This window comes from Phoenix dactylifera, chromosome 2, assembly GCF_051530095.1.
Source record: "Phoenix dactylifera cultivar Ajwa chromosome 2, Ajwa_hap1_PhDact_Kaust_v1.1, whole genome shotgun sequence".
Classification (NCBI taxonomy): Eukaryota; Viridiplantae; Streptophyta; class Magnoliopsida; order Arecales; family Arecaceae; genus Phoenix; species Phoenix dactylifera.
The window spans coordinates 34477041-34537988 of NC_143191.1; the positions used below are offsets into that span (position 1 = coordinate 34477041).

General features: G+C 37.6%; 3 protein-coding genes across 7 annotated transcripts; 1 reads left to right on the forward strand and 2 right to left on the reverse strand.

The window, feature by feature from the left end:
• Nucleotides 1–7372: 7372 nt before the first annotated feature.
• Nucleotides 7373–45139, reverse strand: LOC103701594 (AP-1 complex subunit gamma-2-like). 3 transcript variants are annotated; one of them, XM_008783716.4, is made up of 19 exons: nucleotides 44746–45139; nucleotides 41243–41545; nucleotides 40956–41097; nucleotides 38894–39067; nucleotides 36450–36629; nucleotides 29831–29985; nucleotides 26267–26357; nucleotides 24426–24589; nucleotides 20495–20549; nucleotides 18515–18637; nucleotides 18330–18425; nucleotides 15464–15591; nucleotides 14725–14829; nucleotides 14336–14619; nucleotides 13316–13426; nucleotides 13144–13224; nucleotides 12891–13066; nucleotides 9665–9769; nucleotides 7373–7659 (listed from the first exon to the last, which is right to left on the reverse strand). In XM_008783716.4, exons 1-19 carry the CDS (start codon nucleotides 44775–44777, stop codon nucleotides 7564–7566), a joined length of 2601 nt encoding a protein of 866 aa, XP_008781938.2. In that variant the 5' UTR covers nucleotides 44778–45139; the 3' UTR covers nucleotides 7373–7563. The 3 variants fall into 3 exon arrangements, with proteins under 3 accessions (XP_008781938.2, XP_017696961.2, XP_088572263.1); XM_017841472.4 differs by having other exon boundaries at nucleotides 40488–41097; nucleotides 44746–45034; XM_088716137.1 differs by lacking the exon at nucleotides 29831–29985 and having other exon boundaries at nucleotides 44746–45005.
• Nucleotides 45140–47961: 2822 nt separating this feature from the next.
• On the forward strand, nucleotides 47962–52640 carry LOC103701628 (NHL domain-containing protein). 3 transcript variants are annotated; one of them, XM_008783768.5, is made up of 6 exons: nucleotides 47962–48092; nucleotides 48200–48406; nucleotides 48510–48674; nucleotides 50925–51125; nucleotides 51805–51899; nucleotides 51978–52640. In XM_008783768.5, the coding sequence occupies exons 1-6, from the start codon at nucleotides 48026–48028 to the stop codon at nucleotides 52086–52088; spliced, it is 846 nt and encodes a 281-aa protein (XP_008781990.2). In that variant the 5' UTR covers nucleotides 47962–48025; the 3' UTR covers nucleotides 52089–52640. The 3 variants fall into 3 exon arrangements, with proteins under 3 accessions (XP_008781990.2, XP_008781989.2, XP_017696971.3); XM_008783767.5 differs by having other exon boundaries at nucleotides 51982–52640; XM_017841482.5 differs by lacking the exons at nucleotides 51805–51899; nucleotides 51978–52640 and adding an exon at nucleotides 51514–51687.
• A 522-nt stretch (nucleotides 52641–53162) lies between these two features.
• Nucleotides 53163–60568, reverse strand: LOC103701627 (uncharacterized). The gene is made up of 7 exons (XM_008783765.3): nucleotides 59639–60568; nucleotides 59462–59542; nucleotides 59194–59370; nucleotides 57959–58129; nucleotides 55103–55312; nucleotides 54811–54899; nucleotides 53163–54004 (listed from the first exon to the last, which is right to left on the reverse strand). Exons 1-7 carry the CDS (start codon nucleotides 59727–59729, stop codon nucleotides 53321–53323), a joined length of 1503 nt encoding a protein of 500 aa, XP_008781987.2. The 5' UTR covers nucleotides 59730–60568; the 3' UTR covers nucleotides 53163–53320.
• Between the last annotated feature and the right edge of the window lie 380 nt (nucleotides 60569–60948).

Below are 60948 nucleotides of genomic sequence, written 5' to 3' on the forward strand. Positions count from 1 at the left end.
GGCTGTCAGAGCTGACAGTGGTGGTGCAGCAGTCGACGGCGGCGACGGCAACGCGGCGGCGCGGCGGTGAGAGCAACCCGGCGGCGCGGCGGTGCGGCAGTAACTAGCAGCGGCAAGCGGCGGTACGGAGGAGGCGTGAGCGGCGCACGGCGCGGTGGTGCAAGCAGCGGAGATGGCAGCGGCGGTGGGACAAGGGCGGTGGCGCAGAGAGCAGTGGAAGGCCGCGGGAAATGTTGGTGGTGGGACGGTGTGGGAGCTGGTGTGGGGCGGCGGGAGGCGGTGATCGGAGACGAAGAAGAAGATCGGGAGAATAAAGAAGAGGAGGAAAAGAGAAATAAAACCGCGGCACGTGCGTGACTTACGCGTCACGTGCAGCGCTTTTTTTTTATTATTTTTTTTTTTTGATAACCCAAATGGACTCGGGTTATCGGGTTAACAGACCCAACCCGTTAAGATAGTCCGATCCGCAATATTGAAATTTGAATTTTGAAAAATCTTTTTTTTTTTGAATTGGTTCGGGCTAATGGGTTATGGGTTAACGGGTCTAGATCTTACCCATACTGTGGATCGTCTTCCACCTTCGACCGTCCGTCCGCTTCCGCCGGATCTCGCCTGATTTTGCGGCAGTGGATGCGGGGAGACGTTGCGCCGGTGGAGCGGGGTGCTGGTGCGGCAGTGAACGGGGCGGCGACGTCCTTCACTTGGATCCGGCCACGATCGGTGGCAGCAAGATGCTGCCGAGACCTCCGGGAAGCACGGCGGCGACCGAAGGCGAATCGGCGGCGATCGAAGGTGAATCGGCGGCGCGGCGAAACGGTGGCGGTGGATGATGCTTGCACAGTGACAGGAGGCCGGCTTATTTGCCTCCCGGGCTGCCTTGGGGGTTTCCGGCGATCGAGCCTTCCTTCTCTGCGTGAGATCCGACAGAGGAGGACGGGCAAGAAAGGGAGAGAGCGTCGGAGGCAGCGGCGGAGGGAAATGAAGGCGGCGACGGCGTCTTGCGAAGGAGCTCTGTGGATTGACGCCGGGTAGCAGTCGACCGACGGGAGGGTTTTATTTCTTTTTTCTTCACAGCAGGTGAGGCGATGAATAGGGAAGAGAATAAGGAAGAAAGGGAGTGACCCTTCTTCTTCGGGGTGCGTGCCGTGCGACGACCTTCCGTGCGTTCCGGCGTTTGCGGTGCAAATGATCTAGCAAAATACAGGTGAGGAAAAGGCCGAAAAGGAATCGGCGGGGGTCCGTCCATAAACTGGATCCTTCGACTTCAGCAACAGAGGCAAAGTCAGCCCTGCTCTGATACCAAAGCTGATGCAGGACGGATGTAAAAGATGGTAGGCAGCGTGAAAGAGGAGAAGAAGAGGGGAAGAAGAAGAAAGAGGAGAGGAGGAGGAAGAAGAAGAAGGCTAATTTTTCTGGAATTCATTCATTAAAAAATTAAGCAAATGCATGCCCTATATATGTAGGGCCACCAAATAACAAATAAGTCCCTATGAAGAAAACAATTCGAAAGAGGCCCTCAAAAGATAATATGCAAACTAATCCTACCCACATAAAATAAATAATAAAAATGACATCAATCAATCCAGCCACAACGAAAGTGGCTGGACCGTCTTCCTGCGACAACCATGATCCTGCAAAATAATCAGTCCAGTACTCGTGTCCGCACCATTAATAATATAAATATGAATAAAAATATTAATTGAATGCTTAAATTTTATCTATTTTAGAAGAGATATTAATATATAAAAAAATGGGAACAAATATTAGTCAATCCACTTCTGCTCCTGTTTAAAAGTTAGAATGATGGTTATATATGTTATATTAAAAGAAATTGACCACATTTTGAGAAAATCAGGATGTTAAGATTTAGAGAGAATGAAAAAAAAAAAAAAGCCATCTGCCCTTGCTTCCATTTATTATATTTCCGCATTCAAGTATCATACACGTCGTATACAGCAAATTTCCCCAACCCAGCCAACGCACGCTCGGCATCAAAGAAAAGTGACAGCATTTTTTAATATCTATTATAATATTTTTTTAAAGGAACAAACCGAAGCAATGAAAGAATCCAGCCACCTGCACCCGTCAAATCCTCCCATCCCGTCGCCTCTCGAAACTCCTCCGGCGCACTCTCTCTGACCTCAACGACCGGCCGGGGCGGCGGAGAAGACCGGAGAGGCACGCCGGCCGGCGAGGTCCACGGATGACTTGGAGGGCGCCGGTGGGTCGGAGAAGTCGCGGTAGCCGGTGTAGTCTCCATCCGGGCTGCCGCCGGGGCCCTCGTCGAAGTTGAGGGCGTAGCTCAAGGGGTCGTACTGGAACCTCGACGGCCCCATCCGCACGACGCCGCCACCACCGTGTCTAGCGTTCCGATTGAACCGCCGGATGAAGGTCTTCCACCGGGGCCCGGCCGCGAGCTCCGACCACTCCCGCACCTTCATCACGGCTCTCCACCACCCGCCCTCCGCCGACGGCCTCCGCTCGTCGCCCCTCTCCGACGCCCGTATCCGCTGCCACCGCTCGACGGAAGACGGCGCCGACGAAGAGCGCCCGCCGGACCAGGGGATCCAGAAGCAGCAGCATCTCCGCGCGAAAACGGCATCGGCCGTCGACGCCTCATCATGCGGCACTGAGTGGATCTTCGCCTCCATCGCTCCAGTTGGAATTGGGGGAAGAAGACGGACCAAGAGAATTCCGAGAAAGAAACCCGAACCCCTAACCCTAACTCCGGCGCTAAATCTTCTCCCTTTGGTGGTCGTCCTCCTCCTCCTCCTCCTCCTCTCTCTCTCTCTGTCTCCCCCCTTGAGAGAACGAGGAGAGAGGAGAGAGAAACGGAAGAAATGGGGAAGAACGGGGTAGTGGGACCAGAGAACGTTGGAGATGGGACCCATCTGGCCGTCCGTTCCCTAATCAAATCAATCACTTCTGCTTTTAGTTAGAGCAGAGGAGTGAAAGATAAGGGGGGAAAAAAGAACATGAAAAAAAAAATAATCAGAATCTCACCTGGTAATGGAAGAACGAAAGAAATCATTACGGCCGAGATGGGAGGAGCTTCACACAAACCCAACTATTGACTGGTGAATTATCTCCGGTTCTTACGTGAACCGGAAAGAGAAAGGATCTGAACTCCCTACAATTACTCAATGCTAAAGGCCGGTGCCCTATTAGAGAAATTATTAGATGGATCACGCTAAAATAAAACCTCGCATAAAAAAAATAATGAAGTGTTTTTAAATCTATGGTGATCGAAAATATTTGAAAAATTTGGACCCAAACGCGAGCCCAGCTTAAACCCAATTAGGCCTGTCCAAATTACCTGTTTAGGCCAAAATTGAGCTGTCCGAACCAAACAAAAAACAAGCTTTTGAATGACCCCCAAAATAATTAGTTATAATTTAATATTTAACTGTCAAATTAAAGCTAATGTATAAAATAAATAAAACATCCAACTAATCAAACATACTCTCAAGCCCATTAGCCCAAAAAACCCATTGGAGACTTAGAGTATTGAGCAGGCCTATTTTGGAATGAGCCTAGATAATTGAACCGGGCTAGGTTCGGGCTTGGGCCGGGCAAATGATCTATCCGAGGCCTGTTCCACAAAAAATGGGCTCTATAATTAAACTGAACCAGCCTGAAATTTTTCGGGCCTAGCCCGTATCCCGGCCCGAAGTCAGCCCAGCCTGATGGCCTTCAGGCCAGCCAAAACCCATTTTCAGCCCTAGCTATGTCAGGAAAATTTCAATAGTGCAGCATTAAATTAAGTACGTCCTCCAAGTCTCATCTATCACCACAATAACAAAACACACTGTGAGTCCTGTAAAGTAGTTCGAGCCGAGAGAATTTTACATGTCCAAAAATAGAAGATTTGCTCCATGGAACTTAAACTTAGGACAGTCAAATCCGGTGCAAAAGATAGTTTCGATTGCACAGCAATGAGATTCAGCTAACGAGCAAAACTTAGATAGGCAAAGTGTTGGGAGTGTTGTGGCTTGTGCATCTGATTGGGTTGGACAGAAACAGAGAGTCCCAAACCAAATTATATGAGGAACCAGCTCAAAAATTATCCAAGGAAACAAGTTGGGGACGGTTTAAATTGGAAACAGGTTGGAGACAGTTTAGGGACTTTTTTTTTGCTTAACAGTTTAGGGACTTTGATGGGGCCAGGTCTAGACATATTTATCTGCCCCCAGAGAGCGGGGTCTGCCGTTCAGGTGTGATTTTTAAATATTTAATAGCAAGATTTGTTCAATTTTTGTAGCCTTAAATACAGGCTGGTCTGATTGAGCTGAGAAGAGAGCTTTTCTATTAAAAATTAGAAGCTGGGACGACTGGTTTAATTCCAGCGTCCATTGAGTTCGTTTCTGAAAATCGGTTTGGGAAGGTATTCAAGTTGATCCTTCTATAGGATTAGCTTTCGTCAACTTTGGTGTGCAAGTCGTATACCTTCTGCAGAGGCGTCAAAAGTTATTACTGGGGCGGAGTATTTTTCTTAAATTTTATAAGTAACTTGTAGATAGATAATCAGCTCTTTTTTTAATTTATTTATTTATTTATTTTTAGCGGGTTCATCATACAATGCGTGTATGAGTACATCCAATAAAACCAGAAAAGACAAGTTTACGGAGTACCCAAAACAACTCCACCCAGTCGGCAGCTTCGTTGGCCTCTCTAAATACATGCTTGGCCTGAAAGACTCCCCATTCCTTGTCATCATCCGGATGTTCCGGAGCAAAGAGTGGTCCGAGCTTATATCCCTCGGACTTCCTTCAATGCAACTGATCACCGTGACCGAATCGCCCTCCAAGATGACCGAACTAGCCTGCAACACCCGCCTCGCATGTCGTAGGCCCGCCCAGGCAGCCCTCAACTCCACCCTAAAGATCGAAGTGTCAAATAGTTGCCAGCCGCCCGCTACCACCATCCTGAAGTGCGAATCTCGTATGACAAAATTCGTACCTCCCCTCGTGCCGTCATCCAAAACAAATCCGTCAAAGTTAATCTTGAAGAAGCTCGAGGGTGGGATGGCAGCTTTCTACGGTTCCTTTCAAGCAATCTATAAGGGCAAAAGCCAATCTTGTACAGATTTAGGTTTGGGAGGGTTGATGTTGTTGTTTCTTTCTTTTAACTCCTGCAGGATTCCAAACACCTTCACATATCCGCGCAAGAAAGGAAATGCAGCAGGTTAGTGGATAAACAGTACAAAGGAAAGAATGCTTCGGGGTGCTAGCCAGTTGCAAAGAAAATCCTCGAGCTTACGAGATGATAGCATGTTAACACGTGATTCAAACAGCGTACCTTTAGGTGGCGTTTGGTAGGGGGATAAGTGGAGGATTATGCTCTCGAATAGGGGGTTATCCAGCCAAAGGACATGACATGGACTTAAGTGAAAAAGGTCATTCATTCGGATAATTATACTCCGGCGAAACAGAGAGAGTAGAATTATTTAATGGAGTAAGAGGACCTTATCCCTCTTATTTTGCCCCTATTCACTCTTCATATATACCAAAAAATGAAGGTTATTCTATCCTTGCAATAAAATCTAAATAATCGTTAAAACTAATGCACCTGCAATTTCTCCACTTATCTCTCTAACCAAATACCAAAAAGTAGCTTACTCCGTGGAGTATACCATCCAGGGTAAAGGGGATAACCCTCTAAAAGTTGTTCCTTCTACCAAAAACAACCTTAAGTATTATTGGTAGAAATTGCCTTCCTCGATATTCCAGTTGTTCCATTAGTCTCAAAAGTTCATTCTAACGTATAGCCTCTATACCTCATATTTGCACATCTTTCCCTTGATTGAAAGCCTATATTTTGTTCTATTCTCCCTTCTTTTCGGCTATGAATTAGTTTCTGCCCCGTGTAGGTTTACCATTGCTAGTCTCATTAAAAGCATAAATCATGACAAAAATATATATTCGGCCCATGCATGCGCACTCATTCAATGGCTATGTTGACCGAGTCTCCATATAACCATCATAGTTTCTTATACGTGCAAAAATTAGAGATGTAATTTGAATTGGGCTCAACACCAACCTGGCAGCCCAACCTCCATGTTACGTAGGGTTGAGTTGAGCTTTTGTATATGGGCCTGGACTCAAAAATCCAACCGAGCCTCAATTAGGTTTGGACGAGGGTTGACCTTTAATCCAACCTGAAATCCGACCCTAACCTAACTCAAATTCAACCTAACTCAACTCAACCCAATCCGACAAACCTAACTCATTCCCATATATAAATAATAAATAATTCATATTTGTATTTCATATAGGTTACTTACATGTTTAAATATTGTATCTTTAATCTAATTAAATTATGTGTCATTGTATTATTAAAATTTATGAATATTTAAAATCTCAAGTTAACAAATATTAATTCAAAATATCCCATACTTTTTATCTTAAATTTTCTATTCAACCTAATTTAACTCAGTTAGCATTAGCACAACCCAACTCAACCTGACTACACCCATCTAACACAACGAACCTAACCCAACCCAAATTTAGCTTATAAAAGATTTGGGTTGATCCCAACTCGAGACCAGATTGCGTCGGATTGGAAATGAGGGATTGGGTTAGAGTTTACAATGAACCAGACCCAACCCAACCACTCAAGTAGTCTGATGATGAATCTAACAAGTCCTCAAAAGATTCGGCCAAACAATTTGAGATAATTAATGAACAGAATTTTCCAAAAATTTTGTATTAAAGTAGGAGGATCTCGTGCCGGCTTAATATTCACCTCCTTAATGACCCTCTCCTAATCAGAAAGAACAAAAACAAAAACTCGATAGAAGCGACAACATAAGCCCCACGAAATGCGATTTTGCGGGAAAACCGTCGACACCTAACACTTCACGGAAATGGAACAATAAGCTTCCCCCGTCCAATATCGTCGCGCCAATCACGGGACCACCGTGATTGCAAGACAAGAAGTCCAAACTCGGTGGGTTCGCAGTTTTGCCTCGTACAAAGTTCTATATATACCGTTGATTTATAGAGTTAAAGAGATGGATCGATCTGGTCTCACAATTAACAAGAACATGCACAAGTATGCGCGACACGTGATTGAGGCTGAACGCAGTGGATTTTTTTTTTTCCTCTCTCTTTTTTATTATAAGTCAGTTACACAGCAGTACAGATAATTTGACTCACCGCGCCCAAATTTCTCATAGAGAAGGACTTACGGCGCCTAAATTTCTGAGAGAAAAGGAAGTGAAAAAATTCAGGTACATAACTACATATCCAAGTATAAATTGAACATTTCATCCGTACAACCACTTCTTCCCTCCCCAGGAAAATGAATCAGAATCAGTTCTGCGACCCTATAAAGGAACCGCAAGGTGTACACCAACCGGAATCGTAGTTCGTACCAGAACTTGCCAATGCTGTATTAATGCCAATTTCTATACATTATATGTGAACAATCAAAAATGCCTGGATTGTCTAAAGATAATCTAAAGCAAGAAAAAAAAAATGAAAAAAAAAGAAGAAAACCCTCCATGAAATAGAAAATAAAAGAAAAAAATCTAGCACAACTCTTAGGCACCAAACGGCGGGCTCATAAACCAGGAGGAAAATTGTTGATCTGTCCTTGTTCCGTCTTATCCTCGTTATTCACTTTGTAGACCATCCTTATACGCATGGCAAGGGGTTTCTGAAACAGCAGAAAATGCACCAATAACTCTCAAGTGACTGTAGCTTATTACATATATATGAAGGCAAAAACTAAACAAGGATATATTCAGGTTAACAGTCGAGTAATAACAAAAAATGCTTTGCGAACAAAATTCTATCTAAAATGTTCCAGGTAATAACTGTTATAGCAGAGGAGACAAACGTAATAAGTTGAGATAAATTTTGAAGAGGTCCGAGAGAATTGGATGTAAACACGAGTCTACAGTGACTTGTAAACCCAAAACAAGCGCCTTACAGAAATATCCACCATGAATTAATTATATTGTAGTGAAGTGCTCAAAAGTTTTTTTTTTTGCAACTTCATCGCAAGGTGCAAAATGAAAATGTTTTGATAGTTAAATTACTCAAAGCAGAGTCCCACTGCTCCCTGAATTCCTAGCCAATCCGCTGCTTGATGCCTTAACAAAATGCTGAACTAAAGCAGTACGATGCCTCTACAATGACGCTGGCATCCAGGATAAGCCACACCTGCTGCACAGCCAGCAGATTGGCTGGCCGAAAGGACTCTACCCATGAATGAGTTAAAAATTGATTTATCTCTTTCTATGACAGCTAAAGGAGTGGATTGTACTTTCTTTATAGTTTAATCTGCAGTGTTCACCTCCCCTCTACCAAAAACTGAAAAAAGCCTAGGCTGCCTCTTGAGCATGGTGTGGAGTCAGCCCACATTTATTAGAATCCAGTTACCCATCATGTACCAGTTAACTGTGTAACGCAACAAGCTGCATCACCTTTACCCCAATATTGACAAGGTTAATTCATCTGCTTACCTGATAGCCTCCTAATCTGCAAGAAATTCAGGAGCTTTGCTATCAACACCACCTAGATTCCAGGATACTCAAACAGCATAGCTTACAAAGCCCTAACCATCACTACCCTGCTACTACCGTCAGTCCGGTAAAGTCACCATCAGAATTGCTTTTGTATGTGTAGGGGGTTCCAACCAAATCCAGATCAACACTGATATCGACACATGAATGCATGTACACGAACACTAATGGATGCATCCACCCACATCCACATGCACAAAAGCCCACATTCATGCACACTATGGTTGTGAATAAGGCCTCAGCAGCCAGTCCAGCTCTGATCAGTACTTGGTGCCCTGATGTAGTCCATGCTCTCAAATTCCTATAATTCCTTAGCTATCAGATATCACCATGTACTCAAGTGCCAAGAGTTGGACAGAATTTTGCATTGTTCATATCCATAATCGAAAATAATACCATCTTTTAATGAATTTTCACTTCTGAGAGCAGACAAAATGGCCTCTCGGCAATTTCCAACAGCCAGACAATGCTTCAATTCATCAAGTAATAAAAAGTGAATATACAGGCGTTCCATCTATTTTGAATGACAGAGGAATACATAAATGTACAGATCTCCAGCAATCCCACATATTAAGCATGCACAGCAGATAAATGCTGCACCACAAGGCATCCAGTTCTCCAAAATTACCGATAATCTAATAGTGTTGGTGAAGTCAACTTGACAATAATATCACACATTTCATATATAATCACTTGATTTTAAACTTGACTGATGCATTTAACTACAAACTCACGTGAAATTTTAAGTTTGAATAAACTTAACAATTCACAAACTTTGGGATTTTGATTTTATTCCATTTACAATAGAATGGGGAAAAGACATTTATTAGCATATGGAGAATTTGTTTAATTATTAACGTTCTCAAGTTTGTTATTCCTTGAATTTTTCTACATGTCGCTCACATCTCTTCTTTCCTATTTTTCTCTAGGTCCAATTGCCAAATCATCTGATGCCCCTTCCCTTGTCCTTATTATGGTCCTAATGCTGACTTTGAAGCTAAACTTGACTGTTTAAGGATGATCAAGCATATAAATAAACTGTATATGTAAGCAAACAAAAATGTTGGAATATCCTGGAGATAACAGTGTCCCAACAAACATATGAAAGATGTATGGAAATTTCAACTTATATACCTGCCCCTGCTGGCTATTAGTGACACTAAGCGTTTGCATAATTGTCCCATTGCCACTGGCTGGAAGAGTACTGCTGCTAGCTGGGTCTAAATGCAACTGGATGAACTGTGAAAAACAGATATTTTAAGCATCATAGGTGAAATGTCTTATTCTCTCCAAGTAAAACTTGCAAACTACAAGAGAAAAAAATTGAGAACTTGAATATCTTATCCTACGGGCCCATCCACATCCAAGAATCTGTTAGCACATTTTTTGTTGGGAGCTTAAACAAAAAAGTCCAACTGGAACTTAAATTAATATCCATGAAAGAAATGCAATTTATATACATTAATAACACACCATTCACAGGCATATACAAAAGTAACAAAACATATGACCAAATGTTGTTAGTTCTGTTGGGTAATGCATGACAATCACAGAATTCAAATGGTCATCCATATTCATACGAAAACATGAAAACATAGCTAAATCTTCAGGAACATTGTGCAATTGGTAATCCTCAATGCATTTTAAAACTGCAGCTTCAGATGTTAGTACCAATAACTTTTTATATTCCACAAAGGGCATTACTTGCTATACAATAATCTACTGCAATCATCATCATCATCACCCAACCCTTTTCCTGTCAAATAGTAGTTGACTATAGAACAGAACTCAAAATTTAAAACGCTCTATGGAAGGATTCAGCAGATATTACAACTGGATATCAACCTGACATTAGCCCTCTAAAACTGATGCTGAAATCATGGGAAGGCATATATGGGCAAGAGGGGAACTGCCAGGAAATCTATATGGCCAGTTGGCGAGCAAAGAAATTTCCATTTCACAGTTTAACCTCATTCAAACAAGAAGCAACCATATACTGGTCCCATTATTCATAAAGATCTTCTGTTACACGTAAAGATGAGGGCAACAATAAGGTTGAGGACCTTGAGGTCATTCAAATACTTGAACAGTATCTGCACATGATCATGATGGAAACAAAGAACTAACGACTTAGGAAGCAAGCATAACCATGCACCCTTGGCCTCAAACAATATAGACACCAAAGAGGGTTACATGAGATTTTTTACAGTTATTCTGCCTGCAACACAACACCATATGGAATGCATGGATAAATTCAAAAAAATTTATAGATGAAGCTAACCTTGTATTATTTATGTTTGACTTTAAACTCAAAATGAATATGAAGATATACAAAGTGATAACTAGGATCTTCTTAAAACAGTTTTATATAGTGATGTATATCTATTTCATGTAAAGTTTGCAATCTCAATACCAGGCCACATACTAATACCATGTTGGTATAGTGTTGGTACACCCGGTATGGGTTGGTTCGGTGTGCCGACACTCAATATGTCCCCCGTACTGAGCATTGCTTTGGTATCGATACAGCGTCAATATGCCCGATACAGGGTGATACACAATGATACTACAAACCTTTATTTCATATATATGTTTGCCTGTCCGTCTACCATATATGACTGAGAAATTTGAATTGATGCTTCCAACTGAGATGAGAAAAGAAGCCAAAGAAAAGGCAAAGTAGGAGGGATGGAGGTTGCTCATCTCCCCATCCAAATATTTACTACCTTATAAGCAGATTACATGTCCTTCACATGAAGGTAACTCAAGACTCCAACTAACCCACCAACATAACATTCCAATAGCATATACCTTCCATATATGGGATATGTCACAGATATCATGGTTATGCATCCACAAACCCTTTAGTGGTTATTAACCAGTTAATCAGAGATCGTATGAAGGTGGTGCCAATTAAAACTTGAAGGATTAATGACATTATAATTTATAAACATAATAACAATCAAAGGCATGAGAAAGAAGATAGGCATAACAAGCCCATATAGGTGATTTTCGCCTACATGTAGTGTGAACTATACACCTCTCTGTGCATCCCACTAACAGAACCATGTAGAACTCACTATAATTGGGAACATGTGCAGTTCATGATTGTAGATGAATATGCATATATTTATCATAGATCAAAATCAAAAATTCACTATTACAACGACCATATCATCGATCATCCCTCTATCCAAGTTCAGCCATTGGGCAGGCATAGGAGAACAACAAAGTGAAAATTTCTGCCCTATGTCAATATGGAATAAAGATGAAGGCTTGATCGTATTCATCATAGTGATCTCAATTCAACAAAAGGTAGGGAAAAACAGAATCAAATAATACTTGCCCATAATTTGAATATCTCATAGATCAAGGCGATGGATGATCGTAGCAAAAGGTTAAGGTTATGATTTTTCAACATCAAGGAAGCCATTTTTTATGGTCAAAGTGACAAGGAAACTGCCTCAGCATCTCATAATCCAAATGATTAACCTTGTCTTAGAAATTAGAACAGTTATCTGGAGAATGGAGAAAGAAACAGACACCCTCTGGTTGTGCAACATTAGTCTTTACTTGTCCATCAGTCTTCAACCAATGCTGTCCCTATAAAGAAAATTACTTGCTAAACAAATAACATAATAAGATTATCAATCCATTAAAGTAAGTTGCATGCTTCTAATAAGTAGACAAGACTTTTCACGACATGTTTGGAATAAAGTACTTGCATCAAGGTTCTTTCACAAAGTATATGACCAATAATTCTCTAGAAGGGTTTCAAGAACAGTAATTCTCTAGATGGGTTTCAGGAACAGTAATCCTCTAGATGGGTTTCCCTAGGCTTGGACGGCATGTACTTGCATCAAGATTCTTTCACAAAGTATATGACCAGTAATTCTTTAGAACCGCATAGATTGTAAGAAGAAAAAGAAGAAGAAGAAGAAGCCTCCCAGACAACATGAATAACCATTACCTGCTTGCCTTATACAAGGAAAGAAATCAGCACACAGAAAACAGTAACCTACATGTGCACTGGGGTTACCACATATGTCAGAATAAGCAAACAACAGTAGTTGCACATGAGGAACTAATTTGATTTTTTTTTCCCATAATAGTGCTATTGTAACACAATTTGCATTCTTCAGCCTACCATCCATGGAGGCATAGAAACTCCACAGTACAGTAGATAACTTGTTTTTATAGCAAAAACCAGTTAAGTATATAATATGCCTAAAATATAACTAGCATATCATCTCATGACAAGATATAGCTTTTTTTTTGTGGGGGGTGGGTGGGGGTGGGGCGCTAATAAGAAACTAATGATGCTTTGGGAAAAAGGTTCAGCTAGTACACGTTACAATACCTTTGGAACAGCTGCTTGAAAAATGAAATCTGTGTAAGTATTAGATGACAAATTTGTAAATGTAGCCTGGATCACTGTATCTTGTGGTTTTCCACGCTGCTTTGTGAAGCTGAATGAAATCTTCAAGGTGCTACTCTCAAAAGCCGTGATAGATGGATAAATTGGATCCTTGTCACCTGTTTATAGCAAAATAATGTAACTATACTGTTTATTACTCTGCCATGTTAAAAACATTAGCACCAAAAGACCTTACCTGGAAGAGATGAATTTGATGGTAAGCCATCCAAAAAATCCATTACTGAAGCAGGAGCAGTTTTAAGCTCTCCTGCATTCCCTACAATAATGTCCAGGAATGATATTTGAGAATTTAAGAATAAGATGTAGATCAAAGAGACAACAATCTCCTCAGTACAACTAGTAGTTACCTTGGTTGGAGGAAATAATGTTAGGTACTGATACATCAGTTGGTGCAGAAGGTGATCCAATTGATAAAAGATCCATCAGAATATCTGTACCTGCACCCCCCCCTGATGGAGCTACACCGTGACATACAACAGAAAACAAGCATATTGATATGGCTCCAATTTGATAATATTCCAATTATCAAGAATCAAATTCAAAAGTTAGCAGACAACGATTAAAGAGCACAAGATTCTACATGTATAGGTGAAATAATGACATGCAGTTTAAATTGACATATACAACAGCAGTTTGTTCTTTCTACCTCTGTTTATAGATACTATAGATGAAATATTGACCTCAAGTTTAAAATTTCAAGAAATATGTGTGTATAATGTTATTTTAAACTGCAGGTCATTACTTCACCTCTATTATCTCTAAACAAAAGGAGAAAGAACAAAGATTTTCAAAAGCCACTATTGTAAACATCCATTTCATGATGATGGATTTATAAACCTTCACTCTGAAGACTTTTTTATCATATCATCAAATAACAATTACTTCCATGCCTCCAATAGCAACTTAGCAAGCAAGGGTCATTCATCTCCATCATCACTCAATCCATAAGATACTGTCATTTCAACCCAATCTTGATAATAAAATGAAAGCTTCTTTACCACTTCCTTCATTAGGTAATTCAGACAATGAGGACAAAAATAAGGTTGGCTTTAAAGGGTGTTCTCTGTGTCCTAGAAGTTCATCCTTGGGGTAGAGGCAGTTCTGCACAAGTGACAGTATCAAAGCCCTGGTCCAAGCCCATGTTCAGCTTCTCAAATCACTCATGTAGCTATTTAGCATTCAAACTAGAATTCCAGAATATAGCGGAAACTTTAGCCTAGACATTAATTACTACGCATCACAATGCAACATAGGTGTAATAGAAGAACAGTTGAGTAAATGCACAGAGAAAAATCAAATGACCACATACATCAGTTAAATCAATTGGCAGGAAAAAAGATTATCAAAAAGGAAAAAAGTAATAAAACCTGATGATGATGGACTCATCAAATCACCACCCAACAGGTCATGCAGAAAATCAGTAGTAGATGAAGTAGAAGCTGGCACATCATCTGAACTTAAATCAAGTAGATCCACCAGGGGAGCTGGTGGTGGTTTGGCTACACCATTTGGAAGCTTCAGTGAGGCCCCTGGAGATCCAGAGGTTGGTCGGCTAGATTTATCTGCTGAAAGGGTTGCTTGTGAAGAGCCCACTCTCTTTCCAATAAAAGCTGACTCATCCAGAACAGGCATCCTTTCAACTAAAGAAGATCTACATATGCCCATGACACTCAAAAGTAAATATTATAAACCCAAACACAACTTTCAAGAATTATAGTTATTCTAAACTGACAGCAACTATGAACCAGTTACTCACTTAATATTCCGATGTCTTTGGATGATCGAGTTGAATTCAATTGATCTTTGCTGTAACTCTAGTTCAACATTTCCTTTATGCTGCATAACTATCTCTCTTATCCTCCTGATCAGATAAAAACAGTAATGAATCAACAGCAACAACGACGATGACGATGATGATATTATGTAAGCACAGCATATAAAAGTAGAAAATATCCTGATTCAAGCAAAAAACTAATGTTCAGATAAAGAAGATAAATCATAACCATAACATTCCAACCTTTTACCACCTACTTGGTGTGGATTATTTCCCAAAAAGCAGCATAAGCGAATTATTTTTTAGAACAACACTAAGACATGTCAAGACTGGAAAAAATTCGGATAAGCCAACAAAGAAGATTCGCCAACCTAAAATGACGCAGATCTTAGATTTAAAACTAATTGCATCCCTAGCACATATGCATCCATATTCATAAACATATATACAAATTAGAAGGTTGAAAAAAAAGAAGCAAAAGACAAGAATAACTGCGTTGAAGTTTTTGTTATGAAACACCCTATCAAGGACAATGCAAGTTTAGATGTGAACCGTAATTAACATGTAGCTTTCAGAACATTCTGTTAAACTAATCAGATACATTAGAATGGTGCTAATTAAAGACGATCAAGTGCACAGAAATGCAGGTCAAACTTATGAAAGTGAAACTGATAAAAAGCACCAAAGCAATTTTATGTAATTAAACAAGTTAAAAACATACTCCGAGGTGGGAGGAAAACGTGAGGAGAGCTTCAAAAGAGCAACCAAGGACATTGCTCGAGTTGTGATGTCTGAAGAATTACATTTCAAGGCAACCTCTACAGCATCCACAGCATCAGATTCTGTTACCTGCAACAGAGATTTCTGCCTGTCATGCAAGTGTCAGCACTTAACAGAGCAAAGGCATGTCTCAAAAGGGATATAACATTCAACCGCTTTTAGGAGTGCAAGATGTCATAAGTAGAATATTTAAATGATCATGAGATCTCAGCACGGAAAGACTGAAGATGATGACAGGAAAAATTCTGATTAATAGGTTTGAAATTATGGACACAAACTAGAACCAAGAAGAGAACAAAAAGGAGACCATGTCCAAGAATAATGTGTCTGAGTTTAAAGTGGGATAGAATAAAATCATGAGAGAAAGTATCGAACGGAGCGCATTAGAACTTCAAAACTAACTTAGCTAATATAACATCAGAATGTTCCACAGTCTTGGAGAAAATAAAGGTAAGCAAAAAGAAAAAAGACTTTGTCTGAAAGGTAAGGTCCAAACCATTAAGAAAAAGGCTATAGCATCAAAGACTTTGAAAGAACATTATAAGAGAAAAAAAGTAATAGCAAGGATGCAAAAAAGCATGTCAAATCACATATTCATCTTGTTATGGTCGATATATGGATTGGCTCAGAAACAAGTTAAACAATAACAATCAAATATTAGCTAAATGCAGGAGAGAGAAGATATAAATAAACTCAGATGCATGAATATGATGATAAGTACACATACATCTACATAAAAGCATACGTGCGTGCCTATATGCATGTATGCATGCATATAAGGTTCTTATTAAGCCTCTCAATTGTAAGGCACAAATTCATAACCTTATTCCACATCCTAATACAAATCTCCATCAAGCATAACTGAAAAGAGCCAACCAACACAAAGACGACCAATAAAACAGACAATCATTCCCCAAGTGCATTAGAATGATAATATTTTAGAAAAAGATGGTGATATTGAAAAAAAGTCAATATTTTTCTTTGAGAACCAAACTATTAGATGATAATGTCATTCTAAAAAAAATTAAATCAGTAAATGTAAGAGCAGGGATTAAACCCAAATTATATTTCAATAACAATATTAGAGAATAAGCAGCCAGATCAATCAGCCCAACATATATCTAAAAGATCAAAAGGTAATTGATCAGGCCAGAAAATTTTTCTACATCTCATGTACCACTTTGTGCTCTCCATGAAAGTTTTAAGTTATCCTTGATTCCACGTTCATCCTTCTTCAAATTGAGATGATTTGACATATCTTGTTATATCAGTGAATGCAATTCAGGGCAAACGGGTTCAAAATCCCTAGTGAATGAATTATGCATCCTTTAGGTTTAAGGACATACATGTAAACAACATCAATTTGTTTTCACTCATGATGTTGAGTATTCTATGGTATTAGACTGATACTGGTTGATACAATGATGTCAAAAATCAAAATATATAAATCTTGAAAAATATGATAGCGATGACTCCATGATACAACATGTGGTATGTAATGCTGTACAAGTAATACAACAGTGAACTTAATGGGGGATGGTGACTAAACGAGATGCTGTGATTCTTGAAAATTTTAAGGAGTCAACAAATTTGGATGGAGATAGTCAAACTGTTTGGCTGCGAATCCAACCTGTAGACAAAATCTAGATTTCGCAAGTTTTAAGATTACAACAACAACAACCAAGGTTTAAAATCCCAAGAAAAGGGGCCATGGAATGGGGCATGCTGCCCTCCCGTCCTGTCCCAACACTTCCACTGGGGGATGTCCCAGGGCATGCCAATTGGGATGCTGAAATCCTGGTGGAGTGTCTTGCGAGATGCCAGGAACGGGTATCATTCCAAGGGTTGGGACGGACGATTTGAAACCGCGACAACAATAAAAACAATGATGCAATATGATGTGACAAATTCAATTGATTGATTGAGAAAGAAGGGGAAAAAAGAAAACAAATTAATGTGAATTAGTGAAGATGGAACCTAACAAATCAAGCAGATTAAAGAATGAAAAAAGTTCTATAAGTAAGCAAAGTTGAACAGAATTGTTCACAAGGCTCGCTTTTTTAATTTGGACAAAACGCTAATTAATATTAGATCTCATGGAGATAAAGGGGCAATACTACATGGAAAATCCTAATTAAAGGATAATTCCTTGTTATTCATAGAAATACCCTTGATTCTCCAAATCATTTAGCAAAGTGAGTCAATTTGACAAAATATTTGAACTCAAAAATCAATTTTACATTTGCTCACTTCCATGAGAAGATCAACAAACTAAAAGCACTTCTTCCCGCTATTGTGATCATCACAGCATCAAAACTTAGATCAAGACAGGGACTATGTTTTCTAATAATTGACTTGGCACAGGTACATATAATCACCATTCCAACAATGCATCAAATTTAAGACATGGCAGATTTTTTAAGTTAGGTTGCAAATTGAAAGGTTAAAACAATATGTTAGGAATAACAAAAAATTAGTTTAAATTTCCAAAAAAATTACTTGAACTTTCAAAAGACAGCCTAGGTTAACAATGCATACCTTAAAAATCACACACAAACACACACATATCCCTTTGAAGCTGCCAGTTTAACTTGTAACGCCAGCATAGCCAAATAATGGTTCTAGAACACAAAGCATTATTGACAGCCTTACTTTTAACAATATTATGTCTTTTCTTATTAGAAAATGTATTATGTTAAATTAATATAAGAAAAGCTAGGTTAGAAAATAAATCTAATAGTGTAAGGGCGCACTCACTGTCACTGGTAGGTTAGAAAATAAATCTAATAGTGTAAGAGTGCACTCACTGTCATTGGTTCCTCCATTTCCAGCACTCCAACATTATTGACCAGCATCTCGCCATATTCACCAATGCACCATACTGTTACTCGCACTAAAGTCTCCTGCACAATGAAGTTAGGTGACTAGTAAGCAAGGCAAACACAACATAGCAAGTACCCTTAGCATCAGCACTGAAAGTAGCCTTTTGTACCTGTTCGTTTGAAGTTTGGAATGCCTTGTATAATGACCTTACAGAGTATCCTTGAAGGTCAGGTGCATTGCTTATCATGACTATTAGGGCATGCCACACATCATCTTTTACATAGTTCCCAGCCTGAAAAAAAGTAATCAGACATATTATCTTTTATAAAAACGGAAAAGAGAAGAGAGTTAGGATCTCCAGAATTAGATGAACTAGTCGCTAAATGAGATCTTAAGATCTTTTGAGATTTATCAACTAAGCAACCAGTGGTGGCAGCACGTACTAGCAGAATTCCATTGGTGAGTAAATGATGCCAGAGTGGCCAACAATGAAACAGAAATTCCTGAATACAAGTTGTAGACATTTAAAAAGTTGCACCTGTGGAGACACTTACATACCAAACTTGATGATGGATATAGGGTTGTCAAATTAATGCCCCAAAATTGTGACTGCAATTCCGCATGCATTAGCAGCAAGTGTCCTTAGCAATATGGGAGAATCCGTAAAGTAGAACACATGAATCCGTAATTGCAAATACACAAACTTCTAGGATAGGTACACTTAGTTGCACGAGACATGAGCTAAGAAACATGACCGATAAGGCCATCTCAAGGATCCTACATCTACAAGGAATAATAACCACTGAGAACAGAATGTAATTCCAGGGATCTATGTTATCCAGTCAGGGCTGGAACCATATTCAAAATCAATATTCATATACAAGTCAAGAAATCAATTTTTGTTAATAAAGAACTGTAAATTCAGATGCGACAAAAACAACAGGGAAGAAGAAAGTAGGTAAACTCCATAAATGGTAACTTGCAATAAAGGTGTTTAGTTTCAAAAATGTATCCACAAATATAGAACCAAGATATGCCGTACCAGACCAAACCGAGTGGTACGGGATGTACCATACCATACCGGTACGGATGGCATACCGACACTCGGTACGCCAAAAAAATTCGTACTGTGCTGTACTGACACTATGTTAATGTGGCACCGGTACGGGGTCCAGTACCAAGACGGCGAACTTTGTATGGAACAATCTACTGCCCATGAGTTTGGGATGCATCTTTTGTCATCTGAAAACGGATAATAGTGCTCCATCTACTGGCATGTTTTTTAGACAATTGACAATGAATGCTATAATTAGTGCAGCTAGTAAGTGGTGAGATCCACTAAGTAAACAAAAAATAACAATATATTAGTTGCACCCTGCAATATGACACGGCTAATATTTCATAGCATAACAATTCAAATTAGCAACAAAGACATTGCTTGATAATTCAAAGCAACCACCTCCTCTCAAATGCATAAAAAAGAGTTAATTGTGCGTTAATATTTCATTCTGTTATTACTTTCGGGTCAATCTGTTTACTACATTGAAAATCTATATAACTGCATATATGCAACATCTTGCATGGATGAATGCATGGGTTATGAAGTCCCAAATCTTAAGCAGGTTATTGACAACAACTGAATGAAGATTAGGCTTGCTTGCCATCAACAACAAGCATTTGCATGTATAGCTTGGTTTAAGGGCAAACTCAAGCTGGTAGAAAACATAATTCTACCTGTGCCATTCTTTAGTAATCATATGAACATGCCAAGGATGAAAGCAAAAATTTTAGTGTTGGCACAAAGTATGCTGACTCAAATGGCACGGCATGTGATAGTGGCCGTAACAATTAAAAACCAACACAGTTGAGCAAATACTTGGTACTGAGGCAAAGCGATATTTTGGCTTAGATGAAAACCATGTAACCACATGACACATGCCATTTTGGTTTCAAAATTTCTAGACCAGCAAAGATCATATGAAGATGTGGAAACAGTTAGTGTACTTCTTTCGGAATAATGCAGTAGGAAGAACCATCAAACTATGTATTATTTGCAATAATTTTAATGCAATAAATAAGAAATCAATAATCAGTATGTCAATATCTTGTGTCTTTAAAACATGAAACACCCTCCAGCTACTCAACCTACCAGAGATAAAACCTTGAACATCTGATCAATATACCATAGCTTCTCTTGAGAAAACCTGGCAAAAAAAAAAAATCAAAAAAGACAGTATTTTTAATTTGTAGTAACCAGCTTTACTTTATAAGCTGTTTGCAAATATATACAGACATAGGTCAGCATTGCAGTGGAACAATTATGCCAACTGTCATTCTCATCCAGTAAGCATAATCAGGAGCTTTCTCCACGCGCAAAATATGTAAACAGCAACCACACAAAGATTTCACCAAAAGAAGTCTCATCATTGCATAGCAGAACATAAGAGAGAATGTGCAGTTGGTCCTTGATCAGAAGAATTTCAATTCACTAAAAGTTGCTGAAGTGTTAACAATGTAAACTTAGCCTTTGTTCCCTTTGATATATGCCAATATCAAGTTTCAGATGAAAAGGAAACTGTTCTAAAGATTTATTGGAAGCAAAAATACTTCAGATGCTTCTGCCTTGCATAGCATTAAGCCTTCTTTATACTGCAAAAATATATTTAATTTACAACAGTTGTAACTGTAGAAACTCACTTGACTGGGTCATAAGTTGCATACTTTAATTACACACAATCTATAATATTGAAAATATCACGTTTACTATATATAATGGAAACTCTAGGAGTTCTACATGAAAGCTGGCCTCCAGGAGTGAAGCCCCTAGAATCCCAGGTAACAATTACATGGAAGAAAGGAAAAAAAGAAAGTACTCTTGCAGGCTCACATCATTATGAGAAGTACAAAATAACTTAACTCTCCCGTTACTCTTGCCTAGCATGTCCCCTGCAGCACTCCATTTTTTTAATAAAACACAAGCAGAGCATGTGCAGAGTACTAGAATTTTAGTGGCTTGTGAATATTTGTTAGATGGTCCAGTCAGCCATTATACCACAGATGTTTTTATCGCTGAATATTTGATTACAGAATCCTCCACAGCAAGAAGGATTCAAGACCCACCAGAACGATATGGTACCTTCAGTTTCATACCATTCTGACAGGAAACTGAGATCTAAGACACGAGACACCTACGGGGCACCAGTTCTCTTGAACTGGGATGACTCGGTCCATCCCATGCAGGTGTCAGGAATCAGGATGAACCAAGATTGCATTTTTTTTTAAAATTTTCTTCTTATTGTTCTTGGTTGTTTCAATATGTCCTGGTGCATACTGTCCCATCCCAGTACCATATCGCCCCAAAACCAAAACGTGACAAGGCCTGATACTGTGATTTAACACCCTTGCTCCATAAGATCAGAGAAATGCACAAGTTCAACTTCTGGCTTTATTGCCAATATTGCTATAGTGAATTATTTGTGTTGGTGCATTTACAATATTCTGGTAACTTGTGATAATGAATTCATCTGTATCTGTTGTATATTCCTATGTAACAGCATTCCATTGACATACAATAAGTGTATCATTCTTGTGCATCCTCAGTATTTGGCCTTTCTTACCACTGTGATTATTGATACACAATTGCACATACTCATACATTAACTTGGTTTTCTAAAGAGTGATTGCTAGAAGATTTCAAGCATCCCCTTTGAGGATGATAACTAAGTCATTCACAGTTTGCAGTGCATATTGAGAGGATGAGGCTTGCCATGCCCATCAGAGTGATCATAATTAAACCCTAAAAATTTCCTTTCAAAAACTGTTCTTTAGCAGTAGATATAAAGGAGCAAATAGTAAAATAAGTGAAAAGGAAAAAAACAAAAAGGAAGCCATTTAGATATGTTAAATAAATAAATATTGTAAGAAGACAAGATGTGCAGAAACCTTCACATTGACCCTCATCAAAGCTTTGGTCTAGGTCCATGTTTCAGATCAAAACAAAAAAGAAGAAAAGTCTAGATTTATATATTTCTGGGCTCATGGTTGAAATTCAACAAAACAGAACAAACTGCTGGTTACTGATGCGAAATCAGCTAATAATCAATCGAAATCATAGAAAATTAAGAAAAAATAGAAGGGCAAAAAAGGAAAGGCGAATGAATTTTCATTATCACTAAGCATGCCTTTACTTTGTGCTTTCCTCCATTTAAACACTGCAAGGCTCAAAAACTGAACCCCAAAGGTAGTATTCACCCTCGCTTCAGCGAACAAACATGATAAAATGAATGGAAAGGTTTAGGAGCTTCCAGCTAAAAGGGGGAAAGATGGCTGGATGGGTCATTGGCTAGCTGGTTACTTATTTTCTTCCTTCTCTTTCCTTTTTCTTCTTTTTTTTCCATCTCTCTTTCATCATTTCCAATATTTTCCAATCCACTTAGTTTTGCTGCACTAGTTTTCTTTATTGCGGCCTTCTTAGGTGGATCATAAGGTTGGGAATATCCATATCAAGGTCTGCCGTACCACCATGTACGGTCTGTTACGGGGCGTACCATATTGTACAAATACGAAACACCCCTTCAAGTCGGTACAAATCCCGTACCGCCCCAAACCAAGGCATACCGCCCCGTGCCGAGGCAATCGACCTGTATCAAGGCATACCAAGATACGTACCAGTCCGTACTGAGGCATACCTAAATGAAAATTATAAAAATGGGTAAGAAAGCTATTTTAGCATAGAGATATACTGTACCGAACCGAACTAAAGCGATAAGGTACCAATGTAGTACCCGATACTGAGATTGAATACCTTGATCCATATGCTTCTTCTTCTTCTTCGATCCTAACATGGGACCGACGTATGGCTGCTAAGTTAGATGGGCAAAAAGAACTAAACCTTCTGATGCATAACATAGCTTATCCTCTAAAAGAAAATAAAATAGAGCAAAGATTAGAAAACGACAAATTGCTATCATGGTATTCATGTCTCTTCCACATCCAAAGGAAGAAAGGTATTAGAAAATTTGACTTTCCAATTTTATCCTACTCAATTATCCCTTACGTCTAGTCAGCATAGACTCTAGCAGTTCTGATGAAAGTGGCGGATTTAGTCAGTTGATGTGAGAATGTTAGTCACAGATCTTCAACAACAAGATCTGAATGTCCTCGCCTTTTGCTTGCTCATTATGGAACTAAAGAAAGATGTTAGTTTTTGAAGAAATGTGATCAAGGCTCTCAAACCCAGCCAATTTCTACATCGAATTCATAAATTCCAATCCACATCAATAGACAAGCCCGACACCGGCATTCAGAACTGTTCCAACATGGATCTCAATCTATATGGCGTGTGATTTTCCCAAAAGATGGTTGCATTAAATTTATCCATGTATAGACATCAAAAAGTGCCTTTTTGCTTCTCAAAGTGGAATGAACAAATATTCCCTCTGCAAAAATCTGTTACTTGCATATACGCCCCTTGAAGAATCAGAAGTTTGCATCCATGTCCCTCCAGAATTCTGAAACTTGCATATATGCCCCAGGATTAGATGGCATCTCCTGCCATAACTATATTAACCTACTATTCTATTTTTGGAGGATTTTGGCATATAAACTCTACAAAAGGTGCTTAATTGTTTATTTGTCCAATAAAAAAAAAGAAGTGCATGTAAACTATTAACAGAATTTCAAAATGCCTCTTAAAATTTTCAAACATTTTATATTAAAGGATAAAACAGTAAATGTCAATTTTAGTCACCTTTTAAGTTTTAACTTGCTCTAAAACTCTGAATGATGAAAGTAATGTAACAGGGTAGGGAGAGTACACAAGCAAATTTTAAAAATTAGGAAAAGGACATGTGCTATTTTGACTTTTTGAAGGTTAGATCTGCAAAACAGGAATTTCCAAGCCATACAAATAAAATCTATCACTATTTTAGCCAATAAAATGAATCAGAAAAAATTAAATCACTTGTCCTAAAAGAAATAGTCAGTAGCTGCATTTACATGACATACTTACATCGTATAAGAAACATTTTGATTGATATTTAACTACACATAAGTTGAAATTAGCGAACATTTTCACTTACTTCTCAACAATTGAGCAAATTTTGGCAGTCAGATCTCCCTTGAATTCTTGATCACTTACTTCTAGGTAATCAATAAGTTCTTTTGTCAAAGACTTCACATTGGTGTCATTGACTAAGAGAAAAACAAGTTCAAGGGCTCTTTTCCGGATGGAGGCATCAGAATCCTGAAAATTACATATGCATATCCATAAGCCTTTATTGCAAGTACAGCAGAGGTGACGAATATCAAGAGGCAGGAAAACATAGTCACCACTAAAGGCAAATACCGACAATAAGCATAGCCGAAGAGCTTTGGCAGAAGCAAATGGAAGCATAATTTTTTTTCGGAACGAAAAAAAAACAGAGCATAACTATACCACATTGATGGCTTTCAACTACCACATGATTAAAGAATTTATCATTTCTTTAACTTAATAAGTATACTCCCACTTTGCATGGTGTACTTCTTTAGTTTCTCTCCCTCTTAGAAATTGAAAATTAGATTAATAAAAAAATTTGCATTTACAAAAATTCAATATTAAAAAATTCGAGTATGTATAGAATAACAGAAAGATTATAGCGAGGAAAACAATGGGAGAAGCAGTTTAGCACTTTAAGCATGAAGCGGGACTCATGGCTATTTTCGATGAGGCTTTAAACCATTATGCCTGGACATCTATGCTTATCACAAAATAGCAATTTGTTGGCAATGACATCATTAATGACACATCTTTGAGAATTGAGGCATTGGGAAGTGAGCTTCTTCCTCACAAATCCCCTTAAACCCTTCTCAAGGTTGCATTACATGGCCAGGCCTAATTTTATAGATGAGAAAACCAACATTTTTACATCAATCACTCGTCGTGTTCCTTTTGTAGTGTTTCATGTGTCCACCTATCACACCAGCATAAACTCTCATATTTTTCGCCTACACAAGTTATCAACTGCATTAATATGTGTTAACAAATTGTCCTGTGCATCCAGAAGTGGCTAAATAGTCAATAAGCATGGACATGTTAAGCTACCTCATGCAGCAACTTTTTTCTTGTTTGAGCTACGGTCACAAAGTGACCCTTCTAGTCACTCTTACATGGTCATCTCATGCAGTTGGATTCTTATTAAGAACCAAAATGCATAATGTTAGAAACCTTTTTCTCACAAGCTTCAAAAACTCATCCACAAGTGCAGATGCAGGCAACAAAGCAAAGCACTCAACTCCTGAAATTACAGCTTAAAAATAAATGAATTTAATATGTCTCAGATATATCATTTAAGTAATAAATTGTAACAAATGCTAAAATATCATATTAGCCAACTTTATGTCTGCCTCTTAAACACACTACTATATGTACAAGCAAATCTAAAACTACAGTTTGAACACTATGTTCTCTATTAGAAAATTATAAGATAGCCTTGCATTGAGTTTCCTTTTCATTTAGTACATAAAGTTAGGAAACTATTATATTGAGGATCGAACTCTCATGGATTGATATATTTACTTTTATTCTCTTTTAATATAAAATATACGAAAAAAATAAAAAATAAATGAATCCTGTATCTTCATAGTATAAATAAAACCTCCCATGGGTCTAGTTTAAAACAAGATCTAAAAAGGTGCAGCTGGCAGTATGAATTTAAAAATGAAGAAAAAGGACAAGAAGGCATCTCTCAATATCATTTCAATTTGAACTGGAAAAAAGTGTAGTAAAATCAAAGAAAGCAAGAAATCGTATTCAAATTATTCAATATCCCTGTAGGCAGACATTTCAGCAGGTGAAAATACCACTTATATATACTTATTATTCTCTACTATGCACAGTACATCTTCCCTTCTTACTAACAAAAACATGAAAATACAGTACCTTGACACACTCCAGAATCGTTGTTCTGTGCCTTTGCACTGCTTGAAAATCAACTGTAACAGCCTTCATGAGCATATGAAGGGCAACATATCTGACAAAAAAAAATAAGACTAAATAAAAAAAATGCCAAATTATTCAGAATAGAGATTCTGTTCTGAAACTTTTTCATTTCATTAGTGCAAGGACCATATAGAGATATAAATCCAATGACAATCATGTCCATAAAGGATCAGGCATACATACAGAGAGAAAGAGAGGCACAGAGAGAAAGAGAGAGAGAGAGAGAGAGAGAGAGAGAGATTGCATTGAGATGTTGATAGGAAACTTTAGATTACCAGAGTAGAAAGAACAAGAACACTGCTTATCAGAAATCATGACTTTTGAGACATGCAAAATCTGATATGCGATGATGATACCATACAAATCAGCACTGATAATCGAAAAACAACAAAAGAGTGACATACCAATCATTCATTATTTTAATATACATAAGCATAAATAAATAGACTTATATTAACTATTTGATATTAGATATATGCAGTCCTTCGTCGGGTAAACATACAGACATGCAGAAAGGGAGAGGTACTGTGCGCGCGCGCGAGAGAGAGAGAGAGAGCACTAAAGAAACAATAGGAAGCTCAATATTAACCCAATGGTAAAGCAAGTGTTGCCCAATGGAAAGAATAAATAGTTAAGGGGTATTTTAAAATCTAAGATGCAATGACATGGAAATCAGCATTAATCATCTGAAAACTAAATCTTTTACATATTCAAATAAATATTAACATAGTACAAACTACAAAGCCTTGTTCCAAATCTCCAACTTCTTGATATTAGTCCTTCGCCACTGTTATCTATACGAGACCAGGACTTAAATATGAATCTGAAAGGACATCCTTTGGGTTGTACATGAACTATGACATGGATGTCCAAAGTAATACAAGTAATTTTTCCTCACTTTAACATGTAATAATGTCACTCATTATTTTCTTCAAAAGAATATTTCCAATTAATTAATTCCTAATTCAACCACTCATCCACCGAGACATCTAAATCTTGCCTCATGCCATGAAGGTCCACTTTAATGCCTAAAATTTGTTCATGCGGTAAAATTAGTCATAGGGAAGTATTAAATATTGTCCGACCATTCTCTATTTAAATCTCCATAGAATTTGATGATAGCGTAACAACCCAAAGGTCCATCTCTACATCATCCCTCAATTTAGCAGTACTTCAGACATCTCAATCTACCTCTGCATCTTTCTGGAAGACAGAAACGATGTAAACAGAGTGGCCTTCTGAGATCTCATCATCAAATTGAAGCATATCCTCAGCCCTATCCTTATTCGCGCTAAAGACACACTCCCATGTAAACATGAATTACTTTTACGCCTACTCCTCGTAATTCCAATATTATGTGCATCACTTTCCTACTCTTGTTCATTAACAGTGTATCATGAAGAAATAATCCAATTGTATGTGCATCATTTATAGTCGCATCATGAATAGCACTTGCACCAAATTACCACTTCATGAATAGCAGTAACTGACGCATACATGCACATGATCCATTGGACTACTAGCTTTAAAATTAAACAAGGATCTGCATTCCATATACTAGGCTTAGATTTATAAGGCATTTGTTTGTAACCAAAGTCAGCACCTCCTAGAGGAAAAACCTGCGCCTACTTCAACTGAACTAAACTCTAGTTCTCCCTCTACTTTTCTAATCCTCAAACTAGACCAAATGTCCCCTCATCGCTATCTTCTGAAAATTTCCTTTTTACTCTCAATGGTACTCAGCAAATGCATTATACTTGTGAGTTGCATTTCCAATTCATGCGTGCAACTTATCAGGTGTTGATAATTCTTTATCCTTCTGTCCTTTCTTTGGTAACAAAAGAATGCATATAGCCTTTCTGATGCATCCACGTAATGTAATGAAATAAAACCTCGATGAACTTGTTCATAGCCTCTTTTCATCTTCATTTCTTTTGTCTTTATTTCTTTCTCTGGCATATCATATCACTGACATTAAATATTGGTTTTCGAAGTTTAGCTTTGAGTATATTTCCAATCATTTAATGAATCTCATACATCATGATCATCATCGCTGAAGCCCCAAGGTTGAGATTGGGCAATTGGTCCCCTACTTCCTCAGAAATGTGGACCATAAAATGCTCCAATGTTATGTTCCTCTTGTAGTTACCATGGAGTAAATCCAGTCCTTTCCCACTAATTATTATCTTTGGTAAGCATTATATAGGATCCATACTAGTAATATGTACTTTAGTACTATCATATAGTATTGTAATATAAAAGATAATAAATTTGAATATGTAATCAAAATGTATTCCAACTAATGTTTTAAGTCTCGGTACCGGGACCCATATCATTACCTTAATAGTATGGTATTATACAATAGACCCCCTAATCAACACACAGCATATTTTTGAAGTCAGCATAGCACCTGTCCCATATAACCATACAAAGGCGTACCGAGCCCCCATAATGTACCAATACCATAGCAGGTCAGTAGTGTTCACCTCATACTGCTTAGTTCCATTAGGTAATTAAAACCATGATTTTAGCTGATCTTTTAACAAGGATAGACTGAGACTTCTTCAGAAAACAGTTCAGTCATTTTGGTAACAAATTAGATAATGTCATGGATCTGGAAGATTCTATATGTTTTCCTCTTTAACAAGGGTATTTAGGATGGGCAAAATCACGGCTGAAAAAAGGAAATTACCGTGTAGCCAATAGTTTTCCGAATAGGTAAGATCCATCGCAAGTTCTTCCACACAATACACAAATGACAGACCATTAAAAGATTAAATACTCATTAAACGAAACATCTGGAGGAATAGTGATTGTGGGTGGAGGGGAGATTGTAGGTTATGTTTTATGGTGCATGTGCCAAACCTGTTTTGCAGAATTGCAGATTGGTCAGCCTAGTTCATGAAACTATTATCCATATCATATAGCTAAAAGGTTGTAATTATAGCATAGGCCCTCTTTGTAAAACAAAATAAAAAGGGATTACTGCAAGATTACATGAGCTTAAATTATAAAAACCAAGTATATAGGTCTCTCTAAAAGTCCTCTCCAGACCAAAGTTAACCTTTGAGAAATTTTGCCTACTTACAAGACTATGGCATTTGCTTTAAAGTTGTTCTCAAGCTGTATGATGGTGCTTAAGTGGATCTAAAATCTCCATATATCAGATAAGACTTGTTTGTTCAGATTAAGCAGTCCAAACAGAAGCTCTAAAAGCAAGGTCATTGCATATCATCCTTCATAATGATAATATACCAAGCCTACACTAAATTGCATATAGCATTGATTCTTTTTTTTCATTTTACAAAGAAAATGCATGAATGAAAAAAGATCCTGTACACGAACTTCAGAATTAACTAATGCTAATAATCCAGTCTGCCACACATTGCAGCATATATGACTACATTTCAGCAAAAAGAATAAGCAAAATATTTTGTCAATGATAATTATAAAATGGAGATTTCTCACAATCAGTCCTTGGAAATTACTGAAAAAAATAATAACCTGATATTGTTGTCACGATTTGACAAGAATCTTCCCAAAATATTGATAGCAAGCACACGAAGACCACTACTAGCTTCAATACCCATGATAGTTTCAACACATTCATACAGAATAGCATTTCCAGCATTTTTGTTTGACTCAGTTTTTGTCGCAACCTACAAAAAATATATATATATAGCCAGTAAAGAGCTGCTTAGACTAAATATTCCTGAACAGTTGTTTAAAAACAAAAAAAATCCATCACTTCTTTAAAAGAAACATTTGCTCCTTCTCAAATTTGAGGCCTAATCAGAATACATACGAACTCCAAGGAGCATAAAGCAATTATAATAGCATCAAGAAGCAGCAAGCAAACATTTGATTCAACAAAGTGCAGATGTAGGTGAAAGCACAGGGTCCAGATGGCAGTGGCTTAATGTGCCCTTCAAGATACAAGCATGGCCAGTAGCATGAGGTCAAAACCTTATGGGGAAGTTTCTTGTCTCATGGTCTAGTACTGCAACAACCAACAGGCTCCTTGCTACCTACAAGTACAAAAGGAGATCTATAATAAAGATTATATTTGAAGGCATCGAGGATGTATAGTTCATTGACTGGGTGACTGCTAAAGTTTTTTATATGTAATCATAGTCCCCTCAACATATTTGAAATTGTTGAAATCATGAATCCTTCCATGATTAGTGGCATCAGATTTGATGTGATTCAATCTCAGTTTAAAACAGAATCGGTTGAAGAGATAATTTTCAGATTTGATCGGTTGTGATTGCTGATTTTTAGCTGGTTTAAATTTATTTGTTACTATCTTTTATTCCTTTAATTTAGCTTGTAGTTTCCAAGAATAAAGGGATCTGATTTATGATCAGATTCTATAAATATTTGTATTATCAAAAAGGACTAATAGAACAAGTATTCTGACCTTTATTCATCCGATTGTAGTGTTTCTATCGTCTCCTCCCCGGTTTCATGGTATCAGAGCCGAGGGTTGTTTGAGATGGAGGAATGGCTAAAACAGCCATGACCGGTGCGCGCAGGGATGAGGAGTCCGGAGGCTCTACGGAGACTTCTGGACCCAACCCTACAAGCGCACCCACTACAACCACCGTCAATATGCCGTCTGCAAACATCTCAGAAAACTCATCTCTACAAATCACCACAACCCGTCTCAATAGCACCAATTTTCTCCAATGGTTCCGTTCCGCTTTGATGGTTATCCGAGGACGTGGACGGCTTGGCTACATTACGGGAGCAACAAAACAACCAGCTGAAGGAGATGCAGCCTAAGCAACCTGGGATGCTCAAAAATTCATGGTAGTGGCATGGATTGGTAATTCTATGGAGGAGAACATTAAAGAATCTTATCTATACTATACTATAGCTAAGGAGCTTTGGGATGCCCTAACTATGACATTCTCTGATCTTGAGAATTCGGCTCAATTGTTTGAGCTTCGGAATAGAGCACGTGATTTACAACAAGGAGAACAAGAGCCAGTATTACAATGCTCTTACAAGGTTGTGGAAGGAAATTGATTTGTTTGTTCAAATTGATTGGGAAACTCCTGAAGATGTTGAGAAATACAGAAAACAAATCGAGAAGGAGAGGATTTATGACTTCTTGGCTGGGTTGAATTCGGAGTTAGATGAGGTACGAGGTTGCCTGCTTGGTATAAAGCCCCCATCATTGATTGCTGAGATCTTTGTTGAAGTTCGTAGGGAGGCCAGCCGAAAACGAGTCATGCTCGGGGGATCAAAGAACCTGCTGACTGAAACTTCAGCACTTGCTACTCGTGGACAGGAGACATTTCAACCGAATAGGAGAAGCAATGTTTGGTGTGATTATTGTAAGAAACCAAATCACACCAAAGACAAGTGCTGGAAACTGCATGGACGGCCTGCAAGGCAGGATAACCGAGAAGACAGCAGATAGGGGTATCGAGAGCACACAAGACCGAATCCTCGAGACAGTGCTAGCTATCAAAGTTCAGCCAAGGGTTCACTGCCTAGACCTCCTGTTGAAAACATGCAACTTTCCCTTACCAAGGATCAATTAGAGCAGTTGTACAAACTGCTCACTCTTGCCCCTGCAGTAGCCACTTCTTCGGGTTCTTCACTTGCTCAACGAGGTAATTTTATTTCAGCATGTAAGAGCAGCAAAATTGAACCTTGGATTATTGACTCCGGGGCCACGGATCACATGACTGGGTGTGAAAGATTGTTTTGTTCCTATTCACCAAGTTCAGAAAATTTCAAAGTAAAAATTGCAGATGGATCTCTTTCAACTATTGCCGGAGTTGGGACTATTAAGATTAGTCCATCTATTGATCTGCACTCTGTTTTACATGTCCCTAATTTAACTTGCAATCTTCTTTCCATTAGTAAATTGACTAGAAATTTAAAGTGTCGTGTTCATTTTACTGAGTCTGTGTGCATTTTTCAGGACCTGATTTCGGGGAAAAGGATTGGCAATGCTAAAGAACGTGAGGGAATATACTATTTTGAAGAAGAAGCCATCTTGAATAAACAAGCTCAAACCACGAGTTGTGAGTCTATTCCTAGAGAACAACAAATAATGTTACGGCATCGTAGACTAGATCATCCAAATTTTTCGTATTTAAAGAATTTGTTTCCAACTTTGTTTCGTAATACAGATTTATTTCAGTGTGACATTTGTCAAATTGCTAAACATTCACGTTCTTCATTTCCATCTCATAACTATAAGGCATCTTCTCCTTTTTCCTTGATTCATAGTGACATTTGGGGTCCATCTAAGATTAAACACACAATGGAAAAAAAGGTCGTTTGTAACATTTACTGATGATCATACAAGGTTATGTTGGGTTTATCTTTTAAAAGAAAAGTCAGAAGCTGAGAATGTTTCTAAAAACTTTCACTCCATGATAAAAACCCAATATGATACGAGAATAAAAATCCTTCAAACAGACAATGGGCGTGAGTATTTTAATCTTATCTTAGAGAAATTTCTTCTAGAAAATGGGATTATTTATCAAAGTTCATGTATTATAACCCCACAACAAAATGGGATTGCCGAAAGAAAAAATTGCCACCTTCTTGAAATAGCTAGAGCCCTTATGTTTACAAGCGAAGTTCCAAAATATTTTTGGGGGATGCCTTGTTACCTAATAAACAGGATGCCAACTAGAGTTCATAATTACGAAACTCCTCTAAATGTCTTCCTAAACACTTACCCAAAAAATAGAGCTGTCGTGTCATTACCTTTAAAAGTGTTTAGTTGTACTTCATTTACTCACATTCATGATCATGAAAAAACCAAATTAGATCCTAAAGCTAGAAAGTGTATTTTCTTAGGCTATTCACCTACTCAGAAGGGCTATAAGTGTTACTCTCCAGAAACTCATAAGTATTATACCTCAAAGGTTGTCATATTTTTCGAAAATCAACCTTTTTTCACAAAATTCCCCTCAGAGGGAGCATCATAGTGATGGGAAGTTTTGGAAAACAACCGCCTCCTCTCCTCTTCTCCCCATTGCTAAATTCGAGTCTAGAACTCCAGTTACTCCTACTCAACCTTCAACAAATTAGGAAAGTTCAATGATAGGGAGAGATGAGCAACTCCAAGCACCACCAGAGCTCCGTGTTTATTCAAAGAGGAAGAATCCTCATATAGTAGAACACCTCACGGACAAACTACAAAGTCATGAATCTAAACTGATATCAAGTAATGATAATCACTCTACTCCACACTTTGATTCTACTAGTAATGATTTGGATGTTCCTATAGGTCTTAGAAAAGGTGTTCGGTCTCGCACACAATATCCGATCTCCAATTTCATTGCCAACAGCTACTTATCCAAACCGGTCAGGACTCTTATTGCAAATTTATCATCCTCAGATATACCTAAGTCTATGCAGGAGGCCTTGTCAATTCCAAAGTGGAAAAAGCCAGTTGAGGAAGAGATGGCAGCACTAGAAAAAAAAGGGGACTTGGCAAGTTGTGCAAAAATCGAAAGAAAAATCACTAGTTGGCTGCAAATGGGTGTTTATCATCAAATACAAGTCAGATGGTTCGGTTGAGCGCTACAAAGCAAGATTAGTGGCAAAAGATTTTTCTCAAACCTATGGTATAGATTATCGGGAGATCTTTGCACCAGTAGCAAAGTTAAACACTGTAAGGGTTCTCCTATCACTTGCTGCAAATCTAGATAGGAAGCTTCAACAACTTGATGTCAAGAATGCTTTCCTAAATGGAGACTTAGAGGAAGAAGTGTATATGGAATTGCCACCAGGTTTTGATGAAGCTAGAGTTTAGGAAAAAGTTTGCGGACTCAAAAAATCTCTATATGGATTGAAGCAATCCCCGCGGGCATGGTTTGGTAGATTTATGAAAACTATATGTCAACAGGGACACAAACAAGCTCAATCTGATCATACTATGTTCTACAGGTATATAGGGGATAAGATCACTGTTTTGATTGTTTATGTGGATGATATAATCTTAACAGGTGATGACTGTAAAGAAATGGAAAGGTTAAAGAGAACTCTTGCAACCAAGTTTGAAATAAAGGATCTGGGTTCTTTACAATATTTTCTTGGAATGAAGATAGCTAGAAACAGAAGTGGCATCTCAGTATCACAGAGAAAATATGTGTTGGATCTTTTAGGAGAGACAGGCATGCTTGAAAGTAAACCTGCTGATACTCCTATAAATCCAAATCAGAAGTTGTGTGACTGCCTAGGTAGCACACCTGTTGATAAAGGAAGGTATCACCATCTAGTAGGGAAGCTCATTTATCTTTCTCATACTAGACCTGACATTGCCTTCGCTGTGTGGTAAGTCAATTTATGCATGCACCTTTTGTAGAACATATGGATGCTATCTACCAGATTTTGAGATGCTTGAAAAGAACTCCAATACGTGGTCTATTTTTCAAAAAAAATGAGGAAAGGACTGTTGAAACATTTACAGATGCTGACTGGGCAGGTTCAGTAAAAGATAGACGATCAACCACTGGATATTGTACCTTTGTATGGGGCAACCTAGTGACCTGGAGAAGTAAGAAGCAAGCAGTTGCAGCAAGAAGCAGTGCGGAGGCAGAATTCAGGATTGTAGCCCATGAGATTTGTGAAATAATGCTGAAACTATTATTAAAGGAACTCAGAATTAAGAAGAATGAACCCATGAAAGTCTACTGTGATAACAAGGCAGCAATTGCAATTTCACACAATCTAGTTCATCATGATAGGACAAAACATGTTGAGGTGGATCGTCACTTTATCAAAGAAAAGATAGAAGAAGGAACGATTTGTATGGTTTATATACCTTCGTCTGAACAAGCTGCAGATTTACTAACGAAGGGACTCTTCAAACCTGCATTCAAGAAATTGGTTGACAAGCTGGGTTTGTTCGATGTATATAGCCCAGCTTGAGGGGGAGTGTTGAAATCACGAATCCTTCCATGATTAGTGGGATCAGATTTGATCTGATTCAATCTCAGTTTAAAACAGAATCTGTTGAAGAGATAATTTTCAGATTTGATCGGTTGTGATTGCTGATTTTTAGCTGGTTTAAATTTATTTGTTTCTATCTTTTATTCCTTTAATTTAGCTTGTAGTTTCCAAGAATAAAGGGATCTATTTTATGATCAGATTCTATAAATATTTGTATTATCAAAGAGGAATAATAGAACAAGTATTCTGACCTTTGTTCATCCGATTGTAGTGTTTCTATCGTCTCCTCCCCGATTTCAGAAATCAAAATAGCATAACTGATGCCCCTAAAGAGACGAGCCTACCAGTACTGTCGTCAAATAATTACAAGGATTTGCAATATCCATCTTGATCTTGAGGTGAGGGAGACAACAAAGTACAATGAAAGGTTTGGATTCCAAATTGTGGTGATTAGGCTATGAATCAAGTGTTATATCATCGATTTCTTGGTTACATTCCCCACAGCACAATGTTTCTTGAGTATGGAAAAAGTCATATGTTACAATGGAAGTGGGGATGCATAATTTTCATTTCATGCAGTTGGTGATGCGGGAGAATGACGGGCACAAAGTGGTAGATAAAATGACAGATAACATTGCTAACTACAAAATACACTGGAGAGATGTTGATGACAGCCAGATTTCAGCACTTAATTGCAAACATAATGCTATCACATTTTTTGCTTCTTGATCATGCTCCTTGATTCATTCAATAATTCCTACTTCTTGCTCCTTCGTATTCTAATTCATGGTCATCATTATCCTTATGCTTTTGTCATTTAGTATGCAATTTTAGTATCAAGACAATATATACATTAGTATATGTTAAACTACCACCAACTACATATAATTATCATCAAACGGTATGTACGGTGACAAACTTGGATGAAGTTTCTTAATTTTTTCCGAGTTTTTATTACTAATACTTTTTTTAATTTTTTTTAATCATTGAATCCTTTTAATTTATTTTTAAAAAGTTTCAGATAAAAACAACCAACTAGAACATTTTCCAACAGAAACCACTAAAACTACCAAAGATGCATTTGGGTTAGGCCAGACACTGAATTTCTTCATTGAGAAACTCAAAACATGATTACTGTACCCTACAAGGCCAGCAAAAGAACCAAATTCAAAATATAAAAGCAAAGGAAATTTACCTGAGCAAGAATGTCATTCATATACTCACTGGAATCTGCATCTCCTTGGCCCAGCATACGCATAAGCCTAAGCACTCGGATGTGCAGAAACGGGTCTGTGATCCCAGCAACGTCATACTCAGGTGCATATGGACTATTTGATACATCTCTCAGTATTCGAACCAGTCCTTCTGTGCAGTTCTATAATCAGGATGAAAACTAATCTATGTCATGAAACGTTAAAAGCACAACCACTTAAATAGGAAGTATACAACAGAAGTTTCAAGACATAAAGCAACCTAACACAACTACTGACACCCAAGACAAGAAATTACACAATCTTCATGCAGAAAAAAAAAATGAAAATCAGAATGCCTAACACTACACTATACTGTCCAACCAACTTAAATACCGGGACTTAAGAATAAAAAGATTGCTAAACATATTAGATGGTAAAAAATGGTCCAATTACTTGACAAAAGCATATTTGGCAGGGAATTGCAGTCACAAGACTACTGGAACTATGTGCATGTGAGTGCAAGTGCATGTGTGCGTGTTAGAGAGAGAGAGAGAGAGAGAATCTACAAGATGTTCAAACTCAAATACTAGTCAAAGGCACTTATCTTCCACGCAGGACAAAAAGCTATTGGACTCCATGATAGGCAATAAGAGTTCAAGAGTTGAAAAACTTTAATCATCCCCTTCATGTAGACTACGAAACTATGAGGAAATAATAATCATCCACAGAGACTTCCAAAAAGAAAACATGGATAAGCCAACAAATGTAACTGATTTATATTTTTCCGTTGCTACATATAAATCACTGACTGATCTGGCGCAGAAAAGAACAGCATGGATGAAAAACAATGTGATTACATATTACTTCAAAAAGGCAGCAGGACAAGTCTCGCCATGGTAAGGAGATAAATAAAGTCTGAAAATGTTAGAAATACTAAAACACATGGCTCCTGGAAACTGTTAAGATGTCATATTATGCCCAAAAAATATAAGAAGTTTTGTCGTTTGGTGATACTAGCCCCAGTTTTAATAGTTCATGTAGCTCCAACTAAGTTCACAAACCCTGGTAGCACCTGAAAGCCACCACAATAGGCCCCATCCATGCCCTTAGCCTCTGTGGCGCTTTTATTCACCAGTTTTTTCCCTTTTGGCCCATTTGCAACCCAAATGCCACTAGTCATGCCCTCCATCTTGCACAATTATGCCATAATATGATGCACAATTATGCCACAATTGAGGAAAAAATACTAATTTTATAAATGAAAAATTGGCAAAATTAGAGTCTTTCGGACCAGCAATACACGCCAAATTAAGGGTTTCTATAAATCTAATTTCAGTATACATAAAGCAAAAGTTGCCCCTGACCAATATCTCAGTAATAAGAGTCCAAACCAAGCATATTCCTTTTCCAATCCCGAGCAACACTCATCAAGGCTACCTACCAAACCAGCTTCAGTCATGAAATTCCATTTGGTGCTTCAAGGTGAACCCAAAAAGAACATATCTTATTGCACTTCTTTTACAGCAAAAAAACTCTCCTCGCTGTTGTTGCATGGCAAAGATTTGCTCAGAGACCAGTACTGCTACCAAATTTTCAACCTTAATCGCGCTCTGAACCAAATCTAGAACACACAAAAAGCTCAATAATCTCAAATGTTTAAACAGAACATCATCCCGAATCTCTCACTTTCTCTAGACTCTCTGAAAGGAATTTCATGCTATCAGAGAAACCACTTGGAGATGGGAAAATTTCCTCACACATTGCTAGTCCCAAGTACTATGATTACCAGGAGAGGTCAAACTTAAGCCACCCCAATCCCTTGCATCGATTCTTTCCTTGATGTCCTAGCTAGGTTTTCTGTCATTTCATTGGTCTAGACACAAAGCAAGCCAGCTCCAGCATAGAGATCCGAGGGTTCTTACCCTCCTCATTATTTCCACACCCATTCTCATTACAAACACAAATTAAGGGAACTCTTGAAAGAGTTTCTCACAATTTCTAATATCACAATGTTGTGCTTAATTGAATTACACATCAATTTGGACACTAATCATATGATCATAATGAACAGTGGAAGAAAGGTACTAAAACAAAATAAATAAAAAAAGAATTAGAAGAAACCAATGGCATATAAGAAAGATATATAATTGAAAGAATGAAAGACTATATAAAGAATCCACATAATGAAAGTATGAAAGAAATTCAAGCATCAGGAAAAGTTAACTTAAAGTTTTTTAGAGTTCCTGAACTGCAATTACAGTTATGTTCCACTTGCATAGTTTCCTTTACAAAATTGAAAGAGATGTAGGATTGAAAGACTCACCTAATATAAGAAACACGAAAGTAACAGAAGAGTTTGATCAAGGTCAAAATTAGATAAAATATCATTTGTATAATCAACATGGCAAAGAGTTTGAAACAGATACAGTCACGATATGGACCATACCTTTCTCAAATATTCTAGGGCGTCGGTACTAGCTTTGCATAGATCTGTACAGAGCTGAACTCCAGCTATTAAAACTCCATGATGTTTTTCCTTCAGCGAAGAAGAAGAAGGGCCCATAAAGTTTTCTGCTAAGTCCGGAACTTTTCTTATTATCCTTATAGAGCACAAAGCAGCCTGAAAAACAAGAAATCACCTTCAGTCACTGAACAATGAAGGCTATTCAAATCTAACAAAGCATTAGGTAAGTCATATTGTATCAGTCAAAAGCACGACTACACAGCCTAAACTCATTCAAAAGTGAAGGCGACTATATCAGATTTTATAAACTTACAGTATTTTTCAGGGCTAAAAGAAACAATGTAGTGATTTCAAAAAGAAACAGCATAGTGATCAACAAATTTTGAGGCAATGGCATTTTTTGTCTGACATAGCATGATCAAATTTGTTTGAATAAAGACAAAATAATCATAAGTTGAAAGAGATATACTACAGAGAAACCCTATATCTATACAAGATACTAATTTACTTTCGGTTTGCTAACTACAACAGAAAATTTACATTCAAGCTTCATTAATTTGAGATGGAATCTCACTCGGGAAAAAATAAGAAAAAGCAAGAATATTCAAGAGATTTGATTTTTGATGTCATCAATTTACTAATTAGCTTCGAATATTAACTTCTATCCAACCTGGGTGGGTTGTCAATCAGGTTTAACATGCTCTCCCTTTCTCCATCCCATGCATCAGTGTTTACACATGCAAGCATACATGCATGTGCACAAACAGTAAAAGAATAAAAGGTAAACATGTGTTGTCTCAAGAAAGGTTTGAAGTACTGCAGTATGGGAGTACCAGTCACAACTGGCTCAGTATGGTACAGCCCTGTATCTATTCATGGTTTGCCACCAGGGGATAGTACAGTATTCAGTACATGCTATGGTAGTCATTTTTTTATATATCTTGGTCTAACACTTAGTACTGGTAATAAGATATTATTTAAAAAAATAAATCAAAAAAATAAAAAGAATGTTGCACATACAATCAAATAATTAACAATATCTCAAAACATATTCAGCATCCTCAATTTGCTTTTCAATTTCCAAATTTAACTTCAACCCACTATGAGTAGCCAATTGCAACCACTTTGCTTTCCTTTTCTCGATATCATCTAACCAATCCCCAAAAGATTTTTGAACAAAGACATAAGTCTTCGTGGTTGACCAAGTATTGCATGAGGAAGCACTCTACAGCTTTAGTGTCCAACTTTACCACAAACTACATAGGAACGCAAGCACGACATGGCCATATTCCATAAACAGATCATGGAACAGATTTAGAGAAAATAAGTCAAGACGCATGCAGCAGTGCACATGAATCTTCACAAATGATAAAGATTGGCAAAGAACATCATCAAACTTTCCATGTTTGAAAGGGTGCAAAGGCATCTCTTTATATCATGAAAAGTCTCTTTATATTGTACCTATCAAAGCATAAGAGTAGTTGAATGATCATAAGCGGAAAAAAATGGATTGTGATATGCATATAAAAGATATTTTTAGGAACTCATTGATCAAAGTCAAGTAAGGCCCACACACAAGTTCATGAGAGGAACAGAGGAACTGCTTTAACCGATACGAAGCTTCCTTGGACCTTTTATAGAACTTTTAGGACCAGTTTTTCTTGTTGGCTAAACACCTACATCTGACATAGACCAACAAAAAGCAAATAGCATGTAATTTTCTGCAACTTATAAGAAGATTAAGGATACTTACCTATAAAAAACAACTGGCTGCTTCAGAATATATCTAAACAAGGAGTTCGCATCAGACACTAGAAAATAAGCAACCAACTGGAATTCACATTCTATGCAGCATAGTTTGTCACCAAAAAGGTTTTTCCATATATTGAATAAAGATAATAACACAAATAACAGACTGCCGTTTGGTGTTGCAAATCCAAGAACATAACAAGGACTCTTCATTCTTGCAATCGTATTGAAAAAATTCATTTCAAGAAGCTACTTATAATAGTCAAAAAACACATTTTTAATAGATAAAATCTACCTTTTTTTTAATGTTTGGGTCTCTAATTTGTAGTAACCTTTCTACTTCTGGTGCAAGATCCCGCGCCATTTCTGCAGAACATATATTCCCTAGAGCACAAAGTGCGAGACCCACAATATACTGATTTGAATGATTGAGATCTCTGCTTGTGTCAAGGATACCAAATAGTAAAATTGTACCATTCCAATGTATAAATTATTATACCAGTTCAGAATACAAATGTATAATTCAATCAAATACTAGTTATATGAAGTAGGCTAAAGTTATATCATAAGCTTAATGGATACTGTTTCAAGGAATTTGTAACAAGCATAAGAACTTCCTGCCTTTCATCAAGAAGAAGCATTAAACCAAGATAGCCAATTCTCTTTTCAGGAAAACCAGCAGAAGCTATCAGTTTGAGACATTCCATTTGACCAAAATGAGTAGGATAACCAAGCATGTGAATAAACATGAGCTTCGCAAGATTACGATGCCTATAATCCTGATCATTTTCACTAATGGCAGCACGTATAGCAGCACATTCTTTTCTCACAACAGCACGCTCTTCTGCAGCAGTTTTGCAAGCACGTATAGCTCGAATCATGTCTCTGCAATGTGTTAGAAGTATGGAATTAAGACATTGATAAAACTCAGCTGAGAATCAATATGCTTGTCTGGCTATACTAAATAAATCAGGGATAAATACAAAGTACGTTCAAGTTTCATTCCTAAATATATCACCAAGGGCGAAGAAATCGAGAAATATAAAAGATCTTCAACTATAAAGAACAAAGGAAAATTATTGAGAAACAATAAGGTTTAATTTATTGTACCATGTAGAGCGAATGAAATGCAAATGAGAATAAGCATGTAAGCTATGACCCCCCCTATAAATAAAGACATTTTTATTAATTATGTAATTTGATAACTAGAGGGCAAACCTTAGTGCAACAGTAAGGTTGCTCCATTATGACCTAGGTGCCACGAGTTCAAAATACAAAAACCTCTCTACACATGAGGGTAAGACTGCGTACCCTCTCCAAACCCTACAATGATGGGAGCCCCATGCACCGGATGCCCCTTTATGTAATTTGATAACCATATTCCATTTTTCCCACTATTGGTTGGTGTAGTTCTTTTGTTTCTCTCCCTCTATGAGAGCAAGAAAAGAGACTAAGAGGTCTAATTATCAAACATTCAAATATTTATAAATCATGGAGAATGTAAATGTGTGGAAACATTGGGAATTGCCAAGTTAGTCATCCATGCCAAGGAGTCTACATTATGATAGCCCCAAAAATTGGCAAATGTGATGCACATTATTGACCTAAGAAGGAAAACTAGATAAGCGGTCATGATCATATGAATCTGAGTGATAGATGACTATAATCTTATCTAAATTAGGATTCTTTTTTCCATAATGTGAATTAATAAAACACTCTCCCACTTAGCGCACATTCCTCTGCATGTGTGTGCAAATTTCTACATGCAAGAAGAATAACAAATGGTTGTAAGGAGGTAGAAAACCAAAAATAAGAGGGCAGGGGAGATCAAAGGGTTATATAGATCACTTTTACTAGAATACATTAATAAGTGTGTAGTAGGAAAATATTTATACAGCATATGTTATCAGCAAAAAATCTAGTAAGACTTCTATTCACCCTTAGTAACATATTTTGGTACATCTCTAGCATAGCAGACTTATAAACTTAAATTTGTCAAATGGCTTCAAGTAACAATTTCTTTTAACAAACCCTATGGTAAATAAAGATGAAACCCAGCTGCAAAAGATCGAAATGGTGATGATTTGATCATGTTAAATGATCCAATAGTCAAAGCAATCTTTGTGTGATCTTCCGAATAATATTGTGTTCATTCAATAATGTAGCATAGGTTAGAAATGTCAGGTTTGAACTTCAGAATCTAATCTTCATCAATCACCCTGCCAACATGTGCATCTTGGTTCCCAAATATATTTCATATTTTGAATTTAAGGAATATCATTCAGAACTAAGAGTGTGTGATGATTAGTAGTGTCAAACAGAAACTTGACTCATTTTATTTGAAAAACTGATCTGAATTTTCAAAACAGGTTTGACAGAAAAAGAAAGAAAAAGTTTTAAAAGAGTCCATAATCAAAAAACAATGAACATATCCAACCATCACGTTTAAAATCTAAATCTTAAAAGTACAGTGAAAAATGGCCTTTATCTGATCATCTTACAAAAGGCACCAAAGCAAATTAAGATGATTAGCGTAAAGATCGTATCTGCTCATTTTACAAAAGAGAAACCTAACTGGAATCGAATTAATGTTTGGATCATCCTTCAGTAAACAAAAGGCCAGAAGAAAATCGGAGATAATTTTCCTTAGAAGATAGACTTGCAAGTTTTCATTTCAGCCCCGGGCAACCTGCTGGGTGCTTCCAAGAGTTTGTATACAAACATCCTTAGAAATAAATAAAAAAGAAAAGATAAAGAAATATTCATGCCTAGCCCCTCTTAGTATCCTAGTTACGTCAACACGAAAGTTGAGATAACCTAACTTGCAAACATTTAACGTAAAATGTTCTTTGTTTAAATTTCATACTTTCATTTGGAATTGGTTGACATCCTTCAAATAATGTACAATAGGATGATCCTCAAGATTGCAGGAAACTATATACAGCAAACAGAATATTGATTTAAATGTTTTAACGAAAAAGACAAATTTTATTATAATACATGCTGGTAATCACTTTTCCTTAATATTTTATAGTCAAGTCCTAAAATGTCTTCCAACATCAGTCCTTAAATTTTGGTTAAGAGCAATCCATGGATTACTACCTCCTTCTTTATTCAAAGGACAAATTTAACCTACCATTAAAAAGTTACCTTGCAAGCTTACCAGAAACAAAAAGGAAACATTGTACTAATGTGGCAGCAAGAATCAGATCAAACCGTCCCAAATCCATATGCTAACAAGTCTTCTCAATATGTTGCAGACCCCTCTTCTTAATAAAATATACTGAAATCAGTCCTTAAATTGTATGTAAGTGCAGTTCATGGATTTATACCTCGTTCTTGATTCAGAGAACAAATCTAACCTAAAGTTAAAAAGCTACTTCCCAAGATCATCAGTTAAAAAAACCAAGATGAAAAAGAAAAAAGAAAGGTTCTTCTAATGTAGCAGCAAGAACTAGATCAAACTATCAGTATTACGTACAGTAACGAATTTCCTTAATATCCATAATTATACATTGGAATTGGTCCTTAAATTGTAGACGGAAGCAATTCTTGGATCAATACCTCATTCTTGATTCAAAGACCAAATCTAAGCTAATCATAGAAAGCTACTTTGCAAGGTCACCAGCTGCAAGAAGAAAAATTGCACTAATGTAGCAGTAAGAACCCGATCAAACGGACGCAATTCCATGCACTAATGATTTTTTTGCAGTCTCCACCTAAAATATACACTAAAGTCGGTTACTGAATCGCAGCCACGGGCACCTGCACTAATACCTCGTTCTTGGTTCAAAGAACAAATCTAACCTAACCTCCAAAAACCGACTCCACAGGCACCAACCACAAAGAACAAAGATTGCAGTAATGTGGCAGCAATAGCCAGATCACATGGTCACAATCATATAACCTAACGGCTTTATTGATTCCCCGTTTAAACAAATAGAATTGAGCTGAGTGGAATAAAGACCGGTGCGATCTGAGAGGAAGCAATTGCTTTCAAACGAAGCATAAGCAAGAAATCAAGTAATCAAGAAAAAGAACCTTTTGAAGAGTTCGATCGAAGCGGAGGGAAAGATTGGAACTACCTGAGGCGGGTCCCGGAAGAGAAGGGATTCATGGCGAGGTCCGTGCTGATGTCTTCTGCGAGTCCCCTCGGCTCTCGATCGGAAGGGGAGCAGAACACCTAGGTCTCGTGAGGGGGCGCGAGGCGAGGGATCGAGATCCAAGCGAGGGAGTCCGAGGGATCTGAGACGAGAGACCGGAAGGAGGAGAGAGATGCAGCGATGTATTGGATCTGGGCGAGAGCGCGGTGCTAACCCGTGGGTCCTCTCTCTCCCACCCTCTCTCTCTAGAGACCGTGCAGGGAAGAGAAATACTTTAATACGCCAGTTCTTGGGACGGCTAAAACGCACACATTCGCCTACACGAAGGCAAAAGCCCACGAATCGAGAGAGGGGGTCGATGCGGGTGATTTCGGACAGAGCTTCCATACCGCTCCTCGCGTGGAATTTTATACGCGAACCAGGCCGTCAACTTGGACCAGGCCGAAGCCTTTGCCTAGAGGCTTGGATGGGCTTCGGCCTAGCTCATAAGGCATCGATCCAGGTTTGTACTGAGGCCCACTCCCCAGCAAAACCCGGCATCGAGTCATGGAGAATGACGAATTCTTGCACCTATTTTTTCCCCAGCTAGAAGCCCGTGTAAGAGATAAAAAAGAAACAAAAAGAGAAGAAAAATGTATAGGCTTGAATCATCTCTATGCGACACCACACCCATAGACAAAAGATAATACCTTCTTTTTCCCCCTGTTTTATGAAAAGAGAACTATTATGAAGCTCTAGATAAAAACAATGCAGATCAATCAACAATAGCAAGGTTTATGAGTTCATTTATGAAGTTACATGATGCCAATTAGGCTAATACGTGTTTAAAACCCTCTCCAGCAAAGAAACCATCACATTGATTGCTTTCTTGATAAATTTGAGTATCGAATTGACCACCGAATCAAACATTCAACGCAGGAAGTTAATATTTTGGAACCATGGATGCAGCACACCTAGCCCTACCGCCAACTTTTGTTTCAGCGAAATAATTAATCTTAGAGAATTCCCTTCAAATCAAAGTGAAAGACTTTTGACTCATATTCCCCACTTGATCTTCCTTGCCATGCAATTTATGATCTTATCTAGAATGTTGCTTTACTTAAAACCCCTCTTAACTTTTACATTCAGTTAGCATGGCTCGATAGTCTCTTTCAGGATCAAAATACAATGGCATGAAAAGAAGATACTGTTTTTCGGTCGAGAAATCAAAAACTAAAAAAGTATAAATCCTAAACCCTAATTAGCAATCTTGTTTCCACAATTCGATTCTTAATCAAAGAAATCAAAAAATATAAGCAATAATACTTTCTATCTAAGGTGTTTCCATGCTCTTCTTACCCTTTGTGATGCCAATGTGCCATTTTTATTTAGCTATTGTTTGCTAATAACCTATGTTGTAGGGTAGCAGTCTCATAGACAATAATTGATCAATGAATTATAAAATAATAGTGATGGCATCGAGCTACCTCCAAAGTGAAAATTGATGACCCATAATCAATTTTTTTTCCTTTTGCAACATAAAGAACATGAAGCTTTTATTCGTGTTCTTTCAAACCTCGTTGACTCCAAAGAGTATGATACCAATATATATGAAAAAGAGTGCCATGCTGGATTTTATGCTCCACAGCATAGGTTAGGTGATTTATTTAAGACTTTAGCATACATTTTATCCACGGTAGCTCACTAAAAACCGAATCAGACGTGCCACCACTAGAAAGCATAATTTTTTTTATTTCGATATGCCACCATTAGAAATCTTTCTAAATAAAAGAACAAAATTAATGTCAGAATTGGAGTCACAACAGCAACGAGTGCTTTCTCTTTTATATATGTAAGGTTTTTCCATACAAACCTTCTTAAATATTAAAATTTACATAAATATTCTTTCAAATTTGATATTTACATACATACTTTTATAAAATACTTGTTTTGCATGTATACCTTTCTTTTTTTTTTTTTTGCATATATGCCCACACCATCTAACGTTGTCTCCAAATTAACAGTTTAAATAAAAAAGGCCGAACTACTTTTAATAGGTAAATATATAAAAGAAATATTTATAAGAGTATATATGCAAATAATACTTTGCGAGGGTATTCATGCAATTTTACATATTGAGGAGGGTTTACATGCAAAAAAGTTCTAATTTTATTTTTTTTCTATTTTAACATGTTTTAACATTTGGATTTATCTAGTACCACCTACTCAATGTTTTTCGTAAAAATATTGCTTAAGAAAAAATTTGATTTGACAATTAAAATAACAAAAAAAGATATTAATTTTCAGTAAGACCTATTAACCTATTACCTCTTTAAAAATAATAGAATACTTTCACAATTTAATTATTTTTTAATTTAAATAAATATAATTTTGGCTAATCATCTTAACCGAATCACTATGTCAAAAATATTCATATAAAAAATAGTATTTTGTGAGGGTTTGTGCATAAATATTAATTTGGAGGGCATTCATGCAAATTTCAATATTTAAAAAAATATTTATGCAAAAATTTGAGAATTTTTTTATGTGTATACCCTCCTTAATATATGAAAATAAATGAATACTTTCTAAAATTGCTATTTGTATGTATACCCTTATACACATTTTTTTTGTGGTAAATTTACCTGTTACAAGTATTTTCGTCATTTGGCGTTAGATAGCATGGGTACATATGAAAAAAATATATACATGCAAGTATTTGATAAGAGTATACATACAAATATTAATTTTTAAAAAATATTTAAATAAAATTTAATATTTAAGAGGGTACTTGTGTCAAACAGAACGAAAGCTTAAGCGGCTTGGAGAAAGGGCAAGAAGAGAGCTCGGACCTTCCTCTGCTACAAGACATTCGAATGATGAGAAGGGATAGAGTGGTCTTTTAAGCGAAGCATATATTTAGAGAGATCAACAGGGTTGCTGACTGGGTGTCTGCTTACATGGCTAATCATTCGAAATATTTCTTGTGATCAGAAGAGGAGAAGTTGCTTCTAGTACTTTTTGAGCTTGTATCCTCTGGTTTTATTGGGTGTATTCGTTTATACATTCTACGGCTAATCATCAATAATAATAATAATAATAATAATAATAATAATAATAATAATAATAATAATAATAATAATAATAATAATAATAATAATAATAATATCATCGGGGAAAAGGAGCTGACAGGTGGGGCCCCCCACGAGCATAAGAAGGCGGAGTCTGGCATTAAAAGCAAACCACCGACGCTTCCTCCTTGCCGGCGAAGCCTCCTCCCAAAATGCCAGCGATTCTTCCCTCTCCTCTCCTCCAACTCCTCTTCCTCCTCGCATTCTCTTCAAGCCCAGGTCCGTCGACCCATTTATCTTTGCCGTTTTAACTCGTCACCACACCATAATAAAGAAAAGTAAAAAAGAAGAAAACAAATTAATTAATTTTGTCTTTATCCTTCTAGCGATCTCGGACTCGGAGATCGTGCTGGAGTCCGGCTACACTGTGTCCACCGTGCTGGACTGCAACAAACCCCTCGCCGTCGCCGGTCTTCCCTCTTCCGCCGCCGTCAACCCCTTCTCCATCCTCCCCCGGCCCCGATCTCGCGACCTCCTCCTCCTCGACTCCTCCGGCTCCGCCTTCTACTCCCTCGCCATCCCCCTCTCTCAAGGTACTCCCTCTTCTCTTCCCGTTGTACTGTCTTCTTGTTTTTGGTTATTCTTTAGTAAAAAGGGCTTCTAGGGTTTATTTCTCCTCTGTTCTCTTGGATGCAGACGGTGATGTCAGGCTGTTCTCTGGCAAGGGTTTCCCCGGCTTTGCCGATGGGGATCCGACGGACGCGATGTTCAAGAACCCCAGGAGTTTCGCGATTGATTCCAAGGAGAATATCTACGTGGCGGATCGGAGCAATTATGCCATTCGGAAGATCAGCAGATCAGGTAATACCCTATGATCTTCGATTTGTTCGATAGACTTTCCCATCGAATGCCATGGATTTATGTTAATATTTGAGTAATTTATGCCGTAATCTGAAAAATGTGGAAATTCTTAGGGCTGTTTCAGTGAGAACACCCAAATTATACATCCAAAGGGTTCTGAAGCGATGCTGCATGCTTTCCGGAAGATTTCTAAATTATTTTCTTGAATTGATGCTTTTTTTTTTGTATGATTCTACCTAATTCTTATTAACAGTTTATGAAATTCTTTTCGATAACTTCAACTGAGACTACAGAAGCTGCAGCCAAGACCACCCAAACTGCTACAATTGAGTCATGTGATCCAACTGAAACCAAAACCAAGTTTTTACACATCGACAGGAAGCAGTTTATGCAATCCGAAAACTATGTTGATTAAGGAATCTGCTTTTGGTCACATGCTACTGCCAAGCCTTCGTGTGAAAACATGTATTCCTTTTTTTTCGAAAAAAAAAAACAAGTGAAGAACATTGCATGAAATCATGCATAGTTATAGACCTGCTCTACGTGTCATGTGGGATACGATTTATTACACAGAAAATGAAAAATGGGTGCATAACATCATCCATGCCTGTAGTGGTACCTTCTATTTGCACTCCAGATATCATGGTATATTATGCAGAAAATGCCCTATCCACTCCCAAGTTTATGCACTCATTTTTTACATGCCAACAAAATAACACATGATTGGAAGCATAATTTGAAGTTTCCTGAGAACTCTGCAAGCAACACATTAACATTTGGATTTTGTTATAATTGATCCAAAAGTATGGTTGGTTTTGAAGGTCCAGCTGAAGCTCAAGGGACCAAATTGGGTATGTGTGAGTTATTTTCTGATTATTTTCTTATCGTTTCTTTCTTTGTTCAAATGTTAGGAAGCATTTTATCTTCTTCAGATTAGATAACATGAGTTTCAAGGAGCACCTTAACGGTAAATTCCAATGACGTTTAATTAGAAAATAACTTTTTTAATGGAAGATTGGCTGCCCCATGATTCAAATCTGAAATGTGGTTAGACTGTCATATGTTATATATCATCATCATAAATTAAAACTGTAAATTGCTGCCCCGTGACTTGAGGCTCGTATGTAGTTAGCCTGTCATATGCTATATCACCATCACAAGACCACCAAAATAGTAAATGAGAATGTTCCAAAACACTATAATGTACCTGAATGATGTCTAATTATACTGTTGTTTTTTTATTTATCATCATTTGTTTGATTTCTCACCTGATTTTACGAACAAATTTTGGATTTTTATATTTTTAAAACTAAAATATGGAAAGCGAAGCCAGAACCACCAAAACCTCTGAAATAATCACTCACTCGTTCAGGCAAAACCAAACCAAAATCAACCTTTTGCAGTATGATTGGACGTGGTTTTCAAAATTCAGAAAGCCATATTGAATTGTGAAAAAGACTTAAGTCACATTTTGCTGCACGGGTGCTTAGACGAGAGTGTGTTGCGGATATATCCACAACATCACTATTTGTCACAGTCCAGGTGTCCTATCGACAAGTGTGGTATGCTTGAATTATGGGTTGGGATGCATTATTACTTGCTATATCATGATATCCTGTAATAGATTGACATGCTGAAAGGAAAAGATGGAACATTATATTTTTAGAAGGACACGATCTTTTAGTAGACAGTAATGTATTATTTTTAAACACAACTTTTTCCCATAAAATATAGCTAATCATAATAGGCATACAACATGTACTTAAGATTTGATTCGATATTTAATAAATTAGTCTTGCATTCTTCATGTTCTAGTTTCATTAACGAATATTAGAGAATCCATAAACTGCATATGCCAAATAACCTCTTATGGAAGTTCCTTACAATGATGCCAGCTTTATAAATAGATCTGTAGAAAAAATGCCATGCTTATTAAAAGTAACACATTGTTGTCCACATAAATATTGTGCTCCTTTTTATAATATGATCTTCCAATTTTCCTCTTTGGTTTTGTTAATATAGTAACTCTATACTAAATACAGATTCCAGTTGCGGCTGACACTATGATTTGGAAGGGTTATTAATCTTGTGAAGACAGATAAAGACAATATGAAAAAAAAAAAACTTTTGCTGCAAATAAAACAGAGAATCTGCTTGACATTAAAAGAACATATATCCAGTTTATATCGTTGCCTATTTTTCTCTATTATGCTACTTGATACAGACCTCCTTTTAATTGGTACTATTTAGGCATGACCACCACAATTGCTGGAGGTTACTCAAATAAAACAGGGCATATTGATGGGCCTGCTCAGAATGCATCCTTTTCAAATGATTTTGAGCTGGTGTATGTCCCCAGTATATGTGCCTTGATGATTTCGGATCGTGGAACTAGGCTGATTCGCCAGATGGATTTAAAACCAGAAGATTGTGCACATGAATCCCAAACAGGTAACAGTCTTCTTAAGCTTTGGCTTTAATCTTTGTTACTCCAGTAATGATGCTCACCAGTCAAGCTTTGCCTGTTACCACCAAAAGAAGATATGCTTATTTAGTATGAAGTCTCAAATGTACTGCATCTGAATGCTTCTTTGACCATCCACTACTTTTAAGAAGTGAGACTATACCGTGCTAATATGTCTGTAATACTAGAGTGAGAAGTCATGATAATGCTACTTAATTAAGGAATGCATATGATCACATGCTTCTCTGATGATTAGTTATTGCCTATCCATCAGAAGCCCTGGAATAATTGAATAGTTACTGATTCTAGATTTATGTAATTTGCCTGTTAATTCCTAACTGAAATAGTTAATTACTATAATCCTTTAATTTCTAGGGCTCGGAGTGACCTCTGTATCTGTGATTGCAATCTTATGTGCGCTCTGTGGGATAGTTCTTGGGTTTATAGCTTGCCCGTTTGCGCTAATATGTCTGTAATACTAGAGCGAGAAGTCATGATAATGCTACTTAATTAAGGAATGCATATGATCACATGCTTCTCTGATTAGTTATTGCCTATCCATCAGAAGCCCTGGAATAATTGAATAGTTACCGATTCTAGATTTATGTAATTTGCCTTTCAATTCCTAACTGACAAAGTTAATTACTATAATCTTTTAATTTGTAGGGCTCGGAGTGACCTCTGTATCTGTGATTGCAATCTTATGTGCGCTCTGTGGGATAGTTCTTGGGTTTATAGCTCGCCCGTTTTTCACCCGCAATGTAAGTCCCACACTTTGTATCGAATGTTAAATTATAATCGCTATAAATGCCTAAGACATTGCTACATGGTGTTTCTAGACAGGAAGTCTCCGGCAGCCACTGTACCAGCAAGACATGGAAACATTACCAAACCAATCTGAGGACACAAGCTCTGATGGCCTGCTTCGGCATAAAAAACGCAGTTGCTAACTCCACACTCCATGTCCTCTTGATTAAACTTGTAAATTTGAGTCTATGCTATCTGTCTACTGTATTTCGTAATATTACTCTAGGAATTCGAGTTTGGTTTAGGGAAAGTGTTCCATCGCTTGAATCAGATGTAGGGAGCTATAGTGGTATTGCAAAGTCACCAGTACTTGCTGATCAGTTGAAGGATATGATCACTTTTGATGGGGTTATGGATGTTTTGGAGGTGACTAGTTGCTCTAGGAAGGAGGAAGAGATGAAAGATGCTTCAAAATGGAACCATGGGAAATTAGAAGACATGATAAGAGCCAACTTAACAGATTTTGCTTGTGGAGCCAACCAAGGCCAGATGGATGGGCACATGCTCTCCAGTTCTTGTCTGGTTAGAAGGAGGCCAAGGGAACTTGATGGGCTGTAACCGTGTACTCAATAGCTGTTAAAAAAAACTGTTCCTTGCTGTTTTAACTGTTGTCTATAGTTAACGTTGTGATGTACTAAAATCTGAATTCTGCTGTATACTTACCTTTAAGTTAATGAACTGTGGTGCTTTTATCACTACACGTGTAATACTGCTCTAGGAGCGATGCTACGGTGACTTGGAATTTTTTTTTTTTTTTATTTTTCTCCTTAGTTGCTATGGATTTGTCAAACATCAAATGCTGTAGCTACACCTGATTTTGATGGCAATGTTATTAGTAAAACATCAGGAGTATTCATGTTTCCCTGTGGTTTAACTTGTTAACTTTATGCCATCTTTTTCCTTGGAGTCGAAATCTTTGTATGCTACATCTCTAGAGTCATTTGTGAATTGTGATCTTAGACCTAGTTAGCTAATTGACTGTTCTAGCAGCCAGATATGCACCATGGGACGTAATGAAAAACAGCCTCCTAAGCAAACCCTACTCCCGGAAAATGGAACTCATTTTTTCAGTGAGCTTCATCAAGTGTTATTGTTATGAAGCTAGGGCGCCATTTAATTACATGATTTCATGGGATTGGAGATTATGAATATTAAGGATTATTGAACTATTGAACAATGAATATAAACAAGAACATATTAAGGACTTAAAAGTTCCCTTGACAAAACTCTGAAGCTCTTCCAGACATCCATTTTTACCATTCATTTCATGAGTTCTAGTCCTGTGCATTTTTATAGACATAAAATACAATAGGCAAGGCTAACTGATAATACAGATAGAGAAGATTTACCATGTAAAGAAGAAAGGAGAAGAAATCTAACTCATGTAATAGTTATTGTTGTAACCCATGTAATTATTACGGAAGCGCGTGCCAAACTGATCATAGATAGAATCCCCATAATTCACAGCCTTAATCTCCACCGTTCTGCGCTTGCTATCTGACTCTTGGACAGCTCCAAACACAATCTCATTGGTTGTTTCACAGCTCTGCTCATAGTAAGTCTGCGGGCCCAAGGAGTAATGCCTGTGCTGTTTCAGGTGCTGCTGCTGCATTTGCTGCTGTTGTTGTGGTTCCCCATTCCAGCCACTAAAATAAGCTCTTCCCTGCCGGAGATGGTGGATTTTTTCTGGTTCTTTTGACATGAAGGCATAGGTCTTATGTGGGGTGGGTGTTCTGGTCTCCACTGGTGGGGGTGGCTCATCTTCGTCCCGGATCACAAAGCTCTCCTGCACTGGGCAACTGTTTGACCTCCACTGCTGCTGGTGGTATTGGTTAGCCGGTTTTTTTCTCCTGAAACTCAAAAACACCGTGCCAAAGATCGACATTATAGATGACCTGGCTCCAGAAAGAAGCCTTCCTAGTGAGCTGAAGAGGCCTTCTTCTTCATCTTCTTGCTTCTCTGGTTCATCCTCAGGTGGGATCAGTGGTGGCCTGACTGATGCTTTGAAAGGCTTCTGGTATGGAGGCATCGTTGCTTTCTTGAAAGGAGTTTGAGGTTCCTGGAAGAGAATCATACTTTCAGTCGGACAAAATCTGTTGCAGGAATAGCAAAAAGATAACAGATAATAAGCACTGATAAGTAAGGTGCTTTAGCCTACTTTATTGAACCAGCATGAGTCATCTGCTACCTCACTAGAAATTTGAAATGAACATTTAAAAAAAATAAGACATAAGATTGTTAAAGTTTCAGGACTAGCTCGCCCAGAAGGACATTAAATGAATCACCTTCTTTGGTTTAGGCAACCTATGATGCCCCCAAGCTATCTACGATTATATTCTATCAGTTAATCTCAATGGTAAATTACATGAGTATTCAACACACAAGTATAGCTCTTCATAATGTTTACATTTCATTTTCAATACGATGATTCAAATGTTGATAATTTCTGAGACATGGACATATAATAGATAATTTCAGCAAAACAGACAACGGGAACAAACACAAATAAAAATGAACTAGTAATAAGAAGGACACAACAAAAAAGCCCCAAAATAGAAATTTCTACCGGTTGCATGTTACAAATTCTTTTTTATTCCAATGAGTTATTTGATTAGTTTCGTATTTGAAGACATCAAGAAACATCACTAACATGGATAAGATATGTCACGTCATTCAATATGTAGATTTTGCTTTGATCAAGATTGGGCTGTTATCAAGACGAAGCATGCTTGCTGCAAGGAAGGTAGCAGCTTTGGCTTTACATAAGTATGTGGTTTTTTCAGAAAGAATGTATGTACATCGATGGACTCTTAGTTTTGTATACCCAACTAGTCAACATAAGGCAAATCATTATCATGCACTCACATCTTTGGAAGAGATAATAGCTCCCACTTGACGTTGAAGCAACGCAAGCATGTAACCAAAGAAACCAGCAGCAAGAAGCACTGCAATTCCTGCAAAGAAAATTCAGACCAAATATTAAGAGAGCCAGCTTTTTATCAAAAAACAATAAGTTAAAGGCTCAGAAGTCTGCATGCCAGAGGTCAAAGTATCAAGGCCCCATGCATGTGGCATCTATTACACTCACTGAACTTTCTATACTTTGAAGAAAGAAAAACAAAAATAAAGCAATTGACAATATTATCATATCACATACCTAGAGGAAAGCCAGTTTCATATTGGTAGGCGCAGTCGTCAAAATGGAGCTGTATCTCCCGAATTGCCTGGTTCCCCCTGTCTATAACCAGAAGAGAGCAGCTACTACCAACATAAACTACTTCAAAATCAGTGGAAAATTTTGCATTTTCACTTGGGCCATCCATATGCCCTCCTCTATTCCTCTTTCCCCCAGCAATAGTTGTAACACCTAATAATAACAAAAACAGATCGTATGCTAAGCCCATGATTTTTTGATTTCTAGAAACACGCACCAAGTAATATTTCCTTTCTGGAAACAGTTTTAATAAAGTGAATGTAAGAATATAGCACCATGTACCTACAAAATTACAGTAACATAGAAAAATCAATAGAAAAAAGGACTAGGTAAATAATATGGACACCTCAGACAGCCTTGAAGATGAAGGGAACGATACATTCACCAGGACTTGATCATATGAATACCAGTTACAGCAAAATACAAACAGTAAACTTCATTCTAATTATGAAGCTTCCCGTGGTTTTTATATGACCTGTGGAAAACTCAAGTAGTCTTGCAAATAGAATTGATAACAAGCTAAAAAATATACTCCCTGGCCATATTTACAATTAAAATCAGCCCTACCGACCCTGCAGGAGTCCTAACTTTAAAGAAACATTCATGATTTTCTTTACTGGTAAAAATAAACATGTCCTGATCCCACATATTTCAAAAATAGAGCAAAAGAAGTCAAGTTTGAAATGGAACAGCTGTAAACACCCTAAAGATACAAAATCTGTGACATATAACCAAAGATAGCAATACCAGTGTTAATGAAAAAACATACCAAAAGATGTCTGCTTTGTTTTGCATCTCCAATAGAACACCACCTCATGAATGCCTCTTCCAATGATCCAAGAATTCTTATAAAAGATCTATTCGGTTCTGAGACTAATTTCATAACTAAGAGAACCACTCAATACAAAATTACAAATACATTTTCAGCGATCACATTGTAATTGTAAACCGTATGTGCTTATGATAAACATAAAATATACTTATCTCCCTAATTTAGTTCAGTGTTACATGCCTATGATAAACTAAATCCACCATAATCTTTCATGAGATCATAGGAATATTTTGCATATGGCTAAACCACTATACGATTTTTTTGTTCCCCCAATAGTCACTGTTTTTAAGTTTCTTCGGCTGCACTAATTCAAACTTTGAACTTCCCCTTTTACCGCACATCTAATGCGAACATTGTCACCACTGTTACACTTTCGTCAGTTAATTTGCCCTCTTTATTTTTCAGAATTTGATTTAAAACTTAAAGCCACTCCCTGTAACTCTCTTAAAATTTCCTGTACATCTTAATTTTACTTGAGGATGCTAAATGCTCCATGAGTTGTTTTCCCTTATGGTTACTATGCTTGGTTCTATTTGTGTCTTTCTCAAGAATGTCTCCATCCAATAATGCATTAAGCTTTTACTAATATATCAAGCTAGAACCTTAGTTGTCCTAGAAATGTATTGAGGACAAACATCTACTTGTACGCCTGACACGGTAAACCAATCTTATTCTCCAATACGAGTCAGTAGCATTTGCAACTCCACAATAAGAGACAACAACAAAGAATCATGAGATAAGACCAGTCCTATGTTTTATCCAACCCTATGCATCACGTGATTGATCAGTCAATGCTCCACGTTTACTTTTCAAATTAGTCTCCCAATCATAGTCTGCCGTATCGGTCCGTACCGGCCGGTATGCCGCCGGTACGGACCGGTATGCCGCCGGTACGGGACCAGTTTCGTACCGGTCCAGGCCGCCACCGGTACACCGACCGGTACCGGTACACCGACCGGTACCGGTACGGCGGACCTTGCTCCCAACTCTTTTGGGGAACTTCATGAGACAAGGCTGATCACGGAAGAGCCTGATTTTGAAAGGATTAAGGTTCTTATGCGCAAGTTTTACTTGGTGCATCTAATCAGGTTATCTTATTTGGATTATTCTGGACCCCTCAAGACAAGCTCCCTCTAATAAATCATCTCCATAACCATTTATTTTTGTAGCAAAGGATGCCTCCAGGTGAGTGTCTTTTCAACTTTATCCCTGACATATGAAGAGAAAATAGGGTCAGTATAGCTTGATTCTCTAATGGTACATTTTCTCAGCATAAGATATGACATATTGCATGCCTATGCATTCTCCCAGTATTGGCATGGTGTGTACCACATCATACCTTCCCACTGCTCGTCACACTTGGTATGCACTGGAATGGCTGCATCCCATTATCACAGAGCCAATCCCATGCTAGCAAGTGTGCTGGTAAGGCACAGCAGTGTACACACATGCCATGTTGCACCAGACATTTTTACTAATCTTGACTGTCTTCTTGAAGAATGCTAAAAATATCTTCTCGAAAACAGCACTCCTTATGAGATTAAGACAAGCCACTGGACAGGTAGCAGAGTTGCAACCAAGTAAAGTAATACACTTCCTCAAAAGGGGTTTCCTGTTGGTAATATGTATGTGCATGCATGTCCTATCTCTGTTATATTAGTGCCTTTGTTAGTTTTAGCACACAGTGAGATGTATCTGCACAACTATCTTATCCTAATATATGGTGAACACCCCACAGACCGAAACATTATAATGGTAAAGCAATGGATAAGGTGTTAACTTATTTAAATCTTCAACTAGAGTGTTTTTTCTCTTAAAAAAGAATAGAAGAAGCAACTGAAACATATTTACCGATATTGGTAATTAATAACTAAACATACAATCAGATTTCAGGGGGAAAAAGAGCATGTAAAAACGAAAAACAGCACTAATGCAACATAATTTAAATTTCAAGCGCTTCAACCTACCTGTATCACTAATTTTCCTGACTGCCATGTTCATGGTATCCGCAACATATATGTTCCCTCTATCATCCACCGTAAATCCCTTTGGATGGTTCATCTTTGCTTCTCGTGGCTTTCCATCAACATGACCAGCATACCCTTCTAGTGAACCAGCAACAAGCTTAGGTCTGCTGTCTGCAGTTCTCCAAATTATTATAGAGGAAATTAATAGGGTCCATACAGAAACTTGTGGATGAGAAAACAAAAAATTCAGAAACTTCAGAAAAAAAATTGGAGTCAGACAGGAATGTCAAGTTGAGAGGGGCTTCTTTCCAGCATAAAACTTTAACACAAGAAAATTATTTTCATGGAAGGTTATATAACATTTATTTGAAGATGTTTAATTTGTCCAAGGTTCCATCCCATAACTCAGAAGGTAGACAATGTTCTTTGCAACACCATGTATTATTAGATGCCATCCAATTTGAGCATTGAAACAGGCAAAAGAATTAAATACAATAAAATGCTAAACAGAAAGGGCAAATCCACATTATAAGCTGCAGTAGGTGACATAAAAAAAAAATCCCGAATTGCTGTGAAAGAATTTTCTTTTAAATAAAAAAAAAAGAAAACATAAACTATAAGATGATATACTTAAAATTTTATAGACAACGGATGATATACTTAAAAGCTGCAGTAGGTGGAAACATATAAAACAAATCCAGAAGTGCTGTGAAAGAATTTTCTTTTAAATAAAAAAAAGAAAACATAAGCAATAAGATGATATACTTAAAATTTTATAGACAACGGATGATATGCTTAAAATCTCGACCATTTAGCAGATGAAAGGATAGATCATTTAAAAAATGAACAACGGAAGAAAATGCAACTATCTACAGAACTTTTGAATTTCTAAGAACAAACGTAACTAGAATTAAAACCAAAGCGGGACTGAAACAATTATTAGGTCATTTTGTGCATGAAATTTGAATTAAGATCCAAAGCATAAGACAAACGAGAAAACCATTTGAAAAAGAAAATCTCAGCCAAAATTCAATTGGCTTTCCTCAAAAACATATGACATCCCACTATAAGACAGAATGACGTAAGGTTGACTCCGATACTCACCAACCAATCAACATCACTACATTAAGCTCAAAAGATTTAAATTTCTTCCATAAAACCCACCAAATCACAAACGCTACAACAAAAATTACACTGATCAGCATAGGATTCAAGACGATTTAAGACCCACTCACATCTAGACAATGGCAGCGAAATCCTGTAGATATTACTGTTCGCAGAATCCAGAACCAGAAGCTCCCCACTCTGAGTCACCTCCACAGAGTAGGGCTCGATCCCGAGCTTGCTCCCGTCGAACACCGTCTCCACGGTGTACCCGCTCTCGAATTTCATAATCGGACGACCAGAAATCGCTGACGAAAATCCGATCAAATCAAACCTCAAAGTCGCACAGCATCAAAGAAACCAAAACCCCGAAAAACCCCAGAAATCAAACAACTGTACCAGTCTTTGTGGTGGATTTCAGCGACCACAGCCGCTTCAAGACAGCAGACGCCGCATTGGAGAAAACCCCACTCACCACCTCTACATAAGAAGCAAACAAAGATATCGGGCAAAATACGCGGCCAAGAACAAAGCGAAAACAGGGTAAAGAAACCAAGCCAAGAATGGGATACTCACTTGCTGGAGAAGCAGCAGAAACAGAGCAAACCCCACTGAGAAAAACCATCCACAGAAGGAGCGCAGCAATGCCTTTCTTCTCCTCCTCCATTCCCTCCTCTCCAAAGGACTAATGACTCCAAAAAAGAACAGTAGAGAGAGAGAGAGAGAGAGAGAGAGAGAGGGTCTACAAGGTACAAGCCATCTCTATAGGGCCCGTGAGATGATCGGAAGCAAGAAGAAGACCGAGCCCATCAAATCTTTCACTTTTTGCTCCCTTATGATTTCCTTTTTTCCTTCTTATTTTACGGCACTTGCAGGGAAAAACAGAGCATCTCTCTCTCTCCCTCTATTTTTTTGGATTCAGAAATAGAAGAGAAGAGAAGTAGGAGCGGGGGTAGAGTGTGAGAAGAGGGGTGGATGCATCACGTGATCTGGGGTAATTTAGTTTAATTATATCTACCTGAAATTTAAGCTTTTAAGACTCTCTTGCTAAACTCGGGAACCTTTGGTTACTAGAGTTAGCAGTCGAAAAGCAGCTTGTGCTGGAGAAAGCCTGGAAATTCTTCTTTACTTTTTATTTATTTATATTGTCCACCATTCGATCACAAGTTTCAAGGTGAGGAGGGGCTCTATTACCTTTTCTTCTTTTTTTTGGCTTCCTTCTCTTGGTTCCTCTCTCCTCCACCAGTAATATCCACCATCCTTTTCTTAGCTGTGGGCTCCTTGGGATATATTCCTCCACAACCTTCTCTCTCTCTTTCTCTTTCTTCTCCTTTCCATAATTGCATGTGAATTTTGTTTTGGCGTGGGTAATGGAGGGAACCCTTGCCTCCACCTGCTTTTCTTCTGCCCGCTCCATTCCTTCCACTAGCACTGGATGCCTGGAGATAAATGCTTTGTAGTGTGTCAATCCTCTTAACCCAAGCCCAAGGCACACTTATTATGACTATTTAATTCTCAAGTTGGCCTTTAGTGATTTATATGTACAGCCTTTAATAAACTCTAACCATGCCTGGCTTTGTCTCCCCTAACGACATCTATTGTTAAACAAACTTCATTATTATAATTATTATTATTAGCATAATTTTAAAAATTACATAATAACATGCCACGTCTATAGTATTTTTCTATTATAATGATTCTGTATCATTTTATATTATTCTTTTTACTACCATAATCTTATTATAATAATTTTAAAAATTACATGACAAATTATATCAGCCAGTAATATTTTTTATTATTAATATGATGCTATACCAATCTATATATATATATATATATATATATTTTTATAGAGTCTGTACACCGAATATAACAGAATAACAATA

Excerpts from the sequence above, each read along its gene's own strand:
- LOC103701627 (XM_008783765.3), bottom strand. The coding sequence starts at position 59,729 with ATGGAGGAGGAGAAGAAAGGCATTGCTGCGCTCCTTCTGTGGATGGTT. Across the intron at positions 59,543-59,638 it reads TTCTGCTGCTTCTCCAGCAA|AGGTGGTGAGTGGGGTTTTC; the intron begins GTGAGTATCCCA and ends CTTCTTATGTAG. Across the intron at positions 55,313-57,958 it reads CAGGAAAATTAGTGATACAG|GTGTTACAACTATTGCTGGG; the intron begins GTAGGTTGAAGC and ends TGTTATTATTAG.
- LOC103701594 (XM_008783716.4), bottom strand. The coding sequence starts at position 44,777 with ATGAATCCCTTCTCTTCCGGGACCCGCCTCAG. Across the intron at positions 15,592-18,329 it reads AAATGGAGGAACCAATGACA|GTAACAGAATCTGATGCTGT; the intron begins GTGAGTGCACTC and ends TCTCTGTTGCAG. Across the intron at positions 7,660-9,664 it reads CTAATAGCCAGCAGGGGCAG|AAACCCCTTGCCATGCGTAT; the intron begins GTATATAAGTTG and ends CTGCTGTTTCAG.
- LOC103701628 (XM_008783767.5), top strand. The coding sequence starts at position 48,026 with ATGCCAGCGATTCTTCCCTCTCCTCTCCTCCAACTCCTCTTCCTCCTC. Across the intron at positions 48,093-48,199 it reads CGCATTCTCTTCAAGCCCAG|CGATCTCGGACTCGGAGATC; the intron begins GTCCGTCGACCC and ends TTATCCTTCTAG. Across the intron at positions 48,407-48,509 it reads CGCCATCCCCCTCTCTCAAG|ACGGTGATGTCAGGCTGTTC; the intron begins GTACTCCCTCTT and ends TCTTGGATGCAG.